The sequence below is a fragment of the Meriones unguiculatus genome, chromosome 3, assembly GCF_030254825.1.
Source record: "Meriones unguiculatus strain TT.TT164.6M chromosome 3, Bangor_MerUng_6.1, whole genome shotgun sequence".
Lineage (NCBI taxonomy): Eukaryota > Metazoa > Chordata > Mammalia > Rodentia > Muridae > Meriones > Meriones unguiculatus.
This window is the reverse complement of record NC_083351.1, coordinates 58,923,028-58,994,546: the sequence shown is the minus strand read 5'-3', so window position 1 is coordinate 58,994,546 and position 71,519 is coordinate 58,923,028. Positions and strand designations below refer to the sequence as shown.

Here is a 71,519-nt window from a genome sequence, read left to right as displayed (position 1 = left end):
CTAATGGGTAGTCTGCCCTTGTTTGGCAGAGCATGCCATAAATATGAATGACAATCACTTAGTTGGCAGTGATATTGAATCTCCTGTGTGCTTACTTATTTAAGCCACGGTGGGGACGGGGGGATTCCTTTTCAATAGCACATAATAGAATCTACTTTTAATTTGGATTTTAGACATTTTGTGCTTCATGTTATTAGTGATACCGTTGGATTTAATGGGACATCTATATCATGTCTTCTCCCCTCAGGTCACAGGTCTCATTGCAGATGAGGGTATGGAAAGACCAGAGGCAGTGAATATCTGCAGTGAGACAGTGTTTGCTGGACATGGTAAGGTCATTTCACACACAAACATGCACAAACCAAAACCCTAGCACCGATGGGCAAAGGTTCATGACGTCATGAGCAATGGGCAAATGATTGCAGCTAGTGTGCGTGAGAGAGAGAGAGAGAGAGAGAGAGAGAGAGAGAGAAGTTGTGAAGCTTTTTCTAAGAACAGTGGCCCTAAAAGGCTACCCATATGCTAGTAGATGAGCCCATATTCAGATTTTTTTTAAAAAAAAATGGATCAGAGAGGGTATATGAATTTGAGAGGGAAAGGAGAGGGCTAGAGAAAGAATTAAAGAGGAAACAAATGGAATGGAATTGATTAAACACATGTGGAGATATAAAATTCTCAAACAATAAAAAAAATTATCATCCTGCTACCAGTTTTCTCTTTCTGCAACCCGCTCTTTCTCTTCTTTTCTCTATTATTCTGCCTACTTTGGGACTGATCCTTGTGTAATTTCACTTTTGTTTCTTCTTGACTTATTCAGGACAACTTTCTCTCTCTCTCTCTCTCTTTCTCTCTCTCTCTTTGTGTGTGTGCACGTGTGTATATTCTTTGGCCTCCATGCATACCTCTTCAACTTGGGACAGTCTCCTTTCAATTCATATTTAAGCCCTCCACATATATACCAAAAGAATCTCATGTCTCCACACTGTTGTTTTCATGTACTTGACATCCACATAGTTTATAAACCCCAAGGGACCACCAACTCTGGATAGTCACATGGGCAGAGTTTAGCAGGAAAAGCCTAGAGTTTAGATCCCTAACATAAACAATAAAGTGATGTAGGGGAAAATATTGAGTCAGATTAGCACATCTAAGAAATCTATCTGTAGTTACTTCGATTCTCCAGGTTCATCTGTGAAATCTGCTAACTTGCACAGTCACCACCCTACAAAATGATGATGAGAGAGGCCCTGGCAGACCTCAGTTTCTCACCACAGGCCTTCTAAACTCTCCTTTCATCTTCCCATGTACTGCAAAGTTTACTGAAGGGTCCCTTGAGTTTGTAGCCATAACTGTGGTGCTGGGACTAAAAATGTCCACATGCAATCATAATTCAGAGAAGAGTTTGTAACAGATGACACTGGTCAGCCATAAAACCTTTTAGCCATATGCCTTTTCTTTTTTACAACAATTTGTTGTTGTTTTTTTTATGTTTCCTCTCTGCTATATAAACTGATATTGTTCTTCAATTCTTGTGCTCCTTTCCCAGACTTAGACAAATTTCTGATCCACCTCAAAGTTTTATGGCAAAGAGACATGAGGGTGATTTTTTCATAGCAATTTTCAAGAGATTGTCAACTTGACAGCTGATGTCAGCCCATTTCCCAGAACCCTGTGTAGAAGATAGTTAGTGTTGAATGTACTTGTGCGCTAAAACACTTCCTCCCTTGCTAGAGCCCGCTGGCAGAGCCAAATAGTTCTTGAGTGGGGAGTGAGGATTGAAAGAAAATTTAAAAACCAACACACTACACATGGGATCAGTTTTAGAGAGCCGCCAGTAGAAACTATCACACTGATCCCTTTTTATAGTCAAAGCAAAGCACCTTGAGGCAATGAACAGGTTCAAGGAGAAGTCAAACTTGTTTACCTTGACCACCTATATGTGTGATCCTCATACAAACAAAAGGAAGTGAACTTGGCAAAACATCCTATCTACCCCTGTCAAAACATGCTTTTCTCTGAGAACTCAATAACAAAGCAGCCTGACAAACAAGTGGCTCTCTACACTCCTTGTATCAGCCACAGACATTTCCTGTCCTCTAACCTTCACCTTTTGTCTTAAAAAACACATGAGTTGTAGTCATCTTACAGGGTGGAAAGGTTAAAATAGAGGGGCCATTATAGCCTGTAATTAACATGAGATGGAACCTGAAAGAGACTGTGGGGAAGGGTTGAGAAATGGAGAAACACCTCAGGGAGATATCAGCTTGCTAAATGATATTGAGAGTTCTCCTGGGTGTCACTTTGGACTTGTACTGGCCCAAAGCAGAACTTTCCTCTGTCTTCCACCTGAAGGGGAGACTTAGTTTTGGCCACTCATAGCTCAGTCTTGAGTGGGTGTGATGTTTGTACAACATCACAACCTTTTAGGATCATTTGTAGTGGACTCTAAAATGCCTAAACTACTAAACTACTTGGCAAATTCATTATAAAAGTTATCAGAATTGCCCTAGAGAAATGGGCCAGTAATTAGGAATGCTGGCTGCTCTTCTTGTGGACCTAGGCTGTATTCCCAGCACGCCTGTGGTGGCTCACAATCACCGTTAGTCCACTTTAGTGGCTCTGACATTCTCTTCCAGCCTCTGTGAGATCCAGTCACACATATACATTCAAGCAAAGCACCTGTACATGTATAAAACTTTTAAGATAATCTGAATAAAGTTCAAAGCTGGGAAAGACCATGATGCCATCATTCCCTAAGTAAAGAGATTCTGGAAACATGTGGAAGAAGGACATAGTCTCTAGCTGTGTACCAACTAGTGAGCTCACTTGGCTCTAATGTATAGTCTCAAACTTGTGGTCACATGAGCAGCCATACTTAAAATCTGTGAGACACAAAGCAAAAGAAAAAGTCATAAATTTGGAGAACAGATTTGTAGGGAAGAAGGGAAAATGGGAAGTATGGGAGAAAAAAACAAGTATAGAGAGTATGTTATATGCACAGAATTGCCAACAAAAATTATTACTGAAAACAAACAATAAAAATATTTTTTATAGAGGAGATTCAAAATGGCGGAATTGATCACACACTGTGACTGATCAGCAGGAGAGCAGTGACTGCACAGAGACCAAGAGACTGAACTGTGTGCCTCAGAACACCAGAAACTGTGTTTCCCAGATGATATAAAAGTAAACTAATAAAAATCCATAAAGAAACACAGGAAGATGCATTCAAACATATTGAGGCCATTAGATAGGCTTGTAGAGAGGAAATGAATAAATCACTCTAAGAAATACAGAAAAATTCAATCAGGTGAACAAAATCAATAAAACAGTTCAAGATTTTAAGATGAAAATGGAAGCAATAAAGAAGGCACAAACTGGAAAGAGAGAAGTTATAGAAGAAAATAAGAACTATGAGGTAAGCATCTCCAACAGAATACAAGAGAGGGAGGAAAGAATCTCAGGTGTAGAAGATACAATAGAAGAAACTGATGCATCGTCAAAGAAAATGTTAACTCTAAAAAGTTTCTGACACAAAACATCCAAGAAATCAAGGATACCATAAAAAGACAAAACCTAAGAATAATGGGAATAGAGGAAAAAGATTTCATCTCCAAGGCCCAGAAAATATTTTCAACAATATCATTGAAGAAAAAAATTTTCCAATTTAAAGAAAGAGATGCCAATAAGCATACATGAGGCCTACAGAACACCTAATAGATTAGACCAGAAGAGAAAATCCTTCTACCACATAATAATCAAAATATTAAATGTACCAAACAAAGAAAAAATATTGAAAGCTGCAAGTATAAAAGGCCAAGTAACGAATAATGGCAAACCTATCAGAATCATAGCTGACTTCTCAACAGAGACTATGAAAGCCAGAAATGACTGGACAGATGTCGTGCAGATCCTAAGAGAACACAGATGTCAACCCAGACTACTATACCCAGCAAAACTCTCAATCATCATAGATGTAGAAAACACTATATTCCATGAAAAACAAATTTAAACAGTACCTATGCAGAAATTCAGCCATACAGAAGATACTAGAAGAAAATATCCAACCCAGGAAGATTGCCTATACCCAGGAAAACACAGTAAATAAATAATGTCACTACAGCAAAACTAGAAGTAGACAAGCACCCAAACACATTACTACACCAACATAAAAATAAACAGAATGAACAGTCACTGGTCATTAATCTCTCTTAACATCCATGGTCTCAACTCTCCAATAAAAAGACAGAGACTAAAAGAATGGATGCATAAATAGGACCCAACATTCTGCTGCATACAAGAAACATACCTCAGCCCCAATGATAGACATTACTTGAGAGTAAAGGGCTGGAAGAAGGTTCCAAGCAAACAGACCTAAGAAGAAAGCAGGAATAGCCATTCTAATATCTAATAAAATGCACTTTCAACCAAAATTAATCAAAAGAGATGAGGACTATGATACTTCATAGTCATCAAAGGAAAATTCCACCAAGATGACATCTCAGTTCTGAACATCCATGTCCCAAATAGAATGGCACCCGCATTTGTGAAAGAAACATTAATAAAGCTTAAACCACATTCATTCCCACACATTAACAGTGGGGGACTTCAACACCCCACTCTCATCAAAGGACAGGTCAATGAAACAGAAGCTAACCTGAGAAAAAAATGACACTAACAGATGTCATGAATCAAATGAACCTAACAGACATCTACAGAACTTTACACCCAAACACAAAAGACTATCCATTCCTCTCAGCATCTCACAGAATCTTTTCCAAAATTGACCATATAGTAGGTCATAAAGCAAGCTAAACAGATATAAGAAGACTGAAATAATACCTTGTATTCTATCAGACCGTGATGGACTAAACAACCAAACTTTGGCAGAGTGCAGGGAGTCATAGGAAAGAGTCAGGGGATAGAAGAATCCAGAGGGGACAGAAGCTCCAAAGGAAGACCAAGAGAGCCAGTAAATCTGGGCCCAGATATACCTGCAGAGACTGATATGCCAGTCAAGGACCATGTGTGGAGAGGACCCAGAACCTCTGCTCATAAGTAGCTCAATCTCCATGTGGGTTCCCTAGTAAGGAACAGGGGCTGTCCATAACATGGACTCTGTTGCCAGCTCTTTGATAATTTTCCCCTGTTGGGGGTCCTTGCCAGGCCACAGAGGAAGAGGATGTAGGCAGTCCTAATTAGACTTGATAGTCTGGGGTCAGATGGCAGGGGAGGAGAGCTAATGGGACTAGGGAAGGCGGTTAGTGGGAAAGAGGGAGGGAGGGGTCTATAATCAAGAAGCAAAGTGAATAAATTATAAAACTAAAATTATATTAAAAATAAAGTGACAAGAATTATAAAAAATATTTTTGTTATTGACCATTTTCAACCAATATTACTTAAAATATCCTCGAGGTATAAAAATGGGCATGAGTGGAACTTTCTCAAAATATTCTGTGCATTTGTTCTGCCATATTTTATTTCTGTTTAACAACATATCAGAGATTTCAAAGTGAAGATAAGTTGGCTTATAGAAACTACATGGTAACACTGTGGTCTAGCACCTATTACATACCACATTGGCAAAACAACAACAAAAGTGATCAGAAAGCTATCAAGACTATAAAATTGAAAGTGTCTGTAATAATGAGATGTTTGAGCAAACAGTTGGAAGACAAAAGTACAGTGGGCAAGGTACTGACATCCAACACAAATCCAGAAAGACTGGAGGTGATAGTGACAAAGACTGGACCACAAAAGGGGCCTCAAGCTCAGAAATGCCAGGTAAAAAGAACTAGGCTACTAGAGGATGAAGTGTGGGCTTGTGGAAGCAGTGGGCCCCAAAAATCCCCTTGGCCCCCTAATTCAGAGTACTGTATTTCATCTTCTCCTAAAACAATGGTCAGAGGGTTCTTTTGTGAGGATTAGAACATTTCTTGAAAACTTTGCACATCCAGTACTTGGGGTTCATTGCACATCGTCATCTGTGTCTGCTCTGGCACCTGTAGTGGAAATTTGAGGCCCATGACAGAGCTTCCAGACAGCTTTCCTAATGACTAATTTATTTTAAATCCGTAAATTAGGTGTGTGTGTGTGTGTGTGTGTGTGTGTGTGTGTGTTGCCTGTCCACATCTGTGTGGGTATGTGCCTCAGATACCAGAGGAGGGCAGAGGTACTGGATCTCCCTGGAGCTGGAGCAACAGGTGGTTGTGAACAGACCATGGGAGCTGGGAACAGACTTTGGATCCTCTGTAAGAGCAGTGCAGGTTCTTAACTGCTGATTCATCTTTCTAGCCCCTAGTAACTTATTCTGCGATGAAAAGGCAAGCAAGCAAAACTCACATTTGAAGGAAGACTGCAACACAAGAGAGATAACAAGCGAACAAGAACACGTAGCCCTGAAAGAAACGGCCATCTCATGATTCAAAAGTGAGAAAAACAGACCATGAAAACTATCATTTGCAGTAACATTGATGAGTCTGGGGAACAGTATGCTAAGAAAAGACAAATACTTCCCCATCTAATTTTCACATACAATCTAAAGAGGCCAATTAGTGATTAGGGGATGCTCAGCCACATTCCACAGACACATCTCCAACAAAACTCCTGTACCTAAGGCTCAGGGAACATATCAGAGGAGGGAGCAGAAAGTTGTTAGAGTCCGAGGACCAGGAAATCTGGTGTGAGACTGTGTCTCCTAGAAATGACAGGAAAACTTCACCCATGATAACTCAACAACATGTAGTACCTGAAGAAGACCTCAGCAGGCATAACCCCAACAGAGATGCTAACTTGGGAGGGGGAAATCTCATGAGATCCTGTCCCTCATGAGAACCACATGCAAGTAAGCAATGCTGCAGCAGGAGAAATAGTGTCCTCAGGGATGAACAATACCAAGTGGTCAGCACCACAATCTAAAAACGCAAGTGCTAGTAAATAGACTGAGCAAGTTGTACTTACATAGTCATGCATACATGCATGTGTTATGATAACAACTAAAGAAAAGGAGGCAAGGAGTCTGAAAGGGGGCAAGGAGGAATATGAGGGGGTTCAAAGGAGGCAATATGAGGGAGAAATTATTTTAATTACAAAAAATTTTAAAAGTCAGTTGGGAATGGGGTTCATGTGTAATAATTGCCTCAGTTTAATTATATATATATGTGTGTGTGTGTGTGTGTGTATACACACACACATACATACTACATAGATATGAAAGCCACAATGTCCACATTCAAAGTAAAAAGTTTTATTTATCAATTATGCCTTAATCAATCAGGAAATCTAAGATACTGCTATAACCACCCTTAGAAAATTCAATGTACTACATTAACAAATTATGGCAAATTAAAAAGAACCCACAGAACTTGATGATAAGACCTTATTGCTAAAGAATCTTATACTATGTTTGTGAGATATGAAGAAATTAGACTGGAACTGAACAGGAAGCTTCCTCCCCACTGGCTAGCTTTCATGTTGCTGAAAATTGCTATGTAGGTTGATGGGGAAGAAAAAAAAATCATCAATATCCTTAATTATGTACAAACCTATAAGCTACAATGCCAACCTGTGCCAACCTACCAGGCAAGTGGGCCCACTTGTACAGTGACTATTACGGGCATAACCAAAGGCTTTCTGATTGGATTTAAGGCCCTATTTCATAGGAGGGAACTCATGTGTGGTACTGTAACCCTAATCAAAAACCCAGTGCTGGGGAAGCCATAGGCCACAGTGGAGACTCACTAGTGTTTAGCTAAAATTGACATGGCACTAAACTGCAGTCTAACTATTTACTTATACCCACAGCAAATGCTATTCTTACCCTCCATCAAAAAAGCCCGTCTTTGCAGAGACTAGCAGGGAATGCATAGACTCATGCCTGCTCAAGGTGCTGAGAATAAGTGATGACTGAGTGCTCAACCCTAAAGGGGACACTTACACCACTTCTTTTAATATTCAGGAAACAGTCATTACTGTCATGAGCTCACAGTAGCTATGTTCCTGCCAACAATTAGTCACGAGATGGATGGAAGGGGAGGAGCTCCTGGGAACCTAGTCCATCCTGCTCAGCTGGTAAAATTACTGCTGTAAAACGTAGAGTCATTGTCTGCCATTGTATTCCTCTTGGTGAGCACACTACACTCTGATAGATTATGCTAAACTTTTAAGACCTGGGGTCTCACAGCTCAGGAGTTCAAGATCACGCCCTTCCCAGAAACTCCCCTAGACCAAGACTCGTTGCAAAAGCAAGAGGTTTATTAACCATTGCACAATGGGGTCACCCCTGCCAGTCAGCAAAGAGGGGCACCCAGAGACAAAGGCCTTTAGGTTTTTAAAAGAAAAATTGCGGGAGATTTGAAGTTGCAGTCTTGGCAATTTAGGATTGGATGAGGAAGCTATAAAGTAAGATAATTGGTTAGTCTTAGGTGCTCAAGCTTGGCCAGTCCTGCCAAGTGTGGATGAAGCTGCAATTGAAGGTGGGGGTGGTTAGCTCATCCTTGAAGATTAGGGGCTGTGGACTTTTGGCTGCAGGTCAAAAGCTACTCAGAACAAGTCTGGGTTCATTGCTCAGAAATGCTATCTCAAAGACAAGGGTCTGGTTGCTGAGTGAAGGTCATTGCTTGCTTGCCTTTTTTTATATCTGTCCTCACAGATAGGGTCACATTCCTCCATTCTCTGGAAAGGTACTAAGAGGCTTTAGCTTAACCTGAACCTAAAAGTCAAAACTATAGGCTTTAGAAGACATACGGGTTACAAAGTTAGTCTAACCTTTCAACTTGTTGTCACAAACATGGACCTAGCTAAATTTTTTTGGATCCTAAAGCAAAAGATACCAAAACAAAAAGATATGAATGAAATTAGAACACATATGTTTGTGTGTATCAAATTGTCAAAGAACAAATGCCAGTAACAAAAAAGAATAAAATTTACATCAAAACTTGTCCCAAATATTTGAAAGTATTTTTTTTATCTTTTCGAAAATATATGTAAATATATCCTTTTCAGTTACTTCCTTTATATTTCTAACTTTTTCTTCATAATTTCTCCTTGCAGAATCAATTTTTTCTATCTTTTCTTTTTCTGATTTATTAGCATATTCCTTTTCTATTTTTTCAAGTTCAACACTGAATTCTTGATTATAAGTTTCCACCAGAATCCTTTGATTTTTGTTTAGTGTTTTATCTATGTCCTGATATATGTGGTCAGAAAAGTAAGACCCTCCATTTGTGTCCACCATGTTCTCTATCAGCTCCACCAGCTGCTGCACTTGGTTTTCTTGCTCAGCTGCATCTGCTTTGTTATTGAAGGCCAGGTAGCGGTTCCCACACTGCAGGATGATATCATTCACCTTTTTTCCTGCTTTAACTAAAAAGCTGTCAAGACTCTGGTCTTCAAGGGCATCTTTGTTAGTAAACAAGATAATCATGTACTTCATGGCTGCCTCCCCAAAAATACCCTTGATCAAATCAACAGTTTTCTGCTCTTCCTCAGTGTAGCGGCCCAGCCTCAGAACCAGGATAATGGCATGAGGCCCAGGGCAGGAGTAGAGGACACAGCGGCTGATTTCTGAACATGTAGTTGACATGGCCTCCTTGGTGTCAAAGAGCCCAGGAGTGTCGACCACAACAAGGACTCTCTCCTTCCATGTCCTGGATGCTCTCTGGCAGGTCTTGGTGACAGCATGGGCAGCAATCTTAGACTCAAACTGGCGTCTCCCAAGGATGGTGTTTGCTGTAGCACTCTTTCCATTTCCGGTTTTTCCTACCAGAATGATCCTCATATTAGTGTTTGCATGGCCAGCCATGTTGGGGTAAGCCAACTCTGAAGATCAGGAGTACAAGTATCTTAAGGAACAGAAGGAAAAGAAAATAGCCTATTAGATAAGTGGGAACAATCCCCAAACCTTCCTTCTTTGCCTTCCCTCCCTGAAATTTGGCAATCTTCTATTGTCTTTATACATCTCTATAGAGACACAAAAGGTGAAACATTACTATGGAGGGAATTGAATAATTAAAGTTTCTCCACAGAAAAATCATGCTCTATGTGATTCCACAGGAAAATCCCACAGGCATGTGTATAGCAGTGTTCCCATAGAGGTCAGAGGATGACTCTGTGGTTTCAGCTCTATCCTTCCACCTCATGTGGGTTCTGGGCATGGAAATCCAGTTGCCAGGCTTGCATAGGAAGTACCTCTACATGCTGAGCCCTCTCATTAGCACCCCCTCACCCAGCATACTTTCAAACCTCTGATAATCTGGATGACATTTTGACTGATCTTGATAGCATGGAAAAGCTATTCCTACTCTTGTTACCAGTGTCCATAGCAATATTGGAACAAATGTGCCTGGGCCTGTCCAATGCAAGGTCTGAGAGTGAGTGCACCCAAGTCTCTACTCTGCCAAATACCTGAAAGCCCAGCCAGGAAAAACAGTGGGATGAGTATAGTGTTCAACAATTTGCTATATATTTTGTGACAATCTAAGAGAGGCATTCAAAGACTCCAAACATAAAGAAACAATAAGGAAGGCTGAGACAGGTGGATCTCAATGAGTTTGTGGCCAGCTTTTTCTATAGAGCAAGTTCCAGGACAGGCAATGGTACATAGAGAAATTCTGTCTCACATTAAAAAAAGAAAGAAGGAAAGGAAGAAAGAAAGAGGAAGAAAGTGGAGTTGTTTTGTATCCAGCCACTTTGCTGAAAGTGTTTATCAGCTGAAGGAGTTCTCTGGTTGAATTTTTGGGGTTGCTCATGTATACTATCATATCATCTGCAAATAGTGATATTTTGACTGCTTCCTTTCCGATTTGTATCCCCTTAATCTCCTTTAGTTATCTTATTGCTATAGCTAGGATTTTAAGATCTATACTGCAGAGATGTGGAGAGAGTGGGCAGCCTTGGCTTGTCCCTGATTTCAGTGGGATTGATTTAAGTTTCTCTCTGTTTAGTTTGATGTTGGCTATAGGCTTGCTTTATATTGCCCTTACTATGCTTAGGTATGTGCCTTGTATCCCTAAGTGAAGAATCCCAGAATCAGAAAGACACACACAATATATACTCACTTATAAGTGGATATTAGACATATAACATAGGGTAAACATACTAAAATCTGTATTCCTAATGAAGCTCAGCAAGAAGGAGGATCCTGGGTAAGATGATCAATCCTCACTCAGGAAGACAAACTGGATAGACACTGGAAGAAGGAGAAAACAGGAAACAGGAGCCTACCACAGAGGGCCTCTGAAAAATTCTACCCAGTAGTATATCAAAGCAGATGCTGAGATTCGTAACCAAACTTTGGGCAGAGTACAAGGAATCTTATGAAAGAAGGAAGAGATAGAAAGATGTGGAGAGGACAGGAGCTCCACCAGGAGAGCAACAGAACCAAAAAACTGGGTCTTTTTTAAGACTGATACACCAACCATGTACCATTCATGGAGATAACCTAAAACACCTGCTCAGATGTAGCCCATGGCAGCTCATTCTCCAAGTGGGTTTTCCTAGTAAGGGGAACAGGGACTTTCTCTGACATGAAATCAGTGTCTGGCTCTTTGATTACCTCCCTCTGATGGAGGAGCAGCCTAGTCAGGCCACAGAGGAGGACAATGCAGCCAGTCCTGATGAGACCTAATAGCCTAGGGTCAAATGAAAGGGGAGGATTTTTGGGATACATAAGCAGGCATCTCTACAGCCAGCCCCAAGGGACCTGACAAACTGGATATCAGGCATCTGTGAAGCCACCTATGGACCACCTGGAACCATCTGCACATGCTCTGGGTCACCTTATAAGAGAACTCAAAGCTCCTCCTCTCTTTCTCTCCTGCCCTGCCCAGAGATGGTCTCTGTGACCCTTTTCCCCTTCCATTTTCCTTTCCCTTTCCAATTCCCTTCCCTCTTCCCTTAATAAACCTCTCACGTGGAACCAGTGGTGTAATTTGTGAACCTGCTATGTAACTCTGTTGCACAATCCTAACAAAGAGAACCTCCTCTATCAGTGGACATGGAGAGGGGCATAGGAGGAGATGAGGGAAGGTGGGTAGGATTGGGTGGGAATGAGGGAGGGGGTTACAGCTGGGATACAAAGTGAATAAACTAAAAAAATAAACATAATAAAAAGAAAGTGGAGTTGCTCATTCCTCTAATTTGACAATTACAGAGTTTAGTATGCCTTTAAATATCACTAAAATCAGAAATATGTTCACTTATCACATATTACTAAAAAAGAAATAAAAACCCAGGATAGTTAAAACAATCCTGAATAAGGAAAGAACTGGTGGAGATATTGAAAGAATAAGATTAACTTTGTAGCCTATGTTTCTTTTAATTGCCTTATAACTTATATCTTCAAGTTTAAGGCTCATGCTAATTAAAGCCTCTTAGTGCTTCTCCAGAGAACAGAGGAATGTAGAAGTTTCTGACACTGGCCATCTGTGAGGGCAGAGATAAGGAAGAGAACAATCGAGAGCTCCACTAGGTGGAGAAAATCACTGGCCGGTGCCTGTGAGATAAACTTTGTTTGTAAACTGGGCCAAATGGCCCCAATCCTTCTCCTGAATAGCTCCTAACCTTTGACCAAAAGCCTGCAGCCCCTACTCCTCAGAACAGACACAGTATGAGTTAATCACCCTCCCATCTTAGACTGCAGTTATATCTCATATGACAGGAAATTCTAAACTGACTTGAAGATCACATACTCCCCAGATATTTATGGCAGGGCTGACTGGACCTAAGGGTGCCCAGAACCAATCAATTATTTTAAAAGTCAAATACTGCATCCAATCCTGAATTGCCAGGACTGCAACCCCTAAAAATTCCTGCACCTTATCCTTTAAAAACCCAAGGCCTTTGTCTCCCAGTGCCATTCTTTCCTGACGAGCAGGGGTGACCCCTTTGCAGGATGGTTAAAATAAACCTCTTGCAATTGCATCAATTTATCTAGTCTCCTAGATTCCCTTCATCTACCTCCTCCTGAAAATTAGGCTCTTGCTGGGCTTAACAATATCACCAGCTCAGAGCTACAGCTCTGTAGCAATAAATGAAAACATCAAGCAGGAAGGAAACCAGGGCTCTGAGGCACAGGCAACTGCAGGTTCACCCTAGGCTAGGCTGTGCCTTCAAGGGCAGCTATTCTGACGTCAGCAGCCATCCAAAAGCTACATATTCAAATCTGTCTGTTGTACAGCGGGGAGAAGTCAGCACACTGAATTCTATCTCTCCTCTGCCCTGGATGACCTGGCTACCTAAGGCAGTAACATTCTGAGGTAAGAGAAGTGACTTAGACTGATGATCTGACTTGTCCGCCAACCCTGAAGACCCTGTCTTGGGGACAGGGAACATTCTATGAAGGTTGTCAGGCTGCACTTTGTGTCCTACAGCAACAGCCAGCTATGGCTGGAGCACAGTGCAATATGCTAATTCATCTCCCTACACCCCTTGGCCCCACCACTCCAAGCAGCAGTGTAAGACCTGGGGTCTCACAGCTCAGGAGTTCAAGATCGCACCCTTCCCAGAAACCCCCCCCCCCAGACCAAGACTCTTTGCAAAAGCAAGAGGTTTATTAACCATTGCACAATGGGGTCACCCCTGCCAGTCAGCAAAGAGGGGCACCCAGAGACAAAGGCCTTTAGGTTTTTAAAAGAAAAATTGTGGGGGATTTGAAGTTGCAGTCTTGGCAATTTAGGATTGGATGAGGAAGCTATAAAGTAAGATAATTGGTTAGTCTTAGGTGCTCAAGCTTGACCAGTCCTGCCAAGTGTGGATGAAGCTGCAATTGAAGGTGGGGGTGGTTAACTCATCCTTGAAGATTAGGGGCTGTGGACTTTTGGCTGCAGGTCAAAAGCTACTCAGAACAAGTCTGGGTTCATTGCTAAGAAATGCTATCTCAAAGACAAAGGTCTGGTCCTTTTTTTTTTTTTTTTTTTGCTGAGTGAAGGTCATTGCTTGCTTGCCTTTTTTTAATATTTGTCCTCACAGATAGGGTCACATTCCTCCATTCTCTGGAAAGGTACTAAGAGGCTTTAGCTTAACCTGAACCTAAAACTCAAAGCTATAGGTTTTAGAAGACATACGGGTTACAAAGTTAGTCTAACCCTTTCATTTCCCCCTTCTCCTTGTAACTGCTTCAATCATGAAGCAGCTGCAGAGTGAGAATTTTATTTTTTAAGAATTTTTTTTCTTTTGACTCAACATTTCACCCTGTAGAATGGGACAATGGGCCAATGATCCGTCTTCTGGAATTTTTTTATGCTGATGATTGGACCGTTGATATCTCAGTTTGAAAGGGGCTGAAATGTTGGTCAAAAGTTGGGGAGAGTACATGGGTAGCTACCTTTGTCTGTAATTATCTGGGTTTAAACATTAAAGAAACAAGCAAAGTAGATAAGGGTCCCATTCCTTGAGTACCCAAGGAAGTTGTTTTTAACTGAATTTAAGGATTTCTCCTGGATCTTTAGAGCTCCCATCCAAGATACTAGAATTTTTTATTTTGATGTCAAAATAACGGCCTTTTGTCCAATTATAAGTTGTTTTTTTTTTTTTAATTTAGTTAAGATTACTAGGAGCCAGTCAAAGGCTGGTCAATGAGGCAGTCCATAACAGTCTGGTTAGTTGATCCAATTGAAGAGACAGGGAGCAGTCATGTCAGCTACCAACAAGTCCAGATTTCAGCTTGGAGCCCAGAGTCAACCAGGTGAAAATGTGCTGAGACAAATTCAGACTAGAGACAGAAGTTAAGATTTGTTTGTTAAATAAGAAAAGTGAGGAATCCCAACATCAGGGAAAAACTCAACTGGGATCCATTTGAGCTATGCCAGATCCAGGTCTCATGACCTTTTGATTTTTATAAACTCATGAATTTTTGGTATACAAAAGGAACTATATATATTTAAAAAAAAACTCAGAAAAGTAACATATCAGCAAATCTAATACAACAACATTTTGAAAGTAACAGGTAAAACTATATCCAACAGAATGGGTACCAGTCAGCTGTTTGTTTTATATCTTTTATAAACAACTTAAGTGTGTCCATGTGGCAGCCTTTTTGGAGTTAACGGCATCTAAGCAGTGGAACTCAGCCTCTTGGCTATTTTTTAAAGTCTAGTGTCTCACAGACTGACCTTGGTGGTCCTACAGCGGACTGCTCTGACCCTGAGAAACTCCGTGCAACCATAGTAACCAGACAACAGGCTCTGTGTAACCTTGAGTAAGCCCTCTTATATTTTCGCTAAGTAAAATTGCCTGTGTGAGAAACTGCTTGTACATTTTCTTTTACTTAAGTGTTAACCTGACATCCATTAAATTGACACTTTGATCAGTATGTAGACCAACATTTTTTAGATTTTTATAACCTGAATTTTTATATCCTCAGACCCTACATAAACTTTATATTTTTTTTAATTTAACTATTATTATAAGACATTGGCAACTGATGTAAAGCCTGTGAGCAGGGCAAACCTGTTTTTCTTTTTACACAAAAGATATAGTACCTAGTAGTTTTAACTAACTAATGAACTGTCCAATGAGCTGATAGTGAACCTAACTGTCTGCTCTTTAGCTGCCAAGCTACCATTAACTAAGCCTAGCCTTCCAGCCTAGCCGTCAATGTGATCAGAGACCTGAGAAGGATAAATTATGAGCTAAGTAAATGTACCAATCAAAATGACAGAGATGACTAGTTAGTCCATCACCTAGGCAGTGTCCCTGGCTCATGTGGTCTCCTGGCTTTCTGAGCAGAGGCAGTCCAGCCATCAGGCATAGAGGATGAGAAACTGCTGCTGTGGAAAGAGGAACAGGAGAGATTGACCTCACCTTGTCTCTTACAATGTGAGACAATAGCTCTTCAGGTGTCCCCGGCTTTGTCCACAGTTTAGGCTGGGGCCTAGCAGTGAGCCAGTTGGGGCAGTATTGCCAATGGTTAGCATACCACAATCCAGAGTTGCAGTCATCTGTCATTGTCCAAATCTTCTCGGAGACCTTGGGGAGCTACTGACAGGATTTTGGGACTTTCTGTCACAATACACTTACAAATGTTAAAATGCCATATTTATCAGATCTCTGATAAGCTTGAGGGCCAGCATATCTGAGTTACTCTTTGTTTTTATCATCTGTTTTAAACTGTGTCCTATAAAACAGAATGCTATTTAATCTAGTTTTAGCATATTTCTGAGATGCATGTTTTAGAACTATATATTTTAAGACAAATAGACAAACTTTATAGATATCCATCTTAGGCTTAACCTTAAAAAAAAAAACCTATACAAAGACACTAGGTTAAGCTCAACATCTTAACCAACTGCAGTTGTTAGCATAGCTTTAATTCTGCTCTTTCTGAACTAAAATCAAAGCAAACCTTTTAATCAGATACAGTTTATAGAGGGGCTAGCAAATCTTGCTGATCCTACCACTTTGTATTAAAATTGAACAGTAAAAAGCTTTGCACTTAACACTAATCAGAGGACTGAACATAATTGAGATACCTAAACAAAATGGTGGTAAACTCATGGCTCCACCCTCTTTATCTCCGGACCAGCACAGCGGCTGGCCACGTGTAACTGAACTCAGCTGAAAGCCCTAAACAAATATGGCAGCAAAACTACAGCTTTATGGGCTCTTTATCCCTGAATCATCATGGCGGCTAGCCATGTGTTAGCACAGGCTGCGACTAACAATACCAAACATAGCATTATGTGCTGTTGATGACACAGCAAACACTGTGGAGCATCCATAATCCCCCACAACCAAAAGTTTTAACATAGTGATCAAATAAGTTTTAGAACCAACTGCATAACAGAACAGTACAGAACACTTTTAAACTGTATGAATTATTCTAGCCATACCGAACCTATCAGCCAGAATTTTTTTTTTCTTAAAAGAGCATAAAAAAACATTTTGCAATGAAGAATTTGCATTTTAAATGAATTATAGCATATTTAAATACAGTTTTTGCTCAAATCATATTAACTCTCTGGCTTTTTATAATATATCCACTAACCTTCTGCAACATCCTATATACCTTCAGGTTTTTAGCTTTCTTTTTTTGGCTTATCCAGACATTTTTGCTTTAGACAAGCTATTTTTTTTAATATCTCTTGTTTATTTTCTCTTTTTTTTCAGACAACAGAAAAACTCCCATCAAAATTTTTTTAAAATTTTTTTAAAGGGTTGGGAAACTGTTTTAAGTTTGTTGTTAGACTGCCCAAGAGTTATTGCTTAAAAAATCTGATAAACTGTAAATGTCTTATTATTTTAAACATCTAACTAATTTTTAAAACTCGTCCCTGCAATATCAGAGCAAAGTATCTTTTTTAGGAGTGAATTTACAAAGAATAACCATAATTTTAAAAGTCAAAACCAGATTTTAAGACCAAAATTTATCAGTGCAAACAACTCAATCTTCAGAACTAATATTAACTTAGAACAAGACTTTCGTCTTATCCTAAAAGGAAATAAAATTATTTTGACTCAGAGATTTCGAAAACTTTGTTCTTTTCCTGAGCCATACCATGTGGCAATTTACATTGTTGTTATTTAAACATATACATTCATAGACCCTACAAACACATAGGCACATATACATGTTTTAAACAAGAATTTGAATTTAACCCCAAAACACACCCAATTATTTTTGATCATACCAACCATTTAAGACCAGTTGAAAACAATCATATAATGGCCATATAGTTAAACAGACAGATAAAACTCTTTTTATTTAGACTCAGCTGTAATTCTAAACATTACAGCAAGTGCAGTTTTCTTCCTAAATCACTGTTTGATCTGTAAGTTACAAGCCCCCTAGGTGGGAGGAGGGAAGAGAGGAGAAAGAGGGCGTGGTGAGCTCCTGCTGCTCACTTCCCTGCTGAGTTGTCATGAAGGCAAGGGGGAGGAGTTTTTCCTCACTCTCCAAAGCCGGAGCCACTCCTGTCATGGAGCAGCTACTGTGCCAATTTTCGCCTAGCCAAGTGTAAGGACTTCCACCAAGTGAGCCCATGAGCCTTGCCTGCTCCTTTGGCTCCCTTGTGAGCTTTACTCTAGCTTACCTCCCCCGAAGGTCCTGAACCTGCTTCCCAGCAGGGCCTCTCCCCTCCCCCGTGCTCTTCGGCTGTCCATCGCAACAAGGGGCCACATCAAGCCTGCTGGGTGTGCATTGTTATTTCACAGACCTTCAAGTGCCTGAGCACCGCCTGCCCAAGCTCCAGCCCCAGCTCCACGTGTCTCCCCAGCCACCCGAAAGCATTCCCTCCTCAGCTCCCTAGGGAGGGAGAGCACACTGCTTGGTGTCCTGCCATGCAGCCATGTGCACTCCCAGGCCAAGAACTAGTTCTAATTTTAACTGTCCTCTGTCCGAATTTTCATCAGTCCAAGTCTACAAAGAAACAGACACAGAAAAATACATACATACATGTGAAACACAGTATTTAAATTGCTGGGGGAGCAGAATCTCTCTGCTCCTCCCTGTTCACAGAAAGGGGCAAGCTGAGCGTCCTACAGGATGTCCCATGGACTTGACATTAATAACATGTCTGTCTGCCTTAAAGAAACCGTTCCAGGCGAGTGGCCTCGAACCACTCAGGGGACTCGAACCCCTTCTACAGATGCTCTCAAGCTAGACCATCTCTCTGTCAAAAGAGTTGGAGAGGCAACAACAACAGAAACACAAAGAATCAGGCAAATAATCAAATGAGGATGCCCTTGTGAGTGGTACCACAGTGCTCTGATAGAATGGCTGCCTGGTGGCAGGCATTCTCTACGAAAATCAGATGGGAGGAGGACCATCTCAGATCCAACCTCCCAAACAGAAACTGGGGCGTCCCCCAGTTCCCAGTCAAGTGATATTCTGACACGTCTGTCTATCGCAATGACTGATCAGATGACCAAAAAGGTCCAGATAGGCGCCTAAACTGAAACAGATTGGTACCACAGAAATGTGATTGAGAGGCTGCCTCATGGCAGCCATCTCTGACAAGAAACAGATTGGTAAGACAGAAACAGACTAACCTGTTCTGAGCTGGACCTCTGAGTTCAGTCTCATGAGGGTTGGGAAAGGGGCACACCCTTTCCCGGCCAAACGCACCAAAAATGTAAGACCTGGGGTCTCACAGCTCAGGAGTTTAAGATTGCGCCCTTCCCAGAAACTCCCCTAGACCAAGACTCGTTGCAAAAGCAAGAGGTTTATTAACCATTGCACAATGGGGTCACCCCTGCCAGTCAGCAAAGAGGGGCACCCAGAGACAAAGGCCTTTAGGTTTTTAAAAGAAAAATTGCGGGAGATTTGAAGTTGCAGTCTTGGCAATTTAGGATTGGATGAGGAAGCTATAAAGTAAGATAATTGGTTAGTCTTAGGTGTTCAAGCTTGGCCATTCCTGCCAAGTGTGGATGCAGCTGCAATTGAAGGTGGGGGTGGTTTGCTCACCCTTGAAGATTAGGGGCTGTGGACTTTGGCTGCAGGTCAAAAGCTACTCAGAACAAGTCTGGGTTCATTGCTAAGAAATGCTATCTCAAAGACAAGGGTCTGGTCCTTTTTTTGCTGAGTGAAGGTCATTGCTTGCTTGCCTTTTTTTATATCTGTCCTCACGGATAGGGTCACATTCCTCCATTCTCTGGAAAGGTACTAAGAGGCTTTAGCTTAACCTGAACCTAAAACTCAAAACTATAGGCTTTAGAAGACATATAGTTTACAAAGTTAGTCTAACCCTTTCAGTAGCTTCCTTCCTGTGTTTCTTCAGGCACAATTCCTCCAACCCCATGGATGCCCCAGCCCCTCTGCCTTTCACTGCAAGCTCTCTGCAGTCAGACTCACCTACTGCTTCTGCAGGAACTGGTGAGGGGTCAAGGCCTTGTGCTTCTGAACTATGAAGCAAAAATGCCTGCAATCCTCAAAGCCAGCATGTCAGGAAGTTCTATGGGTGGAGTCAATGAAGACACTGTTTGCTTTTAAAGAAACCTAAACACCATCCTGTAACTTAGTGGGGGCTGTAGCTTTGTCAAGTTGAGGCCTTTTCTTTGTCTCTTATAATGTCAAGAACTTATAATTGTTTTTCCTGTTTTGTATTTTTTTTTGTTTTTGACATTACAGCCTTAATGTAGCCCAGGCTAGTCTTAAACTCACTATGTGTGTTGAGGGTGATCTTAATTCAAAGCTGAGACCCATGCCCCAGACTTGCCCATGCCCCAGACTCCTCTTAGCACAGCAGGAGTGGGGGCAGCTCCCTACCAAAATCAGACCTAGGCCTACTCAACTCCATAGAGACCAAGGCCACCTCCTGTTAGAGTCAGTTAAGCTTCTGTTTCCTGCCAGAGAACTGGCTTCTCAGAAATCACCTGACTGGCAGTCTGCTAACCTGACTGATAGGCTTGGAAAGGCCCAGCCTCAGCTATAGCACTTCCTCCTACATGTTTTGGTATTTGAACTGGTGAGTCAGTAACACTGGCCTATCTTCCACCAGGTCAACATATGTAAATTAGGTGCACTTCCTCCCTTGTTCCTTTGTCCCCCCCTCCCCTTGACTTGAGCTCTGTAAGCTAGCCTGCTTACTTCAGGAAGTGAGATCTCTCTGGAAGCAGTGTCTGGGGCACTCATACCTGCCACACTCACCACAGACCCTGCTCCCCAACCTCTCTGCATCCTGAGACTGCCCATTCACAATGGCTAACTGAGGTTGGGAGACTCACATCTGGCACTGGCACTGGGACCCTCTGGGACACTAGGAAGAGGGACAGTACTCCCCTCCAAAGAGCATTACCATTTGCTCTTGCATCCCCACCTGGGGATCAGCTGGTTCTTCCTCCTTTTTACTTTCCAACTATGAGGAAGGGGCAACTGACATCTTTTGGCTGGGGCTACTCCCTGGCATTGACTGAAGTCCTTCAGTCCTCTAGTCAAACCCTGACAGTCCTTCAGACATCTGCAACAACCACCTCTCTAAATCTCTGAAAGAACCCAGTAAAGCAAGGACCAGTAAAGGCCATTAGAGCAGCCGCAGGTTTTCTTAAAATTTTAGGCAGGCTTGCATGCCAGTCTTGGTTGAATCTCCTGAAATTCCTGCAGTCCTGGAAATATTTCCCCTTTGACTGAGCACTTGTTTCCACCCTTCTCTGTCATGGAAAATTTCACTTCTCACCAGGAGTCCCAAATTAGGATCTTCAGGCCCTCCTCAATGTGCAGGGGTTAAACTCTACCATAAACAATTATCTTCTGGAAAGAGGTCCTACAATTAGCTCCTTAGATGATCTCCAGCAACCCCTATGACACCCAGCTCTGGTGACTTACTTCTCACCAAGTTGAGAAGTCCAAGAAGGGCTACTTCCAACTCCTTAACTATCATTGCAGCCACATGTAAGGTATGAGTTCCTCTCAGAAGGAAATTAAGGATGAAACCTCTTACTATCATCATTAATGACTCTGACAAGGAGAGCCCCAAAGGTCACCCCATGGCAGACCTCACTGACCTTGAATGAGCTACTGAATATATTACACAGAAAGTGACCCCTAACCTCCCCATCCACAGTCCTGTTTGCTCCCTACTGTTCTCTTGTGCCCCTCCTGCTTCCTCCTCTAAGAACATGCATAAAATTCTTGAAAGCTCCATACCTTCACCACCCCATCCACTACCCAACAATTATTGGAGATTAGAAACTCCTTCAGACTTATCCATTATGAAAATAAGGCCTTGTTACTCCCTGTTAATATTCACCTTACTCATTCATGGCCCCTAGACTGATATCCCTATTAGGCCAATGATTTAAAAGAGCTTAGATAAGTGTTATGAGAAGGTGGTATTCATGACCCTTGGATCAAATCCATTTTTCTGAGCCTTTATGCCTCCCTTAATACGTCACAGATCTGGCATGACATCTGTCAATCCTTCTTGCCTAGGATTGTCCACTGTTCTTTCGGTGGGAGCCTTTATTTAGGGATGAATGTCTCCAACAGATCAAAAACCCAGAATCAAAACCAACAAAATATCCTTTGGGGCTTTGATGAGTTTTTTGGCTAAGGTGATTTCTGAACAGGAGCAGAACATGCTATGCAACCTCTGAAATACTTTGATCAATTATACCTTTATGCTCTTCAGGCCAGGGATCTCATAACCTCCAAATCAAGACAGGCATTTCTTGATTCTCTTCTTCTGGCAGAAACCAGAAGAAGCCCTCTCTGACTTTGTTCTTAGAAAAAAAATGAGCCTAGAATGCATGCTGTGGGACCCTACTATTAAGTCAATGTCTGGCATTTATAGATAGCTGCTGAGCTTAGTATAAGACTATGAACTCCCTTTCTTGGTTGGGTTCTCTTTCCACCTGATCTGGACAACCCTAGATCTTCTAGGGAGTGTGACATAGCCTTTAGGGAGATTGCATGCCCAACCTTTTTTTTTTTTTTTTTTTGCAAAACACATGAGGGTCTTTTTATTGTAAATTACAAGCTGCAGCTTGGGCCAACAACAACCACCGCCAAAGCGGTGGGAGCTGAGCGCCGTCCCCAGGTTAGTTGGGTGATTTATAGATTCTGGTCCCTCCCAGCATGCCCAAGGCAGGGGCAATTCCTGTCTGGCAAGCATCTATTGGTCAAGATGCTACATTTTGAATTGATTGGCTATAGGAAGGTTCCCAGACCATTAATGACCAGGTGTCCCTCCCTAGGGGGATGGTCCAGTTTCCTAGCAACTGTATCTCTAGTATATATATATATGAAACCAATTCAGCAAGTACCTGGGGATTCCTGGATACACCTGCCCTATGCTAATGAGATGTCTTGGTGTCTTGGCCTTCAACTAGTGACCTTTAACTGTACCTGGAATTTTTACCCCACCCATAGGATAATTAATTATTGCTTTCTCCCTCTAAGGAAAAGGCTGTTTTGTCACATGTAAATCAAGTATTCCTAGCATCTTAGCCCCAGCAAATCAAAAAAATTCACCTTTAAAGCTCCTTCCACTGCCCAAGGGCTATAAGTCACTGATTCATGCAATAAACTCTCTCTCTCATTCCATTTCTCTACCATGACCATCTGAGACTCACCATTTATTCTGGGGAAGGAAAGGCTCCCTGAAGAAATGCTGCTGAACACCGTGACCTTGGCTTCCAACCAGGCAACCATCCACCTGGATGCTGTGAGCTTCTGAACCACCTGGTTTGACTGCCTGTCAGTCATCCACATGCTCGTGTTCCGCTGTTCTGAAGGTTCCGCTGTTCTGCAGGTTCCGCTGTTCACCAGTGTGCAGAACTGCATCAGCAGCCCTTGAAGCCACCCCATCCCTTAAGCTCCCTGCTCACCCGACTTGCCTCCCACTGGAACTCCATCAAGCTGGACCTGTCTTCCAGTCAGGTTCTGGCTTTCCCCTGCACCCATTCTGCTGATACAGGGGCTTAACTGAAGGACTGTAACACCGCAGTATCACCAGAGGCTTCTGTATGCCTGAGTTTCCACTGCTGTCTGGTACCAGCAATCTTATTTTAAAAGAACCAACAGTAACACCCAGTGGAAAACTCATTTCCACCTCCCCCGGTGAGATCAGGAGCCTGGCCAAATGCACAGGCCTCACCCTGAGTACACTAGACATTCCTGAGAGAAAGAAAACTTTTGACTTCAGGGGTTCCTCTGCTCCTGTACTGACGTAAACAGAGCCTAGACTGGCCTTCAGGAGAAATGTGCACATCTGTTTCCTGCATGGCAGCCTAGCACTGGGAAATGCAGTATGATAGTCAGGCCCCAGGAGAGGCCAGGCTACCACTAGACTCAGAACCACACAAAATGCCTGATTTTATGGCTAGACAAATCTTCCATAAAAGTATAATTAGAGAAGGCATGACCTTGGAACACCGGCTGGTATGTCAGGGTTTAAATAAATGAGCATCATGAGGAATAGATAGTTGCCATTCAAGATATTGGGATACTTTCCCAAAAGGCCAGTTCCCTTGCCCAGGCCTTTGCAATGACCAGTAAAACAAAAGGAAAATGTTTTAAATGCAAAAAGGAGGAATGCTGGAAGGGCAAATGTCCTCACTCCGGCTCATCTAAGGGCTTGAAAGCTGTCCCGCCTAAAACCATCTGAGCCTGATGGTATAAGGGATTCCACTGGAAAAAGAATTGTCTTTTTATATTCAATAAATGTGGTAAGCTGTTGTTTTTAACTAAATTTTAGTTATTCGGTTTTACCAATGAAAACACAGGAGCCAGATGCTGGGGTGAAAGCCTGCTAGCTCAGAGAGGCAGAGAAAGCACCCAGATGATCTTCTTCAGCTGATTATTTCCAAAGGAGAAAAAGCCTTCTTCCCCACAGCATCTCCCACACTCCCTCAATATAAATGTTCTCTCCCATCTACCCCCTGTGCCTTTCTCTATCCTTCCTCCTGACTTTCTCTTACTCTGTATGTTTTTTTCTATTTTTACTTCTTGTCAACTGGCGGCTTGCTCTGTCTCTTGACCTAAGGTTAATTTTATTTAATCCTGTTTCCAATACTCAAGCAGAAAGCTCTTGGATTAAACATGTGTGCCAGGGCTGAGCTACACCACAGCTAGAAACAGGCTTTTCCAATAGACAACACAATGTTGGGGGTCACAGAATGATCAAATAGCCTACAAAATTTCCCCCTTTTATTTTCTAAATAAAAAAAAAAAAAGATTTTAACTCTAACCCTGTAAAACTACTTAAAATAATTTGGCTTTACATTTTATTTTATTTTTTAGTGTTAGTGGTAAATTATCAAGTTTTTTGTATGTGTAATCTACCATCCTTTTTGTTTTATTCTGAATTTGTTCCCTGGCAAACTTTAATATTCCAATATTAATCAAACATGCTGCTAATTTGTCCACTCTCATTATTTTCAATGTTTTGTCTGTCTTGTCTGCACTAGCTACATAAAATGTGATGTCTTTGCTGAGTTTTTGCTAGATCTTGCCACTTTTATTTATGCTTTCCACAACCATTATGTCTTTGCCATTTATCTGCTAGTTAGTGTTTTTCCATTTTGATGACCATATAGCTATACCATTGCACACATACCATGAACTGGGGAAGAGAGATTTTTCCTTTGCTTTTCTAGGTGTTTGTCTTAAAGCCAATTGTGCTGCTCTGATTTTGTGGTTTCCTCCTCAGTGTTGGCCATTCCATCCCCTAGCTGCTGCTTTCCATTCTTTTTTGTTCCATCAATGGTTGACGAACCATCAGTAAACCATAGGTTAACCAAATGTTGTGACCATTCTGTTGGGTCCAACAGTTCAATAGGTGACTTTTTTGAGGGAGCAGTGAGCAGTTTAGGGAATGAGATTATAGGCATCTGAGCTATTTCCTCATTGCAGGAAGGCACAGAAACCTTTGCTACTACATTCTGGTCATGAAGGAATTTAGACAGGTACCAGTTCCTCTGTAATACCTTTCTTTCCATGGCTAAGCCTGGAGGTACTCTACCTTTGAATGGATCCAATCCATTATTGTAATGGGCATCCTTATGACCACTGGGGGTTGGCAATGATTGAGTATAGGTTCTCCACGCCTTGTAAAATGTCCAGATTTATTTCTCAAAGAAAGAATATTTATTCTCTGTATACAAAAAGCGTTTGCAATAGATTCAAACTGGTAAGTGTTGGTGGACTCCTTTTGGCTTTATGAAGAGTTCCCAGTTGCCAATTCACTAATAAATATAATATACATAATTAGAGTATTATCTGATTCAATATTGGTCAGGTTTGCATGCCCGGAGATGAGCTTACCAGTAATCAATGAAGCTGCTTTTTGTTCCTGTCCTCATTGGAAATTAGCTGTCTTTCTACTAACCCTATAGAGGGTTTTTTTTTTTTTAAATAATAATCTGTAAATATGGTATGTAATTTCTCTAGAGTGCAAACATAGCAATTAGGAGCTGTAACTGAATGTTGTTCCTCGGTGGTAGGGTTAGAGGGGTTAGAGGTATGTGCCATCATCACTTTGTTCACTGTAACTCTAGAATTTAGAAAACAACTAACTTATAGAGATTCCCCTCTTTCTGCTGGGATTAAAGGCCTGGGCTACAACTGCCCCGTTCAAATATTTTATTTTATCTCCAAATCACTCCAACTTTTAGAGAAAACAGGTTTGAACTGTAGTAACCCCTTGAATTTACTTAAAATATTTAAAACCTCTTAATTGTGTTTTCAGTACCAGACAGCACTACAATTCTTTTCTTCTTTTGTAAGAAGGAAAGCTGATGTCAAAGAAGGCATGGACCATGTGGCAATCTACAGTCTAACATTCTAATATGGAATTAAGAAGCATGGTTTAAGAGAACCTATTTTTCCTTTCGTGGCAGTAAGGTAAGTGTGCCTTTGGTAAATTGTCATTCAGTAATCTTATTTTGTTTCATGCTTGCTCAAAGAAAAAGCATCTGTTAGTCTTTATAAGTTAGTTTGCACTGAATGATGAAACTCGTTGATGAACAATTGCTTCTCTTTATTCAGAAACTCTCTCATGTTAGAATCTAATCTTTATCAATTTTGATGGTAACCACAACCTTTCTTATCCTGTGGAAACAAATACAAAACATCTTCCTCAACATAACACATATCCTAGTTTCCATTCTGAGGTCAATACATCTTTAAAATACACAGGGTGATTTAATTCAACAGTTCTTTTTTTTTTCCTTTTCTTTTCTTTTTCTTACAATCTGAATGGTCTGTGACTATTCTTGATAATACCTTTTAATATTTTTTTCTCAGAAGCATTCTTTATTTTATGGTTGGTTTCTGAGATCAGAGGAATGTTAACCTGTGTGTTCTGTTGATGCAACAAATCATGTCTGCATTAATTCATGGGTAATTAGCCACATAGAGCTTTAATTTTGCTATTTGTACTTCTGGCCCTATACATTTGACCCATATTACACTTTGTTTTATCTGAGATAAAGTGCCAGTCCCTAGAAGCTGAATATTTACCTCCCCAAAAAACCCATTTTGGATGCCAAGATTTTGGTATAGTTATTGCTACATGTATTCCCATGTGTCTTCAGTTTCAATGCCATTACTTTGTATTTTTAGCTTTGGTTTCTGATCCTGTATAACAGTTCACCAAAATACTTTTTTTCTTGTCTCTCTTGAATTTTTTGCTTTATCTACTGAAGCTGTTCTATCCTTGATTCCATCCAGAACATTGCTGTTTTTAACAACAGGCATTAAATCTTTTAATTGTTGTGTGGATGAGATTCTCCAGTGCTGACAGGGAACAATTGAGTTGAAGTTGATATTGGGGGCTTCCGGAGGCCCTCTAGGGTCCCAGTGGCAAAGGGTTACCTTAGCTGTCCCTTGTTGATCTGCATTCAGTAGTGCAATCCTAGCCTTTGCCACATGTTCTGCATGCTCCAGAAGTCTGGGGCCTTCTTTTTTAACTATCTCTAGATAAAACAGTATCTAGGAGTGCCTTGCCTATAACCCCTTTTCAAATGACCTTGCTTACCACAGTTAAAAATCTTACATTTTGATTTTTCTTAAAACTTTTGAAAATTACTTCTCCTATCAGAGTGGATCCAATGCCAGCTGTATTTCTAACCTATTCATCTCCTGGTGGTGATCTTGCCTTTAAAGGTCTGATCACCCGTTTGTACTAGGAGTTATCATTTTCAGAAGTCAAGATTTTATCAATATTTGTTTAAATTCTAAATCTGATACTGCTCTATTTAAAGCTGACGTTAATCTTTGCAAAAAAAATCAGGGAAGGCTTCTTTTGTATAATTTTAGTAAATAACTCAGACCTCTATCCTGATTTTTCAGCCTTGCCCCAAGCATTTAAAGCTGCTAAATGACATAGCACCAGGTATGATCATCGGATTCAAGCTGCAGCATAATGACCTTCACTTAGCAACTGACCTTGGGAAATATTAATACCTCTGGCCCTATCTTTTTGTTCCATGGCCCAAGCTTCATCTTTCTGCCATGTTCACAACTGTAACTGAAGACCAGCTTCCAGTATGGCTGTTGCCAAATCTTTCCAGTCTTGGAGGATAATTCTCTTCTGAGTTGCACATTGATTTAATAATATCTGCTTCACATGAGGTGAATGGACAGCATATGAAATGACTGATTCCTTAAATCTCCTCTCTGTTTCTCACAGTTATAGGTGATTTCACTAGCTCTCACAATGTCTGAGAGTGGAAGCAGGCACAATCGTAGATGACTAGATTAAGCCTTGAAATAAGGATTTCAATTCCAGGGGCTGGGGGTGTGGTTCAGTGGCTAGAGGGTATGTCTAGCATGAACCAGGCCCTAACCCAGGTTACCTTCAGCACTCATCAGACAGATATAATGGCACATGCCAATAATCTCACCACTCGGGAAGTGGTGAAAATCAGCCCAAGCCATTCTGAGCTAGGTTGCTAGTTCAAGGCTAGCCTGGACTAAAGACATCCTGTCTAAGAAAGCTCGGGGTAGGGAGGAAATGACTGCCATTCAAAAGCCTTCTGTAATTCCCATCCATTTGAAGTAGGCAGAAAAGTTTTTGAGGGTGAGCAGGTGATGAAGCTGGCGGGCTACTAGGGATAGCCTCCATCGTGATCAGTCAGGGAGACTCTTGAGAGAGCATTGTTAAAGTAGCTACAAATCAAAATGTGCCTTGGGGGAGACTCATGCTCAGAGACCTCAGAAACCTATTATGATAGAACTTCTTCTGGGGTTAAGATGTCACTCTCGTGTGACAAGATGTCTTATGTCTTGACTTTAGACCTAGGACAGTGACTTTTGTAGTGGAGACATTTTGCTTACCGCCACACTGGTAAGAATTCCTCTAGCTTTAAGTCATTAGGCTTCCTCTGAACTTCCTGAGCTCGGCTCTGAAAGCTGGGACACCTCCAAAGGGCTCTGAGAAGAAGAAGCCTGTGCTCACGGCAGAAACAAAAGCAAGCAGTGGGGAACTCTGAGAGCCTGGTCAGAGGAAAGGCGAATCTGCACCAGGGAAGGAAGAAGTACCTGTGGTGAGAGAACCGAGTTGTACCAGTGTGTGCTGAATAAGGCAAGCTCGCAAAAGAGGAGGCTGCTCTCAGAGCAACAGGAAAGGGGAGCACACCTAGAAGGTGTGGCTTCACACTGCAGCATTTTAAGGGCGCCCTGTGTTTTAGAAGGTCAGTTAGAGATCAGCAGCAAAAGCAAGGCAGCTTTGCAGTGCAGGCATTCCTATGGAAGATGATGCCTGTCCTCTGTGGGTCAGAAAGATACTTGCTAGAAGTACTAGAGGCAAACAATAACAACAAGAAGCATATCACACAGTCTCCAAATTCAAAACACCAAAAAGGAAAGCTATTTCTGAAGTGGTGTAAGAAAGTCTAACCTGGGAACTAGTTGAAAAGTGACAGCTCTGTGGCCATGGCCTCTTTAGCTCCAGGCATAGTGGTGTCTCTCAGGAGACACTAAAGGACACCAACTTGGTCTTTGTGCTCATTTAATGTTCTTCCCAAACCAAGTTGTCCACAGTCCTCTGATTACTGATGCCTGTGACTTTTCTTATTCGAATGGTGACTGGAAAAAGACAATAGATTCCCAATCTGAGGTTTCTGATCCAACTGCATCAGAGACACCAGTAAGCAAGAAACATTTACTAAACACACAGCTTTGTAATGGCTGTGGAGAACAGATGTAAGGCATGAGAGAGGCCGAGTTAGGAGAAGCAGAAGTTCTTGGATAATGTAGGCTATCCAGTGAAGCCCTGCAGCAAAACCAATAAAACAAACAAACAAACAAACAAACAGAAAAGCTTTAGAAACATGTTTACGCATCAGAATCTCTATGAAAATTATTTTAGCTGTCCATAGATTCCCAAAGACATTGGCTCGGAAGCTCTGCACTAGACAAATTTGGAGATGCCACATGGAGATCCCACATTGTCACATCTTACATATTCGACTTTTTCTAATAGCTCAGGTTTTATCACCTATGAATTCAACTGTTTTCAAGCAAAGCTCCTGGCTTAGCTAGGCACATCCTGATGTGTCTGTGCACTGGAGAAAGTGCAATGCTTTGACCAGACAGTGTTCTTCCTTGTAAACCTGTCCAATATCCACTCTAAACTCTGATGTGCCCATGGCATTTTGGATCCCTTACAGCACACTTTCACATTTACCTTTAGGACAGGAACTCCAAGGTTCTGCTAGATTCTCATCCTTTGCTCTGAATCTTGTCTCCCCAACCCCACCCCCATACTTCTTTTTCATATCTGGTGTCATTTATTAAAGTTTGGTAGTTTCCACATTCAAAATAGTTAATGACACAGGACTATGAGGTGAGTCCTACTGAAGAGTTTGGAGAAAGAGAAGAGGTGTAAAAGCAGACTGGCAATTCCCTAAGGTTGAGTGCTAACATTGAGTCCCTAAGGTTGACAGCCAGAGACAGGCTGTCAATGTTTCAGTGAGCCCCCCCCATATTGTACCCACTGGAGGGACAATTAGAGTGAGTGCATCACTCAGCCTGAGCTGAGACATAGAGGTAGACTCTCAAATGACAGAGAAGCACACACTGAAGAAGGCCATGGTCCTAGGATCACGGAAAAGAAAACTGGAGAGATGCTGGTCTGCTTTCAGCTGTAGATGGCTGGGTGAGATTAGGGGAGAATGAGGTTGGAACAGCATAGTGATGGAAAGTGTGAGTTTGTGCTCAGGGACTCCTGGAATAAAGCATCTATGACCAGGGAATGCTCAGCTGTGTCAATGAATGTGAGAATCAGGCAAGATCACATCGCTTCTTGAAACCTCAGATCTGGGAGAAAGAACAACAGAGGTGGGGAACAAGTGCTAGTTCCCCCAGCACACACACCACATCCAGATGTGTCTAGACAGGACAGCTTTGCTTGAAGACACTGCTCAGAGTTCTGTCTGTCCTCCAGTCCCACAAAGGGGGAGTCCAACTCTCTTCTTCCTTGTTTCCCAGACATCTTCAGCTCTGAGGACCTGAGAACCAACCCAGCATTCATGGAGACTGCCTGCTGCTTTGTGCTGCTGGTCACCCAGGTGGGTCACTTCACCTCACAGGACTGCCGGGCACTAGCTGAGGTGAAGCGGGTGTTCGGGGAGCAGGTGATGGCTTGGACCATTGTGGTGTTCACGCGTGAGGAAGACTTGGCCAGAGGCTCCCTGTGGATTACATGTGCTGCGTGGACAACTGTGCACTGTGGGAGGTGGTGGCTGAGTGTGGGTGGGGAGTGGAGGGATGTGTGCGCCCTGGACAACAGGCCATGAGCACAACGCACAGGCTGAGCAGCTGCTGGGCCTGTTTGAGGACCTGGTGAGGAAGTGCAGGGTCATGCACTACTCCAATGACATGTATGAGCTGACACAGGCCCTGCAGTTAGCTGACCCCCAGGACCAACTTGCCAAAGTAGCAGAGATGGTGGAGGCATGCATGCAGAGAGCCCTGTGCACCAGGCTGATAACCTAGCTGGGAGAGTGGCAAAAAACCCAGAGGACCTCTTTGAAACTTAATGTGGCTGTTCTGCTAGGGTCCTCTGTGTTGTTTTATTCCCTGTCCTACTGGACTCTACCCAGACCTTTACCAAGATCAGTGCTGCCTGACCGATTGCAAACCTCCTCTGACTAGTTTGACCCATCCACTGATGATCATCTAGTGTCTATTTTGCATCTCAGGACTTGAAGACTCTTCCTCCTTCCCCTACTAGAATCATTCAACTGGAACTCTCAGCCAAACCCTCTGCCCCCAAGACTTCAGTTTAGCGACTGAAACAGCCTGCCCTCTATTGTTTCCTCTTTTCTGCTGACCTTAGACTGCCCCTTCCTGTCATGGAGTTGTCTTCTCTCCAGAAGAGAGAGGAGGAAGATGCTTTGTTCTCCCACCCCCTTGTCCCCCCCAACTACCTAAGACTGTTTGCGGTGTGAGGCTTTTGCTCAGACTTGTTTCTGTTGAACTTAGCCCTTTCATTTGTGGGAAACATAAGCCGCCAACACCATCTGTGGAAACAAGGTAGTTAAATAAACAGGAACTCTAAGGGGCTAAGGGGAGAAATGTGTTATGCCAAAAATAGCTGTGTTTTAGCATGCAAGAATGGAGGCCACCAGAGTGTCTTAATGTATGTCATCCTGCCTTTCCTGGGATGTGAGACCTGAGGTACACTTATGTCATCTTAAGGAGAGGATAGTGAGGCAGTGGGAGAGGCTAGGCTAATGGTGTCAGGACAAAGGTGGGCTGACAGGATGGAAGCAGGAGTCTTTCCTGAAACACTGACAATTGTATTTGAAGTAGCAAATAAGGACTCATAATCAAGTGGTCTTGAGATTCTTCTAGATTGTTTTCAACCTGTATGTCTCAACCATCAGGAAACACACATTTCTGATGGTCTTAGGAACCCAAACATAAATTTATTTTTTGTTGCTGCTTCATAACTGTGATTTTGCTGCTGAGCTGTGTCTCCAAAGACCACCGGAAATATGTGTCTTTTGGGTGGCCGTGACCCAAAGGTTGAGAACTGGTGTTCTAGAGTCTTCTTGCTCGTAGGTTCATAGGCCATACTCCATTTTAAGGATGTGGCAAAATTTTAAAGCCTCTTTAAGCTATATAAAAGCCAGCGTCTTCAGGGTGATTTTCTCAAGGCAGGAAGAGAGAGAAGTGAAGCCAAAGGGAATTGAGGAAGGAGAGAAGGATCTCAATGTGAAGAATAAGCTCAAGCCTTGTGTATCAGCACAGCAGACAATGACACACCTTTCACTTCTTGCACTCTTTGTTCAGGAGAGATCCACCCTGTATGGCTGTTCTGCAGCACAGCTCATGACTCCATCTCATCCAAGTATTTCAGCATCAGCACTTCTGACATTGGGGATCAGGTGGGCTTTTGCTATAGAGGATCACTCAGTGCATTGTCCAATGTCCTCTATGAGCTAATCTACTCCTGAATTCTACCTTCTATACAACAGGAGCATCACAAGAGAAATGTCTCTAGGAAAGGTTTGATGTTCCCTGCAGGACAAAACCTGCTCCCATTTGAAAATCACTGCATTACAGTGATGCTATCATTTTCAAGAGGTAGGATGGACAATAGATGGTCAGAATTCTGATCTTGAGAAAGTATGAGAGCAATTCAGACTGCCAGCTCAAAGGGGACCCTTAATAAGGATGGGTGCTGCCTATATAGATGCAGCAGACACCAAAAGGATGGCCTGTGCACTACTGTGTCCACAGAAGGAAGAATACCTTGAGAACCAGAAAGCATCAAGAAAAAGACACATTTACTATCATTAGCAACTGCCCACTGTAATTTGTGCTTCCAGTGTCCGAGCTCTGTGGGCTAGATTTTCCAGCTGTAACAAAGATGTCTGTAATCGTTAATATTGATTACCAGCTTGACAGAATCTAGACTCATGTAGCGACTAACCTCTTGACATAATGGTGAGAGAGTATCTAGACTGGGATGAGGTGGAAAGACGCACCCTAACATTTTATTGGCTGGAGCTTCAGGTTGAATAAAAAAGAGGAAAGTGACCTGCGCACCGCTGTTCGTCATTCTTTGCTTCCTAATCACAGTCGAGATGTGAGAGTTGCCTCCCACTCCTGCCACGATGCCTGCTCTGATAGTAATAGATTGTACTTTCAAACTATGAGCCAGAATAAATTCTTCTTTCCCTCCCTTCTCCCTTCCTTAGTTATTGTTGTCATATGTTTGATCTCAGTGAAGGGAAGAAGAAATAATACAGTCCTATTGAACAATGACTGTGGCTGCCACCTCGACACTGTGGTTTCTTGCATTCACAAACAAGGAGTCATGAAGAGAAACCTCATCTTGGTGGGGTCACTGGACAGAGAGAGAAGTCATGAAGCTGTGCTACAGCAGGCACAGAGAAATATATGTGGCTTTCCACCACTGGGCCAACTGCCCCTAGGAATGGGCAAAGGTAACTACCTCAGCCTAGGAGGATTAAGGTCCCAGGAGCTCATTCTAATCTTCAGCAGTGGTGATTTTGTCACACTAACAGAAAGTACCAAGATGAGCAAAGTTGAAAGCAGGTGAAGAGTTGGGGAGGAGGGTAGCTGCAGCCAGCTGTAGTCAGAGACAGGTGAAATGCAGTGCCAGAGACTGCAGTTCAGCCCAGAACTCTTTCCTCAGTTTCTCCCAGGCAAAGGAGAAATCTGAGAGAGGAGATCCCTAGACACACGTGGGCACTGAATGTTCATGGGGCATTTTAACTAGCAGAGGCAGCCTGAAATGTTCTTCAGAAGGAAACCTGTTACTCAGCTCCCAGGCATACAGCTAGCTGGGAGTCAGCAAAGGCAACGTTCTCAGGCCCCACCTCAGCTTTTGACATGAAGCCATGCTCTTCCCAGGAAGTTTCTAGTCTGTTGTGTTGAGCACAACAGAGACCTTAATACATCTTCAGTGCAGGACTCACGTCTGCCCCATCAGCCCAGAAGAGCTCCTTGTGGAGCTATTATGGGCTTTGTTAGCTTCTTGCCCCTCTACGTGCCCTTCAAGAGAACATGGTGCTATAGCCTAAAGCTTCCCTGGATCTGCTCTACTCACCCCTAATCTGTTCTCTATAGGTATCACCTCCTTGTAAACCTCTAACTCAACTGTCTCTTCCCATGTTCTTCTCAGAGCAACTGGCACAGCGTTATTGCTGCCCCACCCAGAAACAGACCTAAAGATCTTCTGTAGTGTACGTTAGACCCTGCAATAAGAATATGCCACATTGCTTATCCTGTGCATCCCTCACCTTGTCCAGGTTCTAGTGTCACTTGCTCAGCCTGAGGTAGCTGGCAGGGACCTGTGAACTGCCCTCAAACCAAAGGGAACCTCAGGGAAGAGGCACAGCTATCACCTGGGTCTGAATCCTCTTGATCTTGCAGCTGAGACTCTTCCCACTCACTTTTTCTTGGTATAGGAAGATATCTAGGGCAAACAGTCCCAGAGCTGGCAAATGTTTGTCATACAAGTGACTGTCACTAATTTAATAGACTCTTGGGCACCAGAGATGAGAAAACTCACATTGGTCAAAGTACATAAACATTCCAGTGGCCTCTTCATGAAATTAGAGTCTTTTCCTAAATCAGAAAAAATGCCAGATGGAGAGTATAAAGTCATAATCCAGTTCATCTTTATTGTCTGATTCAACTCAATATTTACACATACATTTTTCGAGAGATTACAGTGTTAAAAAGTATGGGGAATCCAATGGTAGTTGGATCACTTCTTAGCCTCTCAGCTAAAATAAAGTATAATATAAAAAATATATATTAATTCTCAGACTTTACCAGTAGATTAATATTGAAGGTAACTAAACACATTTATCCTCAATGGACATATGAAAGCAGCTGATCTTTAAAATGTCTGACCCTTAATAGACTTTTGGAGATTTCATACTGTTCATTTCACCTCAGGAAACTTACAGTAGATCTTCTCAGCCATGCACTGAATACCATGAAATAAATTTCACATACCAGTGAAGCTGGGCACAAAGACAGAATGATGTTGGAATGTTGATGCTCGCATCCACTTTCTGCCATGCCCAAGGGCATGCTGGGCATGCCTGTGGTGTGTGTGTGTGTGTGTGTGTGTGTGTGTGTGTGTGTGTTTCTGAATATCCTGGTTCTTGGGGTACTGTCTTATTTGGATCAATATTGATCTGAGCCTTGGCTACTGTGTCAGTCTTGACTTTATCTGAACAACACTGTTGAAGTGGTTTTGACCCTTAATATCTTGATATTTAAGACAATTTCCAAATTCTCTACCTTATTCTCTTTGTTCTATAATTTCTTACTGCTTGGCCTCACTTGACAATTTATTTACAAAATTCCTATATCCAACATGAGACGCATTTATCCCTCAGCATTCAAAGTTATGAACTTTGACATCCCCCTTGTCCTGCCACCCCTCATGCAAGCCACCTCTGTCTAACAGCATCCCTAAATTGTCCCAGGACTTTTAACTGCTCACTTGGGCTCATTATTTTGATGGCCTAGCAATTTGTTGGCTAATGTTGTTTTTAATTGATAGCCAAAATTCACCCATGAAAATGGATGCTCCTCATAGGTCTTTCTGAGACCATTGGCTATTGTCAACAGATTTTTCACTTGGGTTTCCCGGTTTTGACCAGTTTCTTTGTTATTAAAAGCACAAACTCGCCCCTTACACCTTTTAAGTATTCTTCTAAGGGCTTTGTTCTTTGTGTTATTAGTATAATCATGAAGGTCCCCATCCCCTAGATCTTCTTTCCGTGTAAACAGAACAATCATATATTTCATAATGTCAATGTGTTTTTTAAAAATGGCCTCCAGTTGCTCCACTGCTTCCTCATCTTCTTGGATGAACCGTCCCAATTGGAGTACCAGCACAAAAATCTTCATGCCTTCTTCGCAGAGAGACAGACATTGGATGACCTCCTCATTTAATCTGGAAGGATCCTTTTGAATATCAGGCAGCTGGATGAATGATGGAGTATCCACAACCACAATATCCTGCCAGTCCACTGTGGTCCTGTCACTCTTAATTTTACTGGTGACTGGCTGAGCTCCGAGCTGAGAGACGAAGGCAGTTCTCCCCAGGATAGTGTTCCCAGTTGCACTCTTTCCAGTCCCACTCCTTCCCAAGAGGATGATGTTTAAGAGTTCTGTTGCAGAGGAAATTGGGAAGAACTCATGACTATGGGATGATGCAGAACTCATCTTTCCGACTTGCTCAGAGCACTAGTCTCATTGTTAAGCTCACAAGGCCTCAGCCAGCAGGTCCTCCCCACGCCTGAGTCTGGCTTCCCAGTTCATGTGGCCTAGAAATGCAACATTGGGTCCTGGACAATGTTCTGCTCAGTGCTCATCTATAAACATAACCTGTCTCCTATCTTTGAATCTACTCAGCTCCCCTCTCCAGTACCTCTTCTTAATCCCTGGTACCTATGAGAAACAATGGCCTTATCTTTGCCTCTTTTCTTTGCTGAGTCTAGTCCACACATTTCATTTCTATCTTCTGCTCCTTCAGCTCAGCAAAGACAGTTTTAGATCATTGGTTTGCTTTTCTGTTCTCTTCACTCAGAACCTTCTCTGGATTGTTTATTCTTCACTGCTCTGGAGATGGGAAACTATAATAAAGCATTAAGTAGGGCTTGGAAGATAACTCATTTGCTGGCTGCAGCTACCCTCCTCCCCAACTCTTCACCTGCTTTCAACTTTGCTGAAGGCTGAGTCCCATCAGCAGCAGACTGGGAAAGCAAGAAGACTGGGAAAGGGTTCCATGCGGGAGAGGTGGGATAAGGGTCAGGAAGGAATTAAAAACTGTCTCTGAGAGTGTACATTAAAAACTCATAACTTTCAGACAATTTGAAGATGAGACCATGGAATACATCTACTGGTTGGTTTGAGATAGCGTCTCATATAACCCAGGCTGACCTTGAGCTCATTATTTTTCCAAGATCTTGAACTTCTGGTCTTTCTGACTCTACTTCCCACATGTTGGGGCACCCACCACCATGCCAAGTTGTTGACATACCAAGGGTCAACCCTAGTGCATACTGGGTAACCACTGCCCTGAGCTACAGACCCAGCCTCACCCTCTTCACATCCTTCAGAAAGCAATAGCTCAGATTGTACCTTATATCCCAAGCACTGAATATAAAACGATTTTCTATGCTCAGCCATACCTTTCTCTCTGAAGATGCAAGGCTTGTTACCGTTGTGTTGCACCATGCTCTCAATGTGGTTCAGGAGTTTGTCCACCTGGCTCTGCTTCTCCTCTAGAGTTGCTCGGTAGTTGAAAGCTGTGTATCTTTTTTCAAATTTAAGAACGAGATCAAGGAGAGCACTGTTTTCCTTTATTAACGTATCTAGAGCCTGATCTTCAAAATCTTCTTTCCTGGTAAAAAGAATAATTGTGAACTTGGTGAATTTTTTTCCAAAAATATGTTTGATGATACCAAACACATTGTCATCACTCTTTATGGAAGAGCCCAGTGGTGTCACCAGTAGGAAGGCATGAGGACCAGGGAAGGTATACTTCTTGACATCAGACTCATTAAGCTTCCAAGATGAGATCTCTGGAGAATCAATGATCAGAAATTTCTTCCCATTCCAGATTCTGCTGTGCGATGTGAAGGTCTGGGTGACCTGATGCTGCTCCCTGAATCCAGTCTCGAAGGCCTGGTTCCCCAGAATGCTGTTTCCTGCTGCACTTTTCCCAACACCTCGCTTCCCTATGAGGAGGACCCTCAGTTCTGGCATCTCTGAATCCTGATCAGGTCCTGTGATCTGAGGCTGCCTCTTCTCTGGACCTGTGAGACAAGAAAAATATAAAAATAAATACAGTGTCTCCTCCTACAGTTGAGTACAGATATGAACAGTCCTAGAAGATCTCATCTCAGAATCCAGTCAGCCAGGTAGAAACAATGGGAAGCAGGAATGAACTAAGAGGAATATGGGAAGTCCATTATTTTCCAGAAAAATAACTATGCTAAATTGAGCTTCCATTGAACCTCACCCTTCAAAGGTAAGTAGTATAGCATGAGGTTATTGGCTAAGGCAGGGGATGTGACAACCTGATTATAAAATGCCCTTACTCTTGTGTTCATACAACACAATACTCAGTTGTTGGTTTGGGTTTCTTAAACATGTATGAAACTCAAAAGCATGTTGAGTAGCAGAAACCAGACACAAAAACCTACATTCTGTATGGCTTATCTAAAGTTCAGAACAGGACAAATTAATCTCCATTCCTAAGAATCTGTGGAGGGGTTGTCTATGGGAGGAAGCTGTAAGAAACTAGTGTTCTCCACAGAGAAGAGGGCATTATTTCTATATTAACTCTCTAACTAACAAAATAAATGCTTCACCGTTTGTGTTTACTGTTACGTTATTTACAATAAAATAATTATCTATCGACAGGTAAATGAAGAAAATGTGATATGGAGTCTAGGGAGATAGCCCCATTGCTAGATTTGCCCTGTAAGCTTGAGGATTCTAGGTCAATGCCCAGAACCCATGAAAAAATTGGAAATCCAAGCATGGTGGTGCACAGTTGTAATCCCAGCACTGCAGAGGGCAAAGACAGGTGGATCCCTAGGAGCACTTTGGCCAGATATTCTAGTCTACAGGGTGTTCTAGGCCAGGAAGAGATCTTGTCTCAATAAAAGAAATAAAAAGTGCATGGTGTCTAAGGTGGCGCGCAAGGCTGTCCTCTGCCCTGAACATTTACAAATACACACAAACATGTTCACACCTACCTACCCATATCCATGTGCACATACACAAGTGAGAACACTCACCCACAAATGTGATGTATATACATGTGTACACATATATACACACATATAGAAGATTAATATGTATGTATACTGTATATATTACAGTATAATTTGTCTGTAAATAAGAATAAAATTATGTCTGACTAGAAATAATAACTACAATGAGTTCTTGTTATGTCCCTTCGGACAAATTTTTCCCTCTGACTCTCAGAGCACACAAGAGTACAATGCCCCAAGCTGTTGAAAGGACAAGAGAAGATGACACCTGGACACCTACTAGCTTGACAGGCATAGAGTAGCTGTGAAGGGTTTGTGGGAAAAGAAAATCTGAGTCAAGTTTTGAATCCTGCACTCCCACACTTCCTCCTTGCTCTCACACTCTGCACACACAGCTCCTTCCCCTGCTGACCTTGTGTACTGTTTATTCAGGTTTCCACACGGAGGTGACTGCTTCTGAAGGGCTCCCCCTTCATATACACAATAGAATATTATTCAGCTACAAAAAAAAATAAATGAAGTCTACGGGCAAATAAATGAAATGGGAAGTATTGTAACTCAGGCCAAGGAGGCTGTAGTTCTGCTTGTTTGACATGGAGCTCCCATGGAAGCAGAGAGTTGGGAAGACTCGTGGGGGCAGGTTTCCTTATAGAGTCAGGGTGGCGGAACATGGGTAGAAGAAAAGTAGATAAGAGTAGAGAAGTTCAAGGAAGGAGAAAGTGTGCATGATGAGGAGATGAGGGAGTGGAAAGAGGATCAGCCAAAACCCAAGGGCTGTGAAAAATACCTTACACACCTGTCTTGTAAACTCTCCCCAGGAAAACACACACAAAAAAAATCATACTATCCCACTTGTTATTTCTTTCAAATGAAGGCTCCTTCAGTACAGGAGAACCCATATAGTTCAGGGATAGAAGCAGGTGCTGAGGAGGAAGGCCTGAGGATGTTGTCTTCTTTCTTAGCCTGTCATCAGTGAAACATGGTAAAGCCAGCACTCCCAGACCATGACCATAGGCAGCATGTTTGATGCAAACTGAGTCAACAGTTACGAGATATCCCTCTACTGACTGAAAGGACTGCAGCAGTCTCTCTCTAGCCTTACCATCCTGAGTGAAAAGAAAACAACAACCATAAAAATTCCTGGCCCTGAAATTACTCCCACTGCTTACCACCACCCAGTCCAAAGACAGCCTGGTTTCCTCAGAATCACTGGATGCAGCAAACACCCCAGTGAGAGCCCCTCCCAACCCTGGCCTGAGGTGCCTTCACGGACTTTGCTTAGTCACATGTACGTTCCTGAGAGTTTGTACTAAAGGGCATTGGCTGTGCTTTGAATCCCAAGGTCTGTAAAATCAATGCATTGATAAGACACCTTCACTCTCTTTTTTTTTTTTTTTTTTTACAAAAAAGAATGCCTTCCGTGGCCACTAGTGTGCCTGCCAAGATACTACATGCTATACATATAATTTTATATACGTTGAGGACTGAAGTACATGTATGCTATTTCCTAGCACACGATGCCAGCTTCAATTACTGTTACTATCACTAAACTTCATAAATTACTTGTTTTTTACGTTGTGGAGCTTCAAGAGGAAAGGACTAGACCTTGTCTGTGAGAGCCACTGTGAGATTTTCTATTCTTACACAGGGCTGACCCAGAAATGAGCCAAAATGCATCTGTGACTTCATAAGCCTTGCATATCCTCACTAAAGGCATTCTGTTTACTATTGTGCAATGACCTGTGTTGCTGCATGGTAAACACAAACAATGCGAGTCAGTACAAAGATGCTCTGGGCTGGTGCCATCCATAAGCACTATTTTTTGGTCCCCATCGAGAATACTAGAATCATGATAAGGAAAAAGAAACTGAGTTAAAAGGAAAGCTGTGGAAAGCAAGGCTGGCCCCACAGACCCACAGAGGAAGTCAGGGACACCCACAGTGTCCATCACCGTGACTGCCACCGCTGTTCTGACCCTCAGGAGTCCTTTAGGAACAGGTACAAATACTCACACAGAACAGGTCACCATGTACATTTTGTTTCTGATTTGTTAGTTTTTCCACTTTACTTTGGCTGGGCAATGCATTAAAAGGATGTAGATATGAATCTAAACATTTAGGTGATCAACTTACCATACAGATTGTCTCCTTCATATGTCCCTCTATTCTCACAACCCTAGAAAATAAAGGAGATAATAACACACACATGCTAAAAGAAGATAATCTTTTCACACAGTAAGAAAATGGAGATACAACTGGAGACAGACTATCTGCTGTTTAGGGCATGGTCACAACAAGGTCACAGTCCTAGACTTCCTTTGTGCACCTGGTCAATGTCACTGATGCTGTTGGATAGAGATGGAGGTCTTTCCAGCACCCATTATTCCCTTGCTGCTCCCCAGGATGGGTATGAAGCCTTTGAGGTGAAGCCAAATGGCTAATACCTCAGCAGGTATGAAAAAAATCAAACACTTAATTAACATGAAAACAATACCTTTCAGTCTTGCAAATGGGCTATCCTCAGAAACTTCCTGCACTCTGTTCTGACCTCATCTCTGTTAATGCCCAGGCCAACCAGAAAAACCTGCCTCTGCTTCCCTATCTGTTCTCACCGACGTCGTTAATGCATTTGAGTCTCTCTCTCTCTCATTTCAATGTAAATATGCAATGCATAACATAAAAAAATTAATAATCTTCCATATCCAACTCAGAAGAAAAGTGACAGCCATTAGTGCTTACATATCCTTCTATGTTTCTGTGTTTATACAAATGTGCACAAACATCCACACACACAGGAGAGACTCATCTGGCTTCCTGTTCAGCCATCTGCGTGGTATCATTAATTTCACACTTGCATACATTAGTATAGCCGGAGCTACCCCACTCTTTTCAGTAGGTACAACCTACCCTATACTGTGGATGCACCCATTCTCTGTTTGTCATCAGTGTAGTCGTCCTCTCACTGATGGGTCTGTTTCTGGTTTTGCTACTTTAAAAGACACTGTGGTAAGAATCTTTGTACAGGTATCATCTATCTGTCTATCCAGCTGTCTACTTTCCCTTCGGATTGTGGAAATCCTTAATATTTTTAAAGATTAACTTACCAGTTTTATTTTACACGTATGAGAACTTTGGCTACACATACGTGTGCAAACCATGTTAAGCTCAACTTCTCCAGGCTGACACTCAAGTAGTTTGACGCCTCCTGTTACCCTAGAGCAGTGGATCTCCACCCTCCCGGGGCTGCAACCCTTTAACACATAGTTCCTCATGTTGTGGTGACCCCACCATAAAATTATTCTCACTGTTCCTTCATAACTGTAATTTTGCTGCTTTTATGAACTGTGATGTAAACATCTGATTTGCAACCCCATGAAAGGGTCATTCAACCCCTGAGGTGTGGCGACCCACAGGTTGAGAAACACTGCCCTGGAGCATATTCACACGCATCTCTGTAAACACACAAGATAGAGTATTGACTCGGGGTTATCTTTCTCCTACCAGTCCTACCTGCACGCCACTGCCTTCCATTTCCAAGGGCACAAAATATGGCCCAGGGTTTTTTGCCATCAAACTCTTGATCCTATCAAGAAGCCGGAACACCTGCAGTTCCTGCTTCTCCTCGTCTGCCTTGTTGTTGAAAGTACAGTATCGACTTCCAACATTTTCAAGCAACTCCTTAAGAGACTTCTTGCTGTTGATGTAGTCTTGCAGCGAGTCCTCACCAAGCTCGTCTTCCCGAGTGAAGACCACAATCATGTGTCTGTAGGCTCCAGGGCCAAACTCACCCTGGATGCCCTCAATGGTCTTTGTGTCCTCCTCTGTATAGTGGCCAATGGGAGTGACGAGGAGCAGCGCATGGAAACCATCAGCCGAGAGCTCCAAGATCTGCTGCAGGATCTGAGGCCTAACCTCCGTACAGGCCAGTGAGAAAAGAGGCGGGGTATCGATGACCGTGACCCACTCCTCTCTCACCAACACACTCGCACTCTGGCACCTGTTGGTTACCACAGGATCACTGAACTTGGACTCGAACACGGCTTTGCCCAGAATGGTGTTTCCTGTGGCGCTTTTGCCTGCACCATGTTTCCCTAGAAGGAGGATCCGCAGTGTGGATGGTCCCTGGCTCCACCTGAAATTGTCCTCCTGGCTCTTGCGGTCGCTGTTAAGACAAGAGCAGCACGTCAGTGCTCCATCCATGGTGAGTGGAGAGGGGACAGCAGGAAACTGTCCTCCTTGTTCCCTGTGAATTTAAACTGCTGGGTTGGGAGGCAGCTCAATGGCTGCACTAGCACAGGCCACTGGTAGCACGAGCCTGTAATTACAGTGATAGAGAGCAGCAGAGACAGGAAGTCTCCCTGAGCTCACCAGTCAGCTAGCCTAGCCTACAATATGGACTGAACCAAGCGCTCCATGCCTTCTAGGCAAACTAAGCCTCAATTCCAGCCCCGTGGTCCTGATTATAAAGTCTTGTATTTATTCCAAAGGACTCCGGTGTACTCAGAAAATGTTAAGGAGGAACACAAAATCCCCATAAACTCATCTCAGAAGTGGCTGTTGCTAAATGTCTGTTCACTTCGTATAATTCCAAAAGCTAGGACAACATGTTAAGACTTCAGGAGTTATTGGGATAAAATGAGTATATTCTGTGTACAATTCAGATACAAACTTGAGGTCTAGGGGAAGAGTTTTGTGATTTTAATGCATCTCCAAAAGTTAGAAACCTCATTCAACATTCAGCAGTATTGAGGGACAAGACCTAAGAAAAGACGACAAGAGCACGGGGCTTTTCATCACTCACAAGCAGATCAGTGTCATCCAGTGGCAGTGCTTCCTTAATGAGTATGAGGGGAGTGATTCCTTAAATGAGTGTGAGTTTGTAGGGCGGGAGAGATGGCTCCATGGTTATGAGCATGTACTGCTCTTGCAGAGGACCTGGCTTCAGTTCCCAGCACTCATAGGGTGGCTCACAACCATCTGCAACTCCAGTTCTAGAGGATCTGATCCTCCCGTTTGGCACAAACATACCTGCAGGCAGAGCACTCATACACATGTTTTTGAGTAAACAAAACTTTTTATAGTGAGTTTGTATGCCTCCTGCTGCCTCTTATGCACCCACCGTGCCCTTCTCCCTTTCAACCCAGTACAGCACAATGTGAATGCCTATGCCAGGGATGGGCCCCTCGACCTGGGATTTCCTAGCCTCAGATGTTTGATGACACCACACCATAAGGCACTAAGACAATCCACCAGGCCATCAAGTAGATGGACAACCAGCCCTCCATCTTCGTGGAAGTGTTACACATATGATAAGAAGGGTGAACTGGTTTCATGAAGCAGTACCCCCAATGCCCTTGCTACAACTTCACCACCTTCTCTCTACACGCCAGAGTCTGTGACCTCAGGGGGGTCCCCTGCAACTAGCTGACAAAGCAAAGGAAGACTTGGGTTTCTACTTATGGTCTGTATAACATGTAGGCACCACCAGCAGAGGAGAGCTACCACACTGGCCCCATCTTGGGCATCTCATGATGACAGTGTTGGAAGAATATTTTATCCATGGCCAGAATTTTGTGCGGTGAATCTTGTTGATTTCACTACAAGAAAAAATGGTCAGATTTGCAATTATTACCAACCTGTGGGCTCCAGCCAACAATTTGGCTGGGAAGTATGGATTTAGAAACAACATAGCTGGGAAATCAGTGCTAAGTTTGTGTGGAAGAGTTGTCTGGAAGGACCCAAGAGAGAAAAAAAAAAAAGAATTGAACCCTTATAAAAAACTGACTTCAGTAAAAGAAGATCTTGATCACCAAGTTGATAGAATGAACCATTCTCTTGATGGCAGCCTCTTCCTCAGTTACCCAGTCATTAGCCAATGGACTCATGAACAAAGTGGCCACAGTAACAGGGATAGAGACTACACATGTGCCTGGTTAGATGAAAGTATACAGTGCCATCTCTCCACAGCAAGATTCACAGGTCGGGAACCCATGGGGAGAAATCAAATGTTTGCTTCTAAACCCCAAGGCCTTAAACTCTGCTGGCACAGAGGTCTTGGCTACAGAAAACAGGATGTTTCCACCAGGAGACAATCATTGGCCTGTACTGACAATTAAGACTGTACATAAGTCCCTCTCTGCCTTCCCAGGATGCAGCCAAAAGTTCCATGAGTTCATCCCCTGGAGATGCTTCTGTGATAGAGGGATTCATCCCACATCAGGGGGCAAGCAGTCACAGATAAAGGAGGTTAGAGAGGCCTCTAGACCCCAGTAGGGGAAGAAATTTAGTTCTAGCCAGTGGGTCAATCAGGATAAGAAAGGGGTTGACAGGCGATGGCCAGTTTGAATTAAATGTAAAGACAAGACTTCCTTCAATGCATGGCTAACTGGATCTTCATGTGCAAGGACTGGGGGATGTTAGAAGAGAGAATATAGAACATATGTATTCCCATTTGCTTCTCCTGGAGACCAATCGTCCCAGTAGCACCTGCTGACTTCCTCATGGGAGCCCACCCCTGAGACAGCCCCCTGCTGGACTCTTGAACCTCCCGATAGGCAATAGGCAGAACTTTTGTTCTCTACTTCCCCCTTGCTTATGAAGCCCTCCCCCACAGACCACCTGGCAGGAAGCTGTTCCACACACTTTCTTAGGAAGCATACTGTACATCCCAGCTGTTTGGAGTGGCACGACATCTGCCAGGGGAAACCTTTCCAGTGCTCTTGAAATCAAAGCCAACACAGGGCAGTTTGCCTTCCATGGTCCAAGCTCATCACCCCTGCCTTGCGCCCGTGTGTGTGTGTGCACACACACACAGAGGGAGAGAGACAGACAGTCAGATACACATACAGAGAAATAGAGAGAGGCACACACACACATATGTTCCCACATACACACCTGAAACATACCTTGGTCCTTCCGCCTGTCCTATTGATGTTTCACACCTGTGCGCCCCCTGACTTCTTTCAAGTGCTTCTTGGTGGGGCAAAGTGGCCATCTCTGGCCTTAGGCCAGTGGAACTGATTCCCAAAGAGAGCCAGGAGCCACCCAAGGAGAGTCAAGGATTCACCAGGTCACTCAGAACCCAGTCTGTCTGGCAGGAGGAATTCCAAGTGTTTCTGGGAAGAAAGAGGTTTATAGAAGCATATCCTACATCAGCAGGGTCTGAGAATACACTCAGAACACAGGATGAACACGGAAGAGGCTTAGGGAGGGGCCAGTGTGAACATTCAGGCACAGCTTTTCTGGAGATGCCTTGGGGGCCACCATGTGGCAAAAGGCTGTGAAAGCACAGATGTTCACACTGCTACAGACAGAAGATGATAACAGAAAGGCCAGCTTGGGCCTTGTCATAGAAAGCTTCATCTGTGAACATGACACAAATCTAGAGTCATCTAGGAAGAGGAAATCTCAACTAAATGGTTACCAATTACAGACTGGCCTGTGGCCATGTCTGAGAGACATTTTCTTAATTGCTAATTGATACTAGAGGGCCAATCCATGGTGATCTGTGCCACCTCTAGGCAGGTGGACATGAGATGTATAAGAAAGGTAGCTTAGCAAACCCGAATTAAACAGCATTGTTCCTTCATGGTCTCTGTTTTAGTTCCTGCCTCCAGTTTCCTCCCCTGGCTTCTGCCCTATGAATTATAACTTGTAAACTGAGATTGAAGCTGCCATCCCTACCGGGAGGTCTCTTGCATTTGGTGTGTGTTGTAAGACATCCAAGGAAAGTCTTCTGGGGTACCGTGAACATCCCCTTTCTCCCCTTCTTGTTCCTGTCTTGGCATTCAGTGCTCCTTTTGAGAATGGGCACAAGCTTAGCATGTGGCTACTACCTTTGTCCTGCCAGTTTCCTTCTTGGCAGCCTACTTATCCAAGGGAGTTGATTTATGGCCAGGTTGGGTTCGTGAATATTTTTCCAGATCAGTTCAGCTTGACCAACTAGATGGCTTTTAACCGCAGAATGAGACCATTGCATCCCCACGGGCAGGAAAGCTTTCTTTCCTTGGGAGCACCCAGGAGGTTAGGGGGAGGCAAAACTTGAGTTAGAGCAGTAAGGTTGCCTCTTTTTATCCTCTAAAAGCCAGCTTCGGAGTAAATATTGGCCTCTGGTAGAACCTACAATGCAACTTTTGTCCCTCTATTCCCTTACTTCAGGCCTAGAACTCGCCTGTGTTTGAGTCTCCAGACTCTGACCTTAAAATACCATCAAGCCTCTCCCCGAGCATGTGTGAGCCCCATCTCCAGGTTTCTTCCTGATTTTTCTTATTGACACTACCCAGTTCACTTCTGTTACCTTATAAATATACTTCTGTTATACTTATAAATAGCCCTCTCTACTTTGAACTCTTCACCTGCACTTGGCTGTTCTTAATACTTAGGTTAAGATTTGTGTTGTTGGGTCACAAATTTTGTATCTTGGGTCTAAGCATGCACTCTTATTAAATGTAGTCAACTTGTATGTTCTTTGAGTTTCTTCTCAGAATGTTCAATATTGTCACTCCATGTAATTGCTTATGTGTCATTTTGTATGCAGTTGCAGTGGTTAGCCTGTATCTATGACTTGGGTTTTAAATATTCATTTACTTAGCATGTGGGAGGAACATATGAATATTGAGATCAGAAGACAGCTTCCAGGATTTGTTTTTCTCCTACCATGTTGGTCCTAGGAATTGAACTCAAGACATCAAGGTTGGCAACAAATGCCTCTACCGGCTGGGTTATCTTATCAGCACTAATTCGAGATGCTTGCTATCAGTATATATGTCCTGAATGCCACAGTGAAGTATTTGTTAAGTGGCATAACTTTGATAAAATTTCTCCACCCTCAAAGGGAATTTGATTCAAAGCGGCCTATAAGAGTACATGAGACTTTCAGTCAAGCTGAGCTACCTAGAAGAAGTTCGGATTACCTGAGCCGCCTGAAATCACCCAAACTGTTGAGCTGCCTACAGGCCATGAGGTGTGCTCCAAGTTCCCAGCTCTCATAAGCTGTCACCCCTGCTGGGGTGGGCTCTGGTGATGCAGCTGGCTTTGAGACACTTTGATCCTGTAAGTGACCCCTCCTCCATATGCCTATAAACAACCCTGACAGAACTCACTGGTTCACCCAGTTGGCTTCCGGTGGTATCCTTACTTTTGGTCAGTTAGTCAGCAGCTGCCTCTATGGAAGCAAACATTTGTCTCTCGGGAAATAGTATCACATAGCAGGCGATATTACAAGAGGATTCCTATTGGAGTCCCATTTTGCTTTGAGAAATGAGACATAACATTTTAACCTATGGAATTCTGAGTTCTCACAGGACTGGACTCTCTTTTCTACTCCTGTCATAAATAATAATTGGTACATGAAGAAAGAATCATTCTGTTGGAAGGGAATTCAAAGAGAAGGGGATTCAAAGATACTGTATTTTTTTTCCAACAACTTCTATAATGTGATTGTTCATTTACTTCCCCAAACTGTAATTGGATGAAATCCCAAGATAAAATGACAGATCAAATCATTATCCTCAAACAAAAGATATAATTAGATATAGAGGACTAACCTCTTCTAGAATTGTAGCTAGCCATGTAATATGAGATTATAGCTATAGAATCAAACTGGACAAAAAAACTCCTAGGATTAAAGAATATATTATTCAACTCTCTGTTGGTGTGATAAGATACCCTGACCAAAGCCACTGGGCTTAAAATTGCAGAGAGGATATATGGTGGTTTGAATGAGAATGACTGCCATGCGCTCGTGTTTGAATACTTGATTCAAACAGTCCATGGAACTGTTTGGGAAGGGTTTGGCGGGTGGTCCTTGAAGTTTCAAAAGACATATGTCATTCCCACTCTGTTCTCTGACTCATGCTCACTCAAAATATGAGTGCTTACAGTTCCTGTGGTCATGCTTTCACTCTGCCATCATAGATTCCAACCCTGTGGAACCATAAGCCTAGTTAAACACTTTCTTTTATAAGTTGCCTTGGTCATGGTATTTTGTCGCAGCAATGGAAAAGTAACTAATACAGGACATCTTGGGGAGACAAAGCCATAAAGCCTCAAAGTGCACCCTCTGCAGTGATGTACTTCCTCCTTCAGGACTCCACCTATTGAAGGTTTTGTGATTTTCCTAAATAGCGCCAACAATTGGAAACCAATTGAAACCATTGGAACCAATGCTGAACATATGTAGGATGTTTCTTTTTGCAAGATATGTGAACCCCATGATTGTGAACTGTAAAAATCCTGTTTCTAGTTGTGGAGTGGCTCAGCCCTTACACAAACCTTTAATCCAAATGTTTTCTGTATACAGGATTAAATAAAGTTAACCCTAGGTCAAGAGATGGAGCAAGAAACAAGCTGACAGGGATTAAACAGAAAGGAGGGATTTTGGAGGGTATTTAAGACAGTGTGGAAGTCAGGGAGACTATTAAGTAATATTAAAAGGAAAGATCTTTCCCACATTAAGGATGGAAAATATAATACAGGGTACTAGGAGTCTGTATAGTGCTGCTTCAGATAGCTTAAAAATAGAAGCAGAAAATGAAAATATAATTGACTTCTGAGATTCAGACACCATCTAATGGCTTTGACATCCGCCCTCAGAACTGTAAAGAACCTCTAGAGCGCATGTGCGAGTTGCAAAAGCGCACCAAGCCACTGCCCGAGCCTGGGCCATCAGACGGGGTGATGAGTGAGCAGCCTATCAGGGTATGACACGTCACTTCACGTCACTTAGGTGCGACCAGGGCTTATATAAACAGCGCCACTTCAGGGCTCGGTCTCTCCTCCTTTCATCGCTTGACTGTAATAAAGCCTGCTGCAGAAGGATCCTGTTGTTCGTGTGCGTTCTTGCTGGCGAGACGATCACGTGGCTCGCAACAGTACCTCTGCATGATTAAACTCAAGAGGGGCTGTTCAAGGTTGTTAGAAAACAACCAGTCACTATACTATGCTATGTTATGCTATGCTATGCTGTGCTGTGCTATGCTATGCTATACCAGCAGATCATAGGCACCCCCAAGGTTATGAAGAAGTTAAATTGAATACTACAGAAATATTAGATTTGAGAAGACCTAAGGAAATGATTGTTTTGTATGGTCTGTATTCATCCTATGTGTAGCAGAAATTAAATTTATGGGCAACTCAGTACAGAATTATCCCCCAAGACTAGAAAGATCTGGCAACATCAATATTGGAAGCTGGTCCTCAGTTACAATGGCAACATGGTGGGAAGAAAAAGCTAGGGCTCTAGAGCAATGAATTCAAGCCAGAGGTATTAATATTTCCCAAGATCAGTTGCTAGGTGAAGGTCAACATTCTGAGTTACAAAGGGAGGTTGAATTTGACGATCACACTTTGGGACTATGCCAATTTAGCAGCTTTAAATGCTTGGGACAAGGTTGAAGAATCAGGCCTGAGTCACTTACTAAAATTATACAAGGCCCCAAAGATGTCTTCACTGATTTATTATTATTATTATTTACACAGCTTGAGTTCAGCTGTAAATAAAATAGTATCAGATTTAGAAGTCAGACAAATTGTAATTGAATCCTTGGCTTTTGAAATTCAGAATGCAAAAGGGTGATCAGGCCTTAAAAGGAAAGGTCAGAACCAACAGTTGAACAGATTGAAAATCCAATTGATATTAGATCTCACATCTATGATGCTACTCTAATAGAAGTAATTTCTAAAAGTTTTTAAAAACTCAAAATGTTTTAATTTGTGGTAAGCAAGGCCATTTGAAAAGGAATTTTAGCAAGGTGTTCCTCGAATTTATCTATCTATCTATCTATCTATCTATCTATCTATCTATCTAGAGATAATCCAAACAGAAGGCTCCAGCCTTCTGGTATGCAGAAGGTCTGGCAAAAGCCAGCATTGACAGATCAGCAGCTGACAAGAAAGGTAACCCTGTAACATTGGGACACGCCCAGTCACATTCAATTCAACCTTTCCCTATCGGCATCACAGAAACTCACTCATCCACAGAGCAATTAAAAGATTCATTGCCTGTTGTTAAAAATAACACTGCTTTATGGATGCAATCAAGAACAGAACAGTTTCAGTAAATAAACCAAAATATTCACGAGAGAGAAAGAAAGAAAGAAAGAAAGAAAGAAAGAAAGAAAGAAAGAAAGAAAGAAAGAAATAAGGAAAGTATTTGGCAGACTTCTATAAATGACCAGAGACCAAAGCTAAAAATACAAATAAATGGCATTGAAATTGAAGGTTTAGTAGACACGTGCAGATGTTACAATAATTTCACCAAAATCTTGGCATCCAGATCAGCCTCTTCAGGAGGTAAATATTAAGCTTCTAGGTATTGGAACTTTATCTCATGTAAAACAAAGTGCAAGACATGTCAAAAGTATATAAGACCAGCAGAACAAATAAGAAAGTTAAAGCAATATATGGCCAATATAGCCATGAATTTATGGGGATGTGATTTGTTGCAGCAATGGAAAACACAGATTAACATTCCTCCAATCTCAGAAACATATAGTTAAAAAAAGCTTGTGAGAAAAGTATTAAAAGATATTATCAATAACAGTCACAGACCATTCAGATTGTGCATAAGCTGGACACAACAGCTATTGGTCTTTTAAAGGAACCAACTGCCCTACCTTTAAAATGGTTAACTCATAACCTGTGTGCATGAAAACAATAGCCTTTGGCATCAGAAAATTACAGGTACTATGGCAGCTGGTTCAGGAGCAGCAAAATATTCAACATACTGAAGAACTGATCAGTCCTTGGCATTCTCCTCTATTAGCCATTAAAAGGACATCAGGATGTGGGTCTCTTCCTCTGTTTTCATTGGCTTCTGGGTGAAGCTGCTCAGATGACAATTATACTAACCTTCTGTCTGCAAGAATTTCAGCATATTATTAATAGTGTCAGGGGTAGGCTCTCTCTCATGGCACATGACTCAAGTTGGGCCAGTCAGTGGTTGGCTGGGTCGAAGGTTTTATAGATGGGTTAGTGTCATCTTTCTTCTACTGCAAGTCCCTTGTGGCTAGAGGAAGTGGCCATGCCAGGCTCCATATCTTTTACTACTGGGCTCAAAGCTCAGAGAATCAATGGAAGAGGGGGAAGAAAGATTGAAAGCGCGAGAATGGTCAAGGACACTACAAGGAAACATACAAAATCAACTAATGTGGGTCCATAGAGGCTCATAGAGACTAAACCACTAACCAAGAGCATCCATATGATGGACCTAGCCTCTCCCCACACCCTCACATATGTATCAATTTACAGCTAGGTCCTCATTTGGAACCTCTAACAGCAGGAACAGGGCCTGTTTCTACCTCTGCTGCCTACCTTTCAATTCCTTTCACTTAACTGGACTGTCTTATCTTGCCTCAATAGAAGAAGATGCACTCAGTCCTACTTGATATGCCAAGGTGGGTTGACATCCATGGGAGGTCTCTCCTTCTCTTGGAAGAAAGAGAGGGAAGCATAGGGGAGGTGAAAGGAGGTAAGAGGTGGGGACTGGGAGAAGAGGGGGGGGGAAGTTCTGATCTGAATGTAAATGTAAAGTAAATTAATTAATTAATTAAAAAATCTGGGAAATGGAGAATGTTAACGGATTTAGGAGGCATAAATATTCAGCCAATGAGCTAATTCAGTCAATGAGCTCTTACAGCCTAGAGTATCTTTGCCTTCTTTATTACCTAAGGGATGGTCTATTATAGTAACTGATTTAAAAGACTGTTTTGTGAGTTTTTTGTTTTGTTTTTTTGTTTTCTATATCTGGACAAGAACAGGATAAGGAAAAATTTGCCTTCACGGTGCCTACTTTAATAATGCTCAAACTGTTAAAAGGTATCAGTGGAAAGATCTTCCACAGGAATGTTAAAGAGCCCTACCTTGTGTCAATATTTTGTACAAAGGCCATTATAAATAATTCATAAATAGTTCCCTCAATCTAAAATTTATAATTATATAGATGATATTTTACTGGTTGATTCAGATGCAGCTACCTTAGAGAAAAAGTGTGGTGAAGTCAAGAGAATTTTGCCTTGCTAGTGATTAGAAATTGCCCCTGAAAAAGCACAAAGAAAGAGTCTGTCTATTAGCTAAGATATAAGATAAGTTTACAGAAAATTCAGCCACAGAATGTACAAACCAGGAGAGATCAATTACAAACTCTTAATGATTTTCAAAAATTACTGAACTAGCAGACTTGAGCTAGCAGACTTTCACCCCAGCTTCTGGTTCCTGGGTCTTTATAGGTAAAATCAAACAATTTGGATTTAGTTTTTTGAAACAATAATTTTTCATTCAAATCACAACTCTCTGCCTCTGGTCCCCAAAGACTAATAGTCATCTCATGATACACAATGCAGAGAGTCAACTTTAAAAGTCTCCATTGTCTTTAAGAGGAACAGCACTGCTCAAAGGTCCAAGGTATCTGCTCAGACAAACCTCTTAACTTAGACTCCTGTAAAATATATATATTTCTAACATACAATATCACAGAGTACACGTCCCCATTCCAAATGGAAGAATGGGGAAGAGTGGGGGAAGATTGGACCACAGCAAGACTTAAATCCAGCAGAGCAAACACCAACTCATCCAGCTCCATATTTAGTATCTGAGGCTTTAATTTCAAAGGCCTTAGTTGGTGCTTGGCCTCCATAAACCCATGTGTTTGAATGGCTTGGCCCATGGGGTGTGGCACTATTAGAAGGTGTGGCCTTGTTGAAAAAAGTGTCACTGTGGGGGTGGGCTTTGAGGTTTCCTAGTGCTCAAACCTCACCCAGTGTGGAACACTCTGCTCCTTGATTGTGGTCCTCAAACCTTTCAGACACCTGCTGAATATGTCATTTAAAAAGTTTAAGTTTTCTACAGTAAACCATGACCACTCCTAATAGTAATCTTTGAGGTCTCCAAGAAGATGACAGCGCCCTGCAATGATGAAATCACCTAGACTGTGGTAATGCTAACCATGGGGCACAATGTCCTATATCTCCTCTGCTATCAGGTTCTTCACAAACAGTGGGCACTTTGGGTTGACTGCTGTGTTCTGCTTAGCCAGGATTGCCATTAAGCTGATAAACACCACCCAAAACTCAGCTTCAAACTACCAACTTCCTAGGACTTTAAATTTTGCTGTGTTATAGGAAACTGACACAAACATTTTATAGAACTTTGAACTCAAAAATACTTAATCATAAAACTGCGAAATATAAGAAAGCTGGATATTATAAAAAGCTTGCTAGAAAAAAACTACTTTATTGTAAATAGTTTTATTTGGTTAGAGTAAAAATCTTTCCTTTTTATTTAGACAAAAAGGGGGAATGTTGTAGGATATTTAATGATACTGTAAACTCTGACATGCTGTGATTTACTGGGGAAAAAAAACTATTTCTATATGTGGTGTGGCTCAGCCCTAGAACACATCTTAATCCAAGTCCTTTCTGCTTGAATATAGTAAACATGGTTAAATAAAGTTAACTCTAGGTCAAGAGGCAGAGCAAGCAACCAGTTGAAAAGGAGTAAACATAGAAAAAAAACACAGAAAGTCAGGAGGATGGGCAGAGAGACTCACAGGAGGTAGGAGGGAGGGGCCTATATTTTGAGGGATTTTTGGAGATGGTTAGGACCAAATAAAATGATGTGCACAGCAGATTTTATCTGAAAGAAGTTTATTAGATGGAGATGGAGAGAAGGAGAGAGTGAGACATGATAGGGGGAAGAGACAGGGGTGCTCCAACAGAGAAAGGAGAGAGGGCAAGAGACAAGAGGGCAAGAGAGAGACAAAGTGGCAGTTGATCCTTTTATGTAGCAACTGCCAGGTGTAGTTACCTGGCAGGTGACGCATGATGATATCATAGGTTGCTAGGCAACCCAGAAGCAGGCTGCCTAAATACTAACATTCCTTCCTTTATCTACAATTAAAAAATGAGGAGCTTGTGCTGCTTCTCATGTAAGGCAAGTTAAAGTATATAAATTTAGGCTCATTGGAAGCAGCTCTTGCTTGCCTTGCAAGGGGGTAAGAGAGAGAGAAATAATAACAGCAATAAAATGTCCAGATTACATAGTCAAGAGGAGGAAGCCCCTGCCCTGGAAAGTTCAGGATACAGAGTTGCCAGTAGAGAGTTGCCAGCCATGCAAAGCAACAGATAGGGACTGAAGAATGCTGGGAGAACCTGGAGCTACCTGTCCTGGGCCTGAAGCAAATCGTTCCAGCCTTTTGTTAATAAAAAGTGAATGATGTGCGTAGATTCTCTTCTGGCTACTTCCTGCTGACACTGAGGTCACTGTAGGAAGATCAAAAGACTGAAATGCTGGCTAAGTCCAGAAAGAACAGGCTGTTTTGATGCTGTCCAGGATCTGTGAGAACATCCATGGATGGGAGGGAAAGTGCAGGTCCAGCTTGATGGAAGTCTGTGAGGTCAGACTCAAACACTTGTGGTAGCTGCTTTGGCACTGTTGTGGATATAGGAAACACCTGGGTTTGGCAGGATACTGGAACATATTTACAGGCAGAACAAAGTTAAGTAGGTTGTAGAGAAAATTTCTTTAGGTGTACATTTAAAATTTCTTTAGGTGTACATTTGGGAGTAAACCTTTGGGTGGAAGGTTTGGATCAAAGAGACTTGAACATGGGAACCTCCATTTGCCCAACCACTGGCAGTAATTAAAAAGGCTTTGCTTTGGATCTGTTATCTAAGGAAACTGAGGCCAAGCTTGGTCACAGAAGTGTATAAGCTTAGAGGCACTTAAAGCAGGTGCTAGGTGTAGAAAGCTGAAATTCTCCAGAAAACATCCCAGAGGAGAATCTGGATTAATGGATTAATGGATTATTCCTATTGGGCAGGTAGGAATTAGTGACCTGTCAAGGTGTCCCAAGAGCAAGGTTTGACTCAGTAGAGTAGATTAGTGCAAACTGTTCCAACAGCTTGTCAGCACTGGCCAGAGACCAAGGGCACATTTGCCCATAGTAGACAGGGTTTACCTAGCTAGGATTTTCATAGATGATTAAGAAGGGGAGGGATGTTGGAAGCCGGGTGATCGTCTCGCCGGCAGAAACGCACACAGACACAAGGATCCTTCCGCAACAAATCTTTATTATAGTCACGCGATGAAAGGAGGAGAGGAGAGAGCCGCGGGCATTAGCCGACGGGCTGCCTTTTCTCCAGTCAGGGGAGAAGCAAACATAACTCTAGAGCAAGTATCAACAGAAACATGCAAATATTGAAGTTTACCAAAAAATGAAATGTGGGTAACATCCATCTGCCACACTTGTAGTGGGCAGATTCCTCTGGGATTAATCCCAACACGAGGCATAGGTAAGAACTGACAACAATTTTGACATTGGGTAACAATATCTCTAGCCTCTTTTCTAGTTATGTCAAATCGATGACGCAATGTCTCAGCTGTAACATGAAAATTTTTATGAAACTCCTTAGCCAATTTTAAATTTGAAAGGAGGGCAAATGCAATCATCTTTGTGGCTCGATCTGCCAGGTCATTTCCATGGGACATGGGCCCCGGTAGACCGGAATGAGCCCTAATATGTGCAATAAAAACGGGATCTTCTGGTAATTAAGGCAAACTGAATCCTTTGAAAAATTTTTGCAAGCTTGCTAGATGCTTTAATTAATCCAGCAGCCTCTAAGATTTTGGTTGCATTTACCACATAACTAGAATCAGAAACAATATTTAAAGGACCTGGAAATTTTTCCAAAACTTCTAACACTACTAAACATTCCACAATTTGAGGCGGGTCTCATGATATTGCTTAGAAACAACTTTATTATTAACCACATAAGCTCTCACTGCTGTTTTTTGACCCATCTGTATAAACCACCAGTCCATCCCGAAGTGGTTCCTGGGATGAGAAAGGAACCTACTTTTGAAATTTGGACCTTTTTAGTGGCAATATGTAATCCCCATTGTTGCAGGGTTTTTTGCAACAAAGGATACGGCATTAAAATTGAATAGTACCTGAACAACACGGTGGCAAACTCATAGCTCCACCCTCTTTATCTCCAGACCAGTATGGCGGCTGGCCACATGCAACTGAACTCAGTTGGAAACCCTAAACAAACATGGCAGCCAAACTACAGCTTTACGTGCTTTTTATTGCTGAACCATCATGGCGGCAGGCCATGTGCTAGCATTAGCAGGCTGCGACTGACAACACCAAGTATAGCCACTAGGTGTTGCTGATATAGTAAACACTGTGGAGCATCTATAATCCCCCACAACCAAAAGTTTTTAGTGATTAAACAAGCTTTAAAATTAACTGCTTAACAGAACAATTTTAAACTGTAAGAATTATTTTAGCCATACCAAACCTATCAGCTAGAATTTTTTTTTTTTAAAGAGCATAAAAAACATTTTGTAATGAACAATCACCAGTCCTTTAAATGAATTATGTGGAGAGCACATGGGAGGCAGGGCCTCTTAGCCCGAATCAAAGATGGCGCCGGCCACATGGGGCGGGGCCTCCTTGTCCGAAGTAAAGATGGCGCTGGCCACATGGAAACCACTGATATACCCAAGGTCCCGCCCATTTTTCCCAAAGCCAAGATGGCTGCGCCCAGTTACCGGCCATGTGGAAGCCTCTGATGAAAGCCAAGATGGCTGCGCCCAGGCATTTAGCGGGAATTTTAATCTTATTGGATAAAGAGGCTTTTTTATTGTTTTTTTTTTTCTTTTACCTTTTATTCCCAGGGCGTTCTTTCCCTTATCTCTCACTTCCGTGGCTTTAACATCCACAGAAGGGTCTTTTTTCTTAGAGACGTCTCTATTTCTATCCATTGGGGCCCCTAATCTCTTGTCACGTCCTGTTTTTGGCATGTCGTCTCGAATCTCCCCTACCCTTAGCCTTTTGCTAATTCCTTTCCTTCTGAGGCTGCCCTCAAGTTTGCACGAAACCAAAAGAAAGAAGACTATGGCAGCTATCACAGCAGGGAAGGCCATAAGGGCTTCTGCTAGCTGAAATGAAAAACGAGATAAATCGAGATCGAACATGTCTTTCAGGACAAACCTTAATGTTGCGGTTCTGAATCCTTCCCCGTGAACGGGGGCTCTCCTCGGTAGCACGGGCGGTGGCAGGCTCCCTGCCTCCCGGGTTTCGGCACCAGATGTTGGAAGCCGCGTGATCTTCTCCCCGGCAGAAATGCACGCAGACACAAGGATCCTTCCACAACAAATCTTTATTACAGTCACGCGATGAAATGAGGAGAGCAGAGAACCGCGGGCATTAGCCGACGGGCGCCGCAGCGTCCCGCGGGCTGCGGCCAGGGCAGACAAGCCCTGGGCGGGGAGAGGGGGAGGAGGAGAGGAGAGAGAGAGAGCCCCTATGTGGCGCTGTTTATATAAGCCCTGGTTGCACCTAAGTGAAGTGTCAATACCCTGATTGGCTGCTCACTCTTTACCCCGTCTGATGACTCAGGCTTGGCGTGCTTAGCGTGCTTACGCAATTCGCGCATGCATACTGGAGGCTGTTTACAGTTTTGAGGGCGGAATGTCAGTGCCATCTGGTGGCATCTGAGTCTCAGCTCTCCATAGAGGGAGAGAAACTGTGCCAGTAGAAGGGGAGTCTTACCCAAGGGAGCAGGTCCTAGATAAAGGGTTTCATTGGAGGTTGATGAGAGCAGTAGGAAGTGTTTGCACCAACCAGAAGTGAAGACTCACCAAATGGCTGGTGTTGGGTGTAGGAATGAGGCAACTGGTAGCCAGGGATTGATACCAACCAGAAGGGAAGACTCACCAATGAACTGGTGTTGGATGTAGGCATGCAGCAATTAAGTAGCCAGGAAAGGGAAGTGTAAAACCAGGGAAAGGGGAGGAATCCCACCCTCAAGATAGGAAATAGCTGCGGTACTTATCTGGAGCCTAATTAACCTGAGAGGTGGATTTCCTGCAGTTTACAAGAATCATTTTTCAGTTTTACAAAGGAGATAAAATTTTAGACATGTTAGCATTACAATTGTAATCTGCACTGAAATACATATTGTACAAAAGGCAATAGACATACACATTTGTGTTACCAGCATAAGCATTCTTTAAGGAAAGCTCTGAAAAGGCAGAAGCCTTTTGTGAAGTAGAAGGGGAAGCTCACTTGATTTTAACCTTCAGCATAAGTACACATTATGGAGATTTAAAATCTTGAGCTTGGAATCATGATAGTGGGTGTATCAGAGCTAGATTAATAAATCAGAGCTTTATTGATAAAGGTCAAAGCTCTGGATAGTCAACATAACAGTAGCATAACAACAGGAGGAAATGTGTCAGCCTTTTTGGAGTTAATGGCAAATTTGGAGTTAATGGCATCTGAGCAGTTGAATTCGGCCTCTTGGCTTTAGCTATTTTCCAAAGTCCAGTTTCTCATAAACTGACCTTGGTGGTCCTACAATGGACTGCTCTGACCCTAAGAAACTCTGTGTAACCATAGTAACCAGACAGCAGGCTCTGTGTAACCTTGAGTGAGCTCTCCTATGTTTTGACCAAGTAAAGCTCCTACATGAGAAACTGCTTGAACTTTTTTGCCTACTTAAGTGTTAACCTGACGTCCATTAAATCGACACCTGGATCAGCATGAAGACTTGGTGTCCTTCTTTGTGTCGCCCTGTCTCTCTCTCTCTATCCCAGCCCTCTTTCAGGTGGTATTCAGGAGTCACTGCTGGCCGGTGACAGATGGAGCCGAAACCCCGGGAACCTGAGATGGAGGACCAGCTGAGGCAAGTTATATGGACCACAGGAGCATGCGCAAAGCAACTGACTAAGGTAAATTCGGGTGGCCATCAGGGGCAGGGAACTAGTAAGATGGGATTTATCAGATCCCTTAAATAGGTTTTTAAGACACAGAGAATTAGAATAAAACTCCCTAATCCCTTTACTTTGTAAAACTAAAGAGTTGCTTGAAAAAATTAAAGCAGCCAAACAGGCAAAAAATAAAAGGTACTTCTAAGGTTATTTCAAATGTTCATAAAGGAGCTCAAACAGATTTGTGTAATTTGAGAGCAGAAAATCATTTAGGAGCTAGATAGTAAAGATGAAATGGAGTCAAAGAAAAAAGCTGCCAAGTCTCAGACTGGCCTCCTGAGCCTTCCCCTCCACCCCCATGGTTGCGGGTGGCATGGGATCACTGCAGGAAGATATAACTGTTCTCTGAGAGAAAAATCCAGTTAAAACAGGTTCAAATATTAAATATTTATAATAATAATAACAGTAATAAATAATAATCTTAATATAACACAAAAGGAGTATTCATTCAGAGTGGACTTCCTTTCGTGCATCAGTTGGCTTTTGAGAATGTTAATTCAGCCTGTAAAACAGCTATCATTCCCTATCAAGCTAAAGCAAGCTTAACTGGTTATATTATACTTTGTGCTGATATTGGGCCGCTCTTGACTATCATACTTAAAATTATGGCTAAATCCAGTAAAAAGAGTTTTATTTGTCTATTTAAATATATGGTCATCTTAAACAGTTAATATTTATCTAGGTTATAGATCAAAAGTAATTAAATATATTTTAAAGTTATATTCAAACTGTTGTTTAGAATAGATATATATCTGCATATATGTTTATAAGGTCTGTAAACACATATGTTTAAAAGGCAACTTAGTTAACATGAATTTTGTTTCCTTTTAGAATGAAAAGAAAAGTCTCATTTTAAATTGGTGTTGGTTTTAAAAAATTGGATTGTTTGCACTGGTAAATTTTGAAGTTTGGTTTTGACTTTTAAAATTATCATCAAGCTTTATGATTTCACTCCTAAGGAGGATGCTTTGTTTTAATATTGCAAAAACAGGTTTTAAAAAAATATTTAAATGTTTAAAAAGCTGGTACCGCGGTTTCTTGTCTTTGTCTTTTTTTTTTTTTTTTGTCTGCCAGCTGTGTGTTTTGGTTTCTGGATTTGGTTTGCTGGCGAGATCTGGGGAAGCTCAGAGAGTTTCCAATTTGGTTGAGGGAATCTGGAGGAAGCTCCAGTTCCCAGGAAGGGGGCCCATGAGGGGGTACACTCCTTCTGGAATCTGTGGGACTTGTGTCTTGTAGGGGCCGGTCAAGTCCTGGTATTTGGGTATTCTGGTTACTCCAAGGTGGCAATGTCAGATTTCTATGTTTCTTATGTATGTGTATGTGTGTATGTTTATCTATGTATGTATGTTTATCTGTAGACTTGGACTAACAATACTAATATTTTTGGACATGAGACAGTTTAAATCAGCACCTCTGAATTTGGTCCTGGACCATTGGAGTTAAATTCTATAAACTTGAAACCATTTCTCAACCCTTTGGGAGAGGTCAAAAGACCTTGGTATTTATTTTATTAATTTTTCAAAGTAAAATCAAGCCATGCTGTTTGAGCCAATAAAAAAAAAACCTACAGTTATTACAATGTATCATATCAGAAAAAAACTATAAATATGTTGCTCTTCATTTAAAAAGGCTGGAGATTCTTCAATGCAAAATGTTTGCTTATGCTCCTTTAAAGAAAAAAAAAAAAAGGACTGCAGCTCCATATTAGCCCAGGATTATACAGGGTTATATTCAGATCATTGTTAACCATTATAGGGCATATAGTTCCCTCTGACTCACCATGGAACACGCCCATATTTATAATTTAAAAAAAAATCTAACAAATTTAGATTATTACAAGATTTTTAAAAATGAGACTATAATAATTATGAAAACATTGCAAACAGGACTCCATCACCTAGTGGGATTTCTCAAAAAACTTACAAGATTATTTTAGATTTAAAAGACTGTTTGGTTTTTTTTTCTCCATTCCTTTGCATCTTGAGGATTGCCACAGATTTGCTTTTAGTCTCCCTGCTATTATTTTAAGAAACCTATTAAAGGTTATCATTGGAGTATGCTGCTACAGGGCATGGCAAATAGTTCTACTTTATGTCAACAATTTGTAGTTAATGCTGTTAGTCCAGTACGGAAAAAATGGTTGTCTATTTATATCATTCATTATACGGATGATATTTTATTAGCCTCTCCCGTAACTCAAGATGTTATGGCTTGCTATACAGATCTATTTAAGGCTTTGTCCCAAGCAGGATTAAAAATTACTCCAAAAAAGGTACAAACTAGAGATCCTTATAGTTATTTAGGTTTTAATTTATTTCCTCTGGCTATTAAACTTCAAAAAGTACAAATTAAAAAAAAATTAAAGACTCTCAATGATTTTTAAAAATTATTGGGAGATATAAATTGGCTTAGGCCATATCTAAAATTAACTACTGGACAACTTATGCCATTGTTTAATGTTCTTAATGGCAATTTAGCTCCTACCTCCTCCCAAAAAATGACTCCAGAGGTTCAAGATACATTATTGATAATGAAAAAGGTTTTAAAAAAATCAATTTAGAACATATTGGGATCCAGATACTCCTCTCCTATCACCTATATTTCAAACACAGTCAACTCCTACTGGATTGTTATGTCAATCTAATCCTCTATTGTGGATCCACTTGTCAGCTAGTCCCAATAAAGTAATTTTGCCTTATTATGAGGCTATTGCCCAAGTCATTGTGTTGGGATGCACCCACGCAAGAGCTTACTTTGGAATTGAGCCTTCCAAGATTATTATACCATATAGTAAAGCTCAGACTAATTGGCTTTATGCCAATTCAGATAAATGGTTACTTTCTTTAGCTACAACTAGATGATCATTACCCTTCCAATAAGATTATTCAGTTTTTTTTTTTACTTTACATAGTGTTGTTTTTCCTATCATAGTTAAAAATAAACCTTTAAAATGCTTGTTCTATTTTTTCTGATGGTAATGCTAAAGAAAAAGCTGGCTATACTGTTAATAGACAAAAATTTATTTTTTCAAGTTCCAGGGTTATCTGCTCAACTTGCAAAATTGATGGCTATCCATGCAGTTTTACAACATTTTTCTGAGCCTTTTAATTTGTTTACTGATAGTGCTTATATTGCTCAAGCTATTCCTAAGCTAAAACAGCAAGCCAGATTCTTTCTACCATTTGGGCTACTCAAATGTTTGCTCAGATTTAAGGACTTATTCAGGCTCGTCATAATCCTTTTGCTATTATTCATGTTAGAGCCCATTCTGGTCATCCTGGACCTCTTGCTTTAGGTAACCAGACTATTGATAAAGCCTTAATAACCTTAGCTCAAGAAACACCTATACAAAAAGCTCAATTGGCTCATAAATTACATCATCTTAATAGTCACTCCTTACGTTTAACTTATGGCCTTACCAAAAAACAAGCCAAAAAATTGTTAAAAATTTATAACAATTGTGATGTTTTCTGTCCAGTACCTCATCTTAGGGTTAACCCTTGAGAGCTGACCCCAGGTCAGTTATAGCAAATGGATGTGACTCATTTTATAAAATTTAAAAAATTAAAATGTATTCATGTAACAATTAATACCTGTACAAGATTTATTTTTGCTATCTTGTATTCTAGAGAAGCTGTATGCCATATTATAGATCATTGTTTGGCTGCATTTTCTGTTCTTGGCATGCCACACCAAATTAAGACTGATAATGGAATAGCTCATACCAACAAGCCCTTTCATTTTTTTTTTTGTAAAAAATTAAATATTAAGCATGTAACAGGTATTCCTTACAATCCTATGGGCCAAGGCATGGTTAAACATGTCCATGCCACCATTAAGATATATTTACAAAAGACAAAAAAGGGAGAATTATGTCCTCCTTGTTCATCCAGAGCTCAATTTAAATTTTTTAACTTTGGACAAACATGGCAAATCTTCAGCTAAACATTTTTGGCACCCTAAAACCTCCACGGTTAAATGGAGGGACCTTTTGAATAATACATGCCATTTTAATTTGGGGATGAGGATATGTTTGTGTTTTTTTTGCAGGTTAAAGATGCTGCTTGGTGGCTGCCAGAAAGACTGGTGCAAGAAGTAGATTACTTCAAGGAAAAAGATCATTCTCCAAGTGACGATATTGCTGATCCTGCTGCAGCTGATTCATCCAGTGAAGGCTAAGTTACACTTTTAGTCCTTAGTACCCAATCCCCCCTTGTTCTCCCTGTCCTTGTTAACACACCTTTGTTTAGCTGGTCATTGCCAGATGTGTCCACTTAGCTCAACAGCACTAAGCTAGATTTAATGCCATTGAAACAGCAGCATGCTGTGACTCCCTCGCCCCAGGTAGGGGCTTGGCTTGCCCAGCTCAAATGTCAGCTTTAACCTCTCCTTTCCTGTGTGATGGGCTGGTTAGTCAATGACGGGTTCTGGGTGATCGGATATTTATCAACCTAAGACATGGAAATCCCCCTATAAGCGGGATTCTCCCATGACCGGGAAGATATCTATCCGGAATCACCCCACCTAAGACAGGCATGGTCCCCTTGTTTTAATTTGAAAGGGAGGAATTGTGGCAGCCTTTTTAGAGTTAATGGTAAATTTGGAGTTAATGGCATCTGAGCAGTGGAATTCGGCCTCTTGGCTTTGGCTATTTTCCAAAGTCCAGTTTCTCATAAACTGACCTTGGTGGTCCTACAATGGACTGCTCTGACCCTGAGAAACTCTGTGCAACCATAGTAACCAGACAGCAGGCTCTGTGTAACCTTGAGTGAGCTCTCCTATGTTTTGACCAAGTAAAGCTCCTATGTGAGAAACTGCTTGTACTTTTTTCCTACTTATGTGTTAACCTGACGTCCATTAAATCGACACCTGGATCAGCATGAAGACTTGGTGTCCTTCTCTGTGTCACCCTGTCTCTCTCTCCCAGCCCTCTCTAAGGTGGTATTCAGGTGTCACTGCTGGCCGGTGACAAGGAAATATTAAGCATTTTTACCTATTTAGGATACCTTAAATCACCTTAGACCTTGAAACCTTTATAACTTGCATTTACCAACCTTAAAATACTTTCTTAGACTCTCAAACATCTATAACTTGAGTTTACCAATCTTAAGATGCTTTCTTAGACCCTCAAACATTTATGACTTGTGCTTACCAACCTTAAAGCACTTTCTTAGAACCTCAAACATTTATAACTTGCATTTACCAAACTAAAAACACTTTCTTGGACCCTCAAACATTTTTCTTAGGCTTTTGTTTCTAGTTATTACCATGAGACATAGGTGGTCCAGACTGCTATGAACATTTATTGTCCTTTAGCTAAAGATATGATTAAAGGCCTGTTCCTTGAGTCTGGCAACAAGGCATTTTATGTCTAGGCCTGACAATAGCAACTCTAGGACTCAGGCTTAAGGCCTGATCTCCTGCATATAAAGAGAACTGGGAAGGCATCTGTAGTATCCCAAGACAAAAGTTGGCAATAAGTCCGTGGGACCCCAGTGTGAGGCCAAAACATGCCTGCAATGTTACCCTGGGCTGTATGAGGGTGGTGGAGGTCACTGAATCAAGGAACCATTGGCCCTCCACCAGGCCTAGGAGTTGGAAGGCTGGATGTGTCTATGGCTCTTGTGCTGGTTGAGCCTCCATGGCTGGGCACAGAGGACAAGCCTCCATGGGAGCATTTTGACTTCCAGAGGCCAGTCAGCCAGCAGGCAGTGAGTGACTTGTTGAGGCAGCCAAGGGACCAGTGTCTCCTTTGGCTGCATTTGAAACAGTCACCTAGTAGAATTGACTTTTTGCTATACCCTGGCAGGATGGGGGCATTGCAGACCTCTTGTTTTCCAGGTGGGAATACCAACAGCCTCAGAGAAGCAGCCAAGGTCTGGAGCATAGTTTTTGCTGTAGATGAGCCTGTTGGGAAAGCTCCTCTCTGTTGTAAGAAAATATTAATATTTACTATTGATATATCTTTTGAAAAAGCTGCTCTTAATCCTAAACAGCTGTATAACCAAATCACCACATAGAGACTATGATTCATTTAATTAACCTAAAACACAATTCTGGGCAATAGTTACTCCGTCCTAAACCTCCAAGCCCTCATAGTTTCCTAACATTTAGATTTCTCACATTATACTTGCTTTTAGTGAAATCTTAGGTCTGGTTCATTTCCATGTCGTTCCAAGACTTCTCTTCTTCCCTCTGCCTCCCAGCTCTCTCTTCTCCCAACTTCACTCCTGCTGCTCACTCCTCCTCTGCCTCCCACACCTTCCTCTCCTCTGGCTCCTCCCTCTCTTCCTGCTTCCTTTCCATTGCTCAACATGTGGCTGGTTGTTTTATTTTAGCATGTTTACACAAAGTTGAGACATGTGCTGCTTAGAATAAGTATCACAATGCAATGTCTGGATTGAAACCAGAGAATGGGGGAGAGAAATCAACATTTGAATGAACAAGGGTTAAGGTGTATACATTCCAAAAGAAAATATTATTTTTACCAACTCCTGTATGGTGCTCCTTTTATGGAGCAACTGAACCACACCTGCCAGGTAGACATAATTGATCAGAGTACCCCAGAGGTTGAAAAGCATGTTCTGCTCCTGTGGAGAAGCTACCTTGGCCAAAACCCTCATCGAAGCCTCAAGGGATATTTTGTTGGTGTTGGTTTTGATTTTTTTGATCTGTTGGAGGCATTCATCCCTATAGAAAGCTTCCCATTGAAAGAACAGAGGAGTAGGCAAGAAGGACTGACTGGTATTCTGCCAGTCTTATAGGGATAAATACTCTACTACACTTTCATACCACTAGTATAAGCTCTTTTAATTCTTTGGCTTAGAAGGAATACAGGTCTAGGGGCTGAGAGTGATTAGGGTGAATATTAGCAGGGAAAGCCAAGGCCTAATTTTAATTGTGGGCTAGAATAATTGTTGGATGGTAGTTAGGGATGGGTGGAAGGTGTGGAGTTTCAAGAGTTTTATGAGTGCGATTAGAAGACGAGGCAGGAGGGGCATAAGACAACAATGGGGGTAAATATAGGTGAGTATGAAGAGGTCAGGAGTCACTTTCTGTCTAATATAGTCAATGGCTCATTTAAGGTTAGCGAAGTTTGCCACAGGTTGGTTTTTGAGGGCTCTCCTTGTTAGAGTCATTGCTGGTGGTAAGAGGTTTCATCCTTAATTTCCTTCTGAGAGGTACTCATGAAAGAATCAGACTAACTTTGTAACCTATGTCTCTTTAATTGCCTTATAACATATATTTTCAAGTTTTAGGCCCATATTAGTTAAAGCCTCTTAGTGCTTCTCCAGAGAGCCGAGGAATATAAAAGTTCCTGACATTAGCCATCTGTGAGGGCAGAGATAAAGAAGAGAACAAGCAGAGATCTCTACTAAATGGAGAGAAAATCTCCTGCTGGCGCCTGTGAGATGAGCTTTGTTTGGAAACTGGGCCAAATGGCCCCAATCCTTCTCCTGGCCTTTGATCCAAAGCCTGTAACCCCCACTCCTCAGAACAGACACGGGATGAGTTAATCACTCTCCCACCTTTAATTGTGGCTATATCTCATATGGCAGAAAATTCCAGACTGACTTGAAGATCAGATATTTATGACAGGACTGACCAGACCTAAGGGTGCTCAGAACCAACGAATTATTTTAAAAGTTAAATACCTCATCCAATCATGAATTGCCAAGAAGGCAACCCCTAGAATTCCCTGCTCCTTGTCTTTTAAAAACCTAAGGTCTTTGTCTCCCAGTGCCACTCCTTGCTAACCAGCAGGGGTGACCCCATTGCGCAATGGTCAAAATGAACCTCTTGCGATTTTGTATCGATAGATGATTAGTTTCCTGAGTTCTCTACATATCTTCTTATATTTAGGATCTTGCTGGGCCTAACACTCACACCTTGCATGTGGCTGCAATGATAGTGAAGGAGTTGGAAGTAGCCCTTCTTGGACTTCTCAACTTGGTGAGAAGTAAGTCACCAGAGCTGGGTGTCATAGGGGTTGCTGGAGATCATCTAAGGAGCTAATTGTAGGACCTCTTTCCAGAAGATAATTGTTTATGGTAGAGTTTAACCCCTGCACATTGAGGAGGGCCTGAAGACCCTAATTTGGGACTCCTGGTGAGAAGTGAAATTTTCCATGACAGAGAAGGATGGAAACAAGTGCTCAGTCAAAGGGGAAACATTTCCAGGACTGCAGGAATTTCAGGAGATTCAACCAAGACTGGTATGCAAGCCTGCCCAAAATTTTAAGAAAACCTGCGGCTGCTCTAATGGCCTTTACTGGTCCTTGCTTTACTGGGTTCTTTCAGAGATTTAGAGAGGTAGTTGTTGCAGATGTCTGAAGGACTGTCAGGGTTTGACTAGAGGACTGAAGGACTTCAGTCAATGCCAGGGAGTAGCCCCAGCCAAAAGATGTCAGTTGCCCCTTCCTCATAGTTGGAAAGTAAAAAGGAGGAAGAACCAGCTGATCCCCAGGTGGGGATGCAAGAGCAAATGGTAATGCTCCTTGGAGGGGAGTACTGTCCCTCTTCCTAGTGTCCCAGAGGGTCCCAGTGCCAGTGCCAGATGTGAGTCTCCCAACCTCAGTTAGCCATTGTGAATGGGCAGTCTCAGGATGCAGAGAGGTTGGGGAGCAGGGTCTGTGGTGAGTGTGGCAGGTATGAGTGCCCCAGACACTGCTTCCAGAGAGATCTCACTTCCTGAAGTAAGCAGGCTAGCTTATATAGCTCAAGTCAAGGGAAGGGGGGACAAAGGAACAAGGGAGGAAGTGCACCTAATTTACATATGTTGACCTGGTAGAGGACAGGCCAGTGTTACTGACTCACCAATTCAAATACCAAAGCATGTAGGAGGAAGTGCTATAGCTGAGGCTGGGCCTTTCCAAGCCTATCAGTCAGGTTAGCAGACTGCCAGTCAGGTGATTTCTGAGAAGCCAGTTCTCTGGCAGGAAACAGAAGCTTAACTGACTCTAACAGGAGGTGGCCTTGGTCTCTATGGAGTTGAGTAGGCCTAGGTCTGATTTTGGTAGGGAGCTGCCCCCACTCCTGCTGTGCTAAGAGGAGTCTGGGGCATGGGCAAGTCTGGGGCATGGGTCTCAGCTTTGAATTAAGATCACCCTCAACACATAGTGAGTTTAAGACTAGCCTGGGCTACATTAAGGCTGTAATATCAAAAACAAAAAAAATAATACAAAACAGTTAGAAAAAACATTTATAAATTCTTGACATTATAGCAGACAGACAAAGAAAAGGCTTCAACTTGACAAAGCTACAGCCCCCACTAAGTTACAGGATGGTGTTTGGTTTCTTTAAAAGCAAACAGTGTCTTCATTGGCTCCACCCAGCTGGTCCACTTCCTGACCAGCTGGCTTTGAGGATTGCAGGCATTTTTGCTTCATAGTTAAGCAGAAGCACAAGACCTTGACTCCTCACCAGTTCCTGCAGAAGCAGTAGGTGAGTCTGGCTACAGAGAGCTTGCAGTGAAAGACAGAGGGATGGGGCATCCATGGGGGTGGAGGAATTGTGCCTGAAGAAACACAGGAAGGGAGCTGCTGCTGGGAGTGGTGGGGCCAAGGGGTGTGGGGAGATGAATTAGCATATTGCATTGTGCTCCAGCCATAGCTGGCTGTTGCTGTAGAAGGCAGAGTGCAGTCTGACACCCTTCATAGAAAGTTACCTGTCCCCAAGACAGGGTCTTCAGGGTTCGGGGACAACTCAGATCAGTCTAAGTCACTTCTCTTACCTCAGAATGTTACTGCCTTAGGTAGCCAGGTCATCCAGGGCAGAGGAAAGTTAGAATTCAGTGTGCTGACTCCTCCCCCCTGTACCACAGACAGATTTGCGTGGGTAGCTAGCTGTCTGACCTTTGAATGGAGGAGGGCTGCTGAGGTCAGATGAGCTGCCCCTGAAGGCACAGCCTAGCCTAGGGTGAACATGCAGTAGCCTGTGCCTCAGAGTCCTGGTTTCCTTCCTGCTTGATGTTTTCATTTATTGTTACAGGCCTGTAGTAAGCCTCAGAATCTGAGCTGGTGATATCTCCACCAGTTCTTTCATCATTCAGGAATGTTTTAACTATTCTGGGTTTTTATTTATTTATTTTTATTATTAATGATAATGTAAATAATTATATTATTATTAACATGTGAAAAGTGAACATATTTCTGATTTTAGTGTGATATTTAAAGACAAATATTAAACTCTGTACTTGTCAAATCAGGGAAATGAGCAACTCCACTTTCTTATTCCCCCTTCTTTCTTCCTTTCTTTCCTTCCTTCCTTTCTTCTTTCTTTCTTTCTTTCTTTCTTTCTTTCTTTCTTTCTTTCTTTCTTTCTTTCTTTCTTTCTAAGGAAGAATTTCTCTATGTACCATTGCCTGTCCTGGAACTTGCCCTGTAGAAAAAGCTGGTCACAAACTCATTGAGATCCATCTGTCTCAGCCTTCCTTATTGTTTCTTTATGTTTGGAGTCTTTGAATGCCTCTCCTAGATTGTCACAAAATTTATAGCAAACTGTTGAACACTATACTCATCCCACTGTTCTTCCTGGCTGGCTTTCAGGTATTTGGCACAATAGAGACTTAGGTGCACTCACTCTCAGACCTTACACTGGACAGGCCCAGGCACACTTGTTCCAATATTGCCATGGACACTGGTAGCAAGAATAGGAATAACCTTTCTATGCTATCAAGATCAGTCAAAATGTCATCCAGATTATCAGAGGTTTGAAAGTATGCTGGGTGAGGGGGTGCTAATGAGAGGGCTCAGCATGTAGAGGTACTTCCTATGCAAGCCTGGCAACTGGATTTCCATGCCCAGAACCCACATGAGGTGGAAGGATAGAGCTGAAACCACAGAGTCATCCTCTGACCTCTATGGGAACACTGCCATACACATGCCAATGTAATTTTCCCGTGGAACCATATGGAGCATCATTTTTTTGTGGAGAAACTTTAATTTCTCCATTTTTTCCATAGCAATGTTTCACCTTTGAGTCTCTATAGAGATGTATAAAGATAGAAGATTGCCAAATTTCAGGGAGGGAAGGCAAAAAAGGAAGGTTTGGGGGTTGTTTCCGTTTATCTAATAGGCTGTTTTTGTTTCTTTCTGTTCCTTAAGGTACTTGCACTCCTGATCTTCAGAGTTGGCTTACCCCAACATGGCTGGCCATGCAAACACTAATATGAGGATCATTCTGGTAGGGAAAACCGGAAATGGAAAGAGTGCTACAGCAAACACCATCCTTGGGAGATGCCAGTTTGAGTCTAAGATTGCTGCCCATGCTGTCACCAAGACCTGCCAGAGAGCATCCAGGACATGGAAGGAGAGAGTCCTTGTTGTGGTCGACACTCCTGGGCTCTTTGACACCAAGGAGGCCATGTCAACTACATGTTCAGAAATCAGCCGCTGTGTCCTCTACTCCTGCCCTGGGCCTCATGCCATTATCCTGGTTCTGAGGCTGGGCCGCTACACTGAGGAAGAGCAGAAAACTGTTGATTTGATCAAGGGTATTTTTGGGGAGGCAGCCATGAAGTACATGATTATCTTGTTTACTAACAAAGATGCCCTTGAAGACCAGAGCCTTGACAGCTTTT

General features: G+C 42.2%; 3 protein-coding genes across 5 annotated transcripts in view; 1 reads left to right on the top strand and 2 right to left on the bottom strand.

Annotated features, from left to right (window-relative positions):
• Window positions 1–7,226: 7,226 nt before the first annotated feature.
• Window positions 7,227–23,408, bottom strand: LOC132653072 (GTPase IMAP family member 9-like). 3 transcript variants are annotated; one of them, XM_060380045.1, is made up of 3 exons: window positions 19,790–19,851; window positions 15,681–15,767; window positions 7,227–9,842 (listed from the first exon to the last, which is right to left on the bottom strand). In XM_060380045.1, the coding sequence occupies exon 3, from the start codon at window positions 9,800–9,802 to the stop codon at window positions 8,930–8,932; it is 873 nt and encodes a 290-aa protein (XP_060236028.1). In that variant the 5' UTR covers window positions 9,803–9,842; window positions 15,681–15,767; window positions 19,790–19,851; the 3' UTR covers window positions 7,227–8,929. The 3 variants fall into 3 exon arrangements, with proteins under 3 accessions (XP_060236028.1, XP_060236027.1, XP_060236026.1); XM_060380044.1 differs by lacking the exons at window positions 15,681–15,767; window positions 19,790–19,851 and adding an exon at window positions 23,008–23,408; XM_060380043.1 differs by lacking the exon at window positions 15,681–15,767 and having other exon boundaries at window positions 19,790–19,833.
• Window positions 23,409–35,015: 11,607 nt separating this feature from the next.
• Window positions 35,016–46,332, bottom strand: Gimap8 (GTPase, IMAP family member 8). The gene is made up of 5 exons (XM_021661891.2): window positions 46,070–46,332; window positions 42,675–43,326; window positions 41,298–41,340; window positions 37,573–38,199; window positions 35,016–36,549 (listed from the first exon to the last, which is right to left on the bottom strand). Exons 1-5 carry the CDS (start codon window positions 46,156–46,158, stop codon window positions 35,873–35,875), a joined length of 2,088 nt encoding a protein of 695 aa, XP_021517566.1. The 5' UTR covers window positions 46,159–46,332; the 3' UTR covers window positions 35,016–35,872.
• A 22,948-nt stretch (window positions 46,333–69,280) lies between these two features.
• LOC132653071 (GTPase IMAP family member 9-like) overlaps window positions 69,281–71,519 on the top strand; it is a 2,726-nt gene continuing 487 nt past the window's right edge. The window contains exons 1-2 of the mRNA XM_060380042.1: window positions 69,281–69,382; window positions 71,044–71,519. The exon at window positions 71,044–71,519 is cut by the window's right edge and continues 487 nt beyond it. Of these exons, the coding sequence (XP_060236025.1) occupies window positions 71,084–71,519 (436 nt within the window). The 5' untranslated portion in view covers window positions 69,281–69,382; window positions 71,044–71,083. The remainder of the gene's footprint in view (window positions 69,383–71,043) is intronic.

Excerpts from the sequence above, each read along its gene's own strand:
- Gimap8 (XM_021661891.2), bottom strand. The coding sequence starts at position 46,158 with ATGGCCACTTTGCCCCACCAAGAAGCACTTGAAAGAAGTCAGGGGGCG. Across the intron at positions 38,200-41,297 it reads TGAAGGAGACAATCTGTATG|GTCCAGAGAAGAGGCAGCCT; the intron begins GTAAGTTGATCA and ends CTTGTCTCACAG. Across the intron at positions 36,550-37,572 it reads TTGCATCTTCAGAGAGAAAG|AACTCTTAAACATCATCCTC; the intron begins GTATGGCTGAGC and ends CCTCTGCAACAG.
- LOC132653072 (XM_060380044.1), bottom strand. The coding sequence starts at position 9,802 with ATGGCTGGCCATGCAAACACTAATATGAGGATCATTCTGGTAGGAAAA.